The sequence below is a fragment of the Balaenoptera borealis genome (assembly GCF_965194805.1).
Source record: "Balaenoptera borealis genome assembly, chromosome: 8".
NCBI classification, from domain to species: domain Eukaryota; kingdom Metazoa; phylum Chordata; class Mammalia; order Artiodactyla; family Balaenopteridae; genus Balaenoptera; species Balaenoptera borealis.
The window spans coordinates 110,404,618-110,476,198 of record NC_138865.1 but is presented as its reverse complement, the minus strand read 5'-3'; the positions used below and the strand labels follow the sequence as shown (position 1 = coordinate 110,476,198).

General features: G+C 41.9%; 4 protein-coding genes and 2 long non-coding RNA genes across 8 annotated transcripts in view; 2 read left to right on the top strand and 4 right to left on the bottom strand.

Moving 5' to 3' along the window:
• Nucleotides 1-4,254, bottom strand: part of LOC309633952 — a 13,015-nt gene extending 8,761 nt beyond the window's left edge. Inside the window, exons 1-2 of the long non-coding RNA XR_014247781.1 lie at nt 4,165-4,254; nt 1-1,892 (exon numbers count right to left, since the gene is read on the bottom strand). The exon at nt 1-1,892 is cut by the window's left edge and continues 840 nt beyond it. This is a non-coding gene — a long non-coding RNA (uncharacterized lncRNA). The remainder of the gene's footprint in view (nt 1,893-4,164) is intronic.
• On the top strand, nt 2,771-19,324 carry PDCL (phosducin like). 3 transcript variants are annotated; one of them, XM_082403363.1, is made up of 4 exons: nt 2,771-3,944; nt 6,625-6,801; nt 14,669-14,850; nt 16,997-19,324. In XM_082403363.1, the coding sequence occupies exons 2-4, from the start codon at nt 6,630-6,632 to the stop codon at nt 17,546-17,548; spliced, it is 906 nt and encodes a 301-aa protein (XP_082259489.1). In that variant the 5' UTR covers nt 2,771-3,944; nt 6,625-6,629; the 3' UTR covers nt 17,549-19,324. The 3 variants fall into 3 exon arrangements, with proteins under 3 accessions (XP_082259489.1, XP_082259487.1, XP_082259488.1); XM_082403361.1 differs by lacking the exon at nt 2,771-3,944 and adding an exon at nt 4,854-5,013; XM_082403362.1 differs by lacking the exon at nt 2,771-3,944 and adding an exon at nt 4,892-5,036.
• On the top strand, nt 15,952-16,341 carry LOC309633959. The gene is made up of 2 exons (XR_014247790.1): nt 15,952-16,074; nt 16,254-16,341. It is a non-coding gene; the product is annotated as an uncharacterized lncRNA (long non-coding RNA).
• Nucleotides 19,325-29,533: 10,209 nt separating the features above from the next.
• OR1K1 (olfactory receptor family 1 subfamily K member 1) lies at nt 29,534-30,522 on the bottom strand. The gene is given in 2 exon segments (XM_082403353.1): nt 29,534-30,247; nt 30,250-30,522. Coding segments are annotated over 2 exon segments (948 nt in total). The 5' UTR covers nt 30,509-30,522; the 3' UTR covers nt 29,534-29,558.
• Nucleotides 30,523-37,048: 6,526 nt separating this feature from the next.
• OR5C1 (olfactory receptor family 5 subfamily C member 1) lies at nt 37,049-48,684 on the bottom strand. Its single transcript, XM_082403344.1, is given in 3 exon segments — nt 37,049-37,370; nt 37,373-37,861; nt 37,864-48,684. Coding segments are annotated over 3 exon segments (1,089 nt in total). The 5' UTR covers nt 38,144-48,684; the 3' UTR covers nt 37,049-37,050.
• Nucleotides 48,685-61,636: 12,952 nt separating this feature from the next.
• On the bottom strand, nt 61,637-66,504 carry LOC309633942 (olfactory receptor 1L1-like). The gene is given in 3 exon segments (XM_082403360.1): nt 61,637-62,432; nt 62,436-62,894; nt 62,898-66,504. Coding segments are annotated over 3 exon segments (912 nt in total). The 5' UTR covers nt 63,174-66,504; the 3' UTR covers nt 61,637-62,255.
• Between the last annotated feature and the right edge of the window lie 5,077 nt (nt 66,505-71,581).

Here is a 71,581-nt window from a genome sequence, read left to right as displayed (position 1 = left end):
TTAACACTTGAAAATCAACTAGTGTAATCCACCATTATTAATCAGAATACAGGTTATATTTGTTATTATAAGGTCTCAAAATTTAATGAAGCTCCATTCTGATGGGCTTAGAGATTAAAAATTATATGTAAATAAGAAACCGAAATATTTCTAAAAAAAAAAAATTTGCCTCTTACATTGTAAGTGTGTGGGCTATTTAAAGAAAAATATTGTTATTAAGAGTATTGTTACTAAAGCTATGAAAGCAGAGGTTTTCTGATTTTATCAGATGCTTTCAATCAAAACCTTAAAAAGAAATGTAATTGCTTCTTAAAGACAATCCAACATCTAAAGCAAATTTCAATTTACAAAATTAAAGCCTACACTAAAGATACCAATTTAAAAATTTTTTAAAAAGCATTATATAAGGAAGTAGCCCTTATTGGTTTTACATTCATTAATACAAAAAGAAGTTTAATCTAATTGCTGTCTAAAAGTTGTTTAATTTCTAAATAAGAAAGACGTGTTCAATTGCCACAAACTGGCCCCACGCTGACAGGGAGGGAGGAAAAGAGAAAGACCAGTTATTTCAAACAATCCTCATACAGGTTGATGTCATCCAAAACCATCTTTAGACCTTTAATACTCTGATAACAAAAATAATCCAAGTGGCAGGGACAAATCGGTTCTAAATTTACAAAAATATTGGTGGAAAAAATTTTATCTGGGCAACTCAGTGGAGGACCAAATCTTGTTTTATCTCTAATTATTATGATCTGGAAAAACTATAAGGGTAGAGCAAGCCTTGGAACCCAGCTTCGAGGCATTTAAGCATTTCTATATAAATTTCATTCAGTTACTTCAAAACTTTAAATATGTTTAATAATAGTTTGTAAATCTTCTGGTTGGATCAAGATTTTCCCTTGATAAAAGGCAAATGCTTTACTTAACAGCTTATTTTGTTTTTCCCACTAGGGAATACCTTCAATACTCTCTATGGATAAACAAAAACTTTACATTACAGGTAAAATACTTGACAAACTATAAATTACACATGGTACTCTCATTAAAAGGAAACTTCACTATCCACATCATCCCCAGATACTGGTAAGATAAATTGAGTGGTCCTGATGAACACTGTTAACTCTCTCATGCACACAGTCATATTCCTGACAGATGCAAACTACACTCCCAGCAAGGATACCACTGGATAATCCCTCTATAATACACAACTAGGATAATGAATATATTAAAAGAGACCAATGAAAATGAATCTTAAAACTGTAAATTTACATTTAGACTTGCATTTTATTAGTTTTCTCCTCCTCTTTCTCTTACTTTTTACCTTTTGTTTATTCCTGTTTTCTGTCCTCTCAACTCTTTAAGCTGTGTAATTTACAATGACAGCTATCCTTTCTGGCTTTTAATTATGTTACCTAACTTCAAAATCCTCAGGACTTCCCTGGTGGCTCAGTGGTTAAGAATCCGCCTGCCAATGCAGGGAACGTGGGTTTGATCCCTGGTCCGGGAAGATCCCACATGCTGTGGAGCAACTAAGCCCGTGTGCCACAACTACTGAAGCCCGTGCGCCTAGAGCCCGTGCTCCGCAACAAGAGAAGCCACCGCAATGAGAAGGCCGCTCACCGCAACGAAGAGTAGCCCTCGCTCACCGCAACTAGACAAAAGCCCACACGCAGCAACGAAGACACAACGCAGACCAAAAAAAAAAAAAAAAACCTCTAAAATATTATCAACCTAAATATGTCTCCATACTTAACTGGCCTTCAGTCCCCCTAAAGAGAGCTTCTGTGGTAGGTAGTTCATAGGATGGGCCCCTCAGCCTCTTGGTATGGTATTCATGTTCTTCTCTAATTCCTTCCCCTTGAGTGTGGGCTGGACTCACTGGCTCATTTCTAATGAAAATAATACAACTGAAGTGATTGGGTGTAACTTCTAAGGTTAGGTTATAAAAGACTGGTTTCCATCTTGGTCTTAGATTCCATGAAAATAATACAACTGAAGTGATTGGGTGTAACTTCTAAGGTTAGGTTATAAAAGACTGGCTTCCATCTTGGTCTTAGATTCCGTGTCTCTCTCTCTCTCTCTCTCTTACAATATACAGAGACAACCTGTTCTGTGTACTTCTACTTAACAGTTTTCTGGAGAATCTATAAATAGCTAACATTGTTTTCATTGATGCCTTGAGCCAGCCAGCTCCAGGGCAGACTGCCTCGACTGACTGCTTTGCAAAATGCTAGCTTGTCAGTTTCCCTCTAGAAAAGCAGACAAGGCTCATGGTTTCCGGACATCCCACATTTCCCCCCTGTCTTTTATGAATCCATTTTTTAAACCCTCGTTGACAGTCACCTATTGATTCTCTCCTTCCTATGAGTAAATTTGTTTGCATATAATTAACTGCCTCCATGGTATTCTTTGACAGGAGTATATATAGAACGAATATACACAAAGAAGGTGTCAAAAGTTTGAACCTGGGGCATTCCGTTATTTAGAGGTCAGAAGCAGAGCAGTTAATGAGGGTATCAACAAAGCTGGAGAAAACAGGAGAAGGTATCCTTCTGAAAACCAAGAGGAGAAAGGGTTTCCAGAAGGAGTGATTAACTGTCAAATGCTGCTGAGTGGTTCAGTTAAAGCAGAACTGAGACTTTACCGAGGATTTGGCAACTTGGAAGTCACTGCCTTCATAGGTGTGGTTTCAGTGGACCGGTGGGAACAAAAACCTAATTGAAGTAGGACGAGGAGGGAATAGAGCAGATCTATTAGATCTGGCTGTAAAGGAGATCAGAGAATTGAGATGTGGCTGGAGAGGCATGGTGAGGGAGGAAAGTGAGGGTTGACTCTAAAAAAATTGTTAACTTTTGGAACATAATAGATAATACTTTCACATGATTAAAAATTACACATAAAACATTATGTATAAAATGTCTCCCGTTCACTCCTGATTCCCATCTGAATTTATTATTTCTTGTATTTTCTTCAATTCTTTTCTTCATGCACACATAAGAAAATATTATTTGTTCCTATTTTTTATTGCAAAAGGCAGGAAACTAATGCATAATGTTCTCCATGTTCCTTTATTTTTAAACAATACATTCATGCAAGTATATCTATAGGATAAACTTCCAGGAGTGGAATTGCTGGGTTAAAGGCATATGTTTTTGCAATACTGATAGATATTTCTCAATTGCCATCCATAAGAGTTGTATCAACTTATACTTTCACCAGCCATGTATTCCCCACAGTCTCACTGTTATCAAACTTTTTTTTTTTAAACAATCTGAACAGTGGAAAATGGTATCTGAGAGGATTTTCTTTTAGAAATGAAAACTAGGAAAATTTTAGAAAGAAATATTAGAAAGAAAACAGAAAATAGTAGAAAGAAAGCCTGACTATGCAGGGGAGAGAGAGAGGAGGTAACTGCAGGAGCAGACTTCCTTACTAGGCTGGAGGAGCGGGATCCGCTGCACTGGTGATTCATTTAACAGGTACAGATGCAGGGGGTTGTTGTACATTTTGAAGGTGCAAGTGTCTTTTGATTGCTTCTATTTTTCATGTGAAATAAGCATCGCAGTCATAAGGTAGGCGAGGAGAGGGGAGAGGGTGTTGAACATTTGAGAGAAGAGATGTGAACTGCTTCGCTTAGAGAGTCGGGGAGTAGCCTGCCCAGGGCAACTACGATTGTTGAGCAGCTCTGAGGGCCCCCATGAGGATTGCAGCCTTAAATTTAAAGTGAATTTTGAAGGAAAAGGAGCACCATACATGAAGAAGACCCCTGCTTCAGGGAGATGTGAGTAAAAACAAAGAAGCAAAGCATTCATCTAGTATTCATTTAACAAATATTTAGGGGGACTCTCCTACACAGAGGCACTGTTGCTGGGTCCTGGCTTGTCACGTAACAGCAGATCACAAGCATATTCAAGTTGGCTGTTCACACAAATCTGATTAAGGTAAGATTATTCATTATGCAAACAAAAAATATAAAAAGTTACCATAGAATCTCTTTATATGAATTGTTCTTAAGTTTGGGGATGGGGGTTCTGACTCTTTTGGTACCCTGAACAAACAGCTTCTCAGAAAAATATGCACATATACAAATTTGCAGACAATTGCAGGTGGTATAGAATCACAAATTAAGAATCTCTCAAACTTTAGGGAAATAAAACTTACCTATTTTGAAGGGTGTATTGTTTTAGTATATTTCGAATGATTCAATTTACACAAAGCTTTCCATGAGCTACTTCGTGTTATGTACTGGACATCTCAATAAGGGCTCAGAATTTAAAATTATTTTAGGTTTCCAAAAAGTTGCAAAAATAGTATAGAGTACCCCTATGTTCTTCACCCAGAATCCCTTAAAGTTAACATCTTACATAACCGTAGTACAATTATCAAAATCAAAACTATTGATACAATAATATTATTACTTGATACACCTTGTTCAAATTTCGTCAGTTGTCCCATTCACGTCCTTTTTCTGTTCCACGGTCCAATCCAGGATTTCACTTTGCGTTTAGTTGTCCTGGACTTGGCTTTTTTTTTTTCTTCTTCTTCTTCTTTTTTTAATCCAAAAGGGCTATGTGTTCTTGGGCAAATTAATGTCCAAGTCTGTCTTCTGTCTTAATAGACGTGATGTGAAGAATCAATTAAAAAAAAATACATGTGGAATGTTTTCGGAAACTTCAAAGGTAACGAAATTGTTCTTACTGCTCAAAGCTGGGCATATCTAGTGTGGCCTTTCGTTCAAATTAAAACAAAAATAAAAATAGAAGCGTATTATTATTGTCGAGATGTTTGTCCCCAAGTAGGACCCGTAGCTTCTCCCTTGGCCGCCAGGACACGCTTCCTCTAATTGGGCAGCGTGTATCCGCGCTGACGCAGGAAGGCCGCCTCATTGGTCCGCGCAGTCGGGACTCAAGCGGCTTTTCTCCTAGTGCTCAAGGCGCCGACCCATTTCTCTTTCTCCAGCCGAGTGCTCCCTTCCTTAATAAGTGCCAGCCTGAAGGGATCCAGACTGAGGTAGGCCGGATAGCTGCACTGAGGTCAGCCGGGAAGAAGCGGCGGGCATGGAATACCGGTGGGAGGTGGTGGAATACGGGTGGTGGGCGAGCCTGGATGAGACGGTCTTGTCGGTGCGTCCCCTCGACCCCCACACTCTCCGCGACTTCCCTGCCCCGTCTCCTCTGCTGGCCCCACCTCCCTCGGGCATCCCTAGAGCTTCCGCGCCCCTCCGCCGCGCTTCCGCTGGCCCCGCCCTCGACCCTCAAAGGTCCCGCCTCCTCCGCCAGCCCTCCCGCTGGCCCCGCCCTCGACTACATCCCGCCAACGGCCCCGCCTCCTCCGCCGGCCCTCCCGCTGGCCCCCTCCTGCCCCGCCAGCTCTCCCTCTGGCCCCGCCCTCGACTCCTCCCCGCGAAAGGCCTCGCATCCCACTAGCCCCTCCGCTGGCCCTGCGCTTGCCGCCTCCTCCTCAGCGGCCCCGCCCTGACCGAGCACACATTCCTCCCCGTCTCTTTCTTCCCACTTTTACCGCCTTGGTCTCTCTGCCTCTTTAAGTTAGGTTTAGTCCCCCTATTTCTCTCCCCCCCCCCCCCGCGCCCGGCCGTGTACCTGCACCTTTTTCTCAACCCTGCCACTTAGGTACCTCTCTCCTCATCTGACTGCCCGGGTCACCGGATTCCCCCACTGATTCAGGCTGCCTCTATATGAGCTTGACAGATTGTGCAGAGGCCTCGTGCTGGGCATTGGAGGTCTCTGTTTGCAAGACCTCCCCGCCCGGTGGGAGAGTCACTTTGTAATGGAGTCTAACAGGCTCGGGGATGCCTTTAATCAAAGATGCATAGTATTGGGATGTTTAAAGGAAGGGGTGCTGGAGTTACAACTCCTCCTTGTGCGATCTGCAAGCAGGCCTGGCAGGGACTAAGCTGTACCTTTCTCCCAGAATGTACCGGGCTTCTTCTGATGCAGAAGCTTGGCTCTAACCATTGTCCTTTAAACACTGGGGAATGATTAAAATCTTGTCATGGGCCCGTCTTTTAACCAAAGTTATTAGGGCTTCAGAGCCCATCCATCCTAACCCTCGCTGTGCTGATTGGGAGGTGGAAGGCAAGAGACAGATGAATGATTGGCTTAGGCAAACAGTGAGTCAACATCCCATTCTTGATGCTGCTTTTTGGAGTTTTTCCTGAGGGTTCTTACCCAGTTTTTCAATTACCAGCAGTCTTACTTGGTGGGTAAACCAAAGAGTATGTGTAGATAAATCCTTCAGTCAGTCAGTAGATTCCTCCAAGCCACCACCCTACTTCAGTGTATACTATTCAGAAGACAATGACTCACACCTTCAGTCTGTTGGAGTCAGGAATCCCTGGGGTCTGAGCCCAGCTCCACCATTTGCTGTCAAGGTTGGCAGAGAAATTTTATCTGAGCTTCAGTTTTACCTTCTACAGCAAGAGCATGATAAACCCTATCATGCATGGTCATGGTATGGATTTGCTGAGATCCTGCTTATGAAAACAGTCACTCTTACGGTCCTGTACATAATAGGATCTGAGCACAGGTGAGCCCTAACTCTTCAGATTCATGTCTGTCTGATTCAAGCCAGCAAAGAGCCTGCTATGTCGCCCTCTCCCAGGCACCATGACGACCCTGGATGATAAGTTGCTGGGGGAGAAGCTGCAGTACTACTACAGCAGCAGCGAGGATGAGGAGAGTGACCATGAGGACAAGGACAGAAGCAGGGGTGCCCTGGCCGGCAGTTCCATGCCTGCAGATGCTGAGTTGGCAGGCGAAGGCATCTCAGTTAACACAGGTACTGGAAATCCCTGTGCTCTGGAAACAGGTTTAAAAAATGTCTGTTAAATATGTATCAGAAGTCTCGTGATCAGTTCTTTTTTTTTTTTTTTTGAATTTTTGAATTTTATTTTATTTTTTTATACAGTAGGTTCTTATTAGTCATCAATTTTATACACATCAGTGTATACATGTCAATCCCAATCGCCCAGTTCATCACACCACCATCCCCACCCCCCGCGGCTTTCCCTCCTGGTGTCCATACGTTTGTTCTCTACATCTGTGTCTCAACTTCTGCCCTGCAAACCAGTTCATCTGTACCATTTTTCTAGGTTCCACATACATGCGTTAATATACGATATTTGTTTTTCTCTTTCTGACTTACTTCACTCTGTATGACAGTCTCTAGATCCATCCACGTATCCACAAATGACCCAATTTCGTTCTGTTTTATGGTTGAGTAATATTCCATTGTATATATATATACCACATCTTCTTTATCCATTCATCTGTCGATGGGCATTAAGGTTGCTTCCATGACCTGGCTATTGTAAATAGTGCTGCAATGAACATTGGGGTGCATGTGTCTTTTTGAATTATGGTTTTCTCTGGGTATATGCCCAGTAGTGGGATTGCTGGATCATATGGTAATTCTATTTTTAGTTTTTTAAGGAACCTCCATACTGTTCTCCATAGTGGCTGTATCAATTTACATTCCCACCAACAGTGCAAGAGGGTTCCCTTTTCTCCACACCCTCTCCAGCATTTGTTGTTTGTAGATTTTCTGATGATGCCCATTCTAACTGGTGTAAGGTGGTACCTCATTGTAGTTTTGATTTGCATTTCTCTAATAATTAATGATGTTGAGCAGCTTTTCATGTGCTTCTTGGCCATCTGTATGTCTTCTTTGGAGAAATGTCTATTTACGTCTTCTGCCCATTTTTGGATTGGATTGTTTGTTTCTTTAATATTGAGCTGTATGAGCTGTTTATATATTTTGGAGATTAATCCTTTGTCCGTTGATTCGTTTGCAAATATTTTCTCCCATTCTGAGGGTTGTCTTTTCGTCTTGTTTATGGTTTCCTTTGCTGTGCAAAAGCTTTGAAGTTTCATTAGGTCCCATTTGTTTATTTTTGTTTTTATTTCTATTACTCTAGGAGGTGGATCAAAAAAGATCTTGCTGTGAGTTATGTCAAAGAGTGTTCTTCCTATGTTTTCCTCTAAGAGTTTTATAGTGTCTGGTCTTAAATTTAGGTCTCTAATCCATTTTGAGTCTATTTTTGTGTATGGTGTTAGGGAGTGTTCTAATTTCATTCTTTTACATGTAGCTGTCCAGTTTTCGCACCACTTATTGAAGAGACTGTCTTTTCTCCATTGTATATCCTTGCCTCCTTTGTCATAGATTAGTTGACCATCGGTGCGTGGGTTCATCTCTGGTCTTTCTATCTTGTTCCATTGATCTATATTTCTGTTTTTGTGCCAGTACCATATTGTCTTGATTACTGTAGCTTTGTAGTATAGTCTGAAGTCAGGGAGTCTGATTCCTCCAGCTCCGTTTTTTTCCCTCAAGACCGCTCTGGCTATTTGGGGTCTTTTGTGTCGCCATACAAATTTTAAGATTTTTTTTTCTAGTTCTGTAAAATATGCCACTGGTAATTTGATAGGGATTGCATTGAATCTGTAGATTGCTTTGGGTAGTATAGTAATTTTCACAATATTGATTCTTCCAATCCAAGAATATGGTATATCTCTCCATCTGTTCGTATCATCTTTAATTTCTTTCATCAGTGTCTTATAGTTTTCTGCATACAGGTCTTTTGTCTCCCTAGGTAGGTTTATTCCTAGGTATTTTATTCTTTTTGTTGCAATGGTAAATGGGAGTGTTTCCTTAATTTCTCTTTCAGATTTTTCATCATTAGTATATAGGAATGCAAGAGATTTCTCTTCATTAATTTTGTATCCTGCAACTTCACCAAATTCATTGATTAGCTCTAGTAGTTTTCTGGTGGCATTTTTAGGATTCTCTATGTATAGTATAATGTCATCTGCAAACAGTGACAGTTTTACTTCTTCTTTTCCAATTTGGATTCCTTTTATTTCTTTTTCTTCTCTGATTGCTGTGACTAAAACTTCCAAAACTATGTTGAATAATAGTGGTGAGAGTGGACATCCTTGTCTTGTTCCTGATCTTAGAGGAAAGGCTTTCAGTTTTTCACCATTGAGAATGATGTTTGCTGTGGGTTTGTCGTATATGGCCTTTATTATGTTGAGGTAGGTTCCCTCTATGCCCACTTTCTGGAGAGTTTTTATCATAAATGGGTGTTGAATTTTGTCAAAAGCTTTTTCTGCATCTATTGAGATGATCGTATGGTTTTTATTCTTCAATTTGTTAATATGGTGTATCACATTGATTGATTTGCGTATATTGAAGAATCCTTGCATCCCTGGCATAACTCCCACTTGATCATGGTGTATGATCCTTTTAATGTGTTGTTGGATTCTGTTTGCTAGTATTTTGTTGAGGATTTTTGCATCTATATTCATCAGTGATATTGGTCTGTAATTTTCTTTTCTTGTAGTATCTTTGTCTTGTTTTGGTATCAGCGTGATGGTGGCCTCATAGAATGAGTTTGGGAGTGTTCCTTCCTCTGCAAGTTTTTGGAAGAGTTTGAGAAGGATGGGTGTTAGTTCTTCTCTAAATGTTTGATAGAAATCACCTGTGAAACCATCTGGTCCTGGACTTTTGTTTGTTGGAAGATTTTTAATCACAGTTTCAATTTCATTGCTTGTGATTGGTCTGTTCATATTTTCTATTTCTTCCTGGTTCAGTCTTGGAAAGTTATACCTTTCTAAGAATTTGTCTATTTCTTCCAGGTTGTCCATTTTATTGACATAGAGTTGCTTGTAGTAGTCTCTTAGGATGCTTTGTATTTCTGCGGTGTCTGTTGTAACTTCTCCTTTTTCATTTCTAATTTTATTGACTTGAGTGCTCTCCCCCTTTTTCTTCATGAGCCTGGCTAATGGTTTATCAATTTTGTTTATCTTCTCAAAGAACCAGCTTTTAGTTTTATTGATCTTTGCTATTGTTTTCTTTGTTTCTATTTCATTTATTTCTGATCTGATCTTTATGATTTCTTTCCTTCTGCTAACTTTGGGTTTTGTTTGTTCTTCTTTCTCTAGTTCCTTTAGGTTTAAGGTTAGATTGTTTTTTTTTTAATTAATTAATCAATTTATTTTTGGCTGCATTGGGTCTTGGTTGCTGTGCGCAGGCTTTCTCTAGTTGCAGCGAGTGGGGGCTACTCTTCGTTGCGGTGCACGGGCTTCTCATTGCGGTGGCTTCTCTTGTTGCGGAGCATGGGCTGTAGGCACGTGGGCTTCAATAGTTGTGGCTCGCGGGCTTTAGAGCGCAGGCTCAGTAGTGGTGGCACACGGGCTTAGTTGCTCCGAGGCATGTGGGATCCTCCTGGACCAGGGCTCAAACCCGTGTCCCCTGCATTGGCAGGCAGATTCTTAACCACTGGACCACCAGGGAAGTCCCGGTTAGATTGTTTATTTGAGATTTTTCTTGTTTCTTGAGGTAGGCTTGTATAGCTATAAACTTCCCTCTTAGAACTGCTTTTGCTGCATTCCATAGGTTTTGGATCGTCGTGTTTTCATCGTCATTTGTCTCTAGGTATTTTTTGATTTCCTCTTTGATTTCTTCAGTGATCTCTTGGTTATTTAGTAATGTATTGTTTAGCCTCCATGTGTTTGTGTTTTTTACATTCTTTTCCCTGTAATTCATTTCTAATCTCATAGGGTTGTGGTCAGAAAAGATGCTTGATATGATTTCAATTTTCTTAAATTTACTGAGGCTTGATTTGTGACCCAAGATGTGATCTATCCTAGAGAATGTTCCCTGTGCTCTTGAGAAGAAAGTGTAATCTGCTGTCTTTGGATGGAATGTTGTATAAATATCAATTAAATCTGTCTGGTCTATTGTGTCATTTAAAGCTTCTGTTTCCTTATTTATTTTCATTTTGGATGATCTGTCCATTGGTGTAAGTGAGCTGTTAAAGTCCCCCACTATTATTGTGTAACTGTCGATTTCCTCTTTTATAGCTGTTAGCAGTTGCCTTATGTATTGAGGTGCTCTTGTGTTGGGTGCATATATATTTATAATTGTTATATCTTCTTCTTGGATTGATCCCTTGATCATTATGTAGTGTCCTTCCTTGTCTCTTGTAACAGTCTTTATTTTAAAGTCTATTTTATCTGATATGAGTATTGCTACTCCAGCTTTCTTTTGATTTCCATTTCCATGGTATATCTTTTTCCATCACCTCACTTTCAGTCTGTATGTGTCCCTAGGTCTGAAGTGGGTCTCTTGTAGACAGCATATATATGGGTCTTGTTTTTGTATCCATTCAGCAAGCCTGTGTCTTTTGGTTGGAGCATTTAATCCATTCACGTTTAAGGTAATTTTGATATGTATGTTCCTGTGACCATTTTGTTAATTGTTTTGGGTTTGTTTTTGTAGTTCCTTTTCTTCTCTTGTGTTTCCTACTTAGAGAAGTTCCTTTAGCATTTGTTGTAGAGCTGGTTTGGTGGTGCTGAATTCTCTTAGCCTTTGCTTGTCTGTAAAGCTTTTGATTTCTCCATCGAATCTGAATGAGATCCTTGCCGGGTAGAGTAATCTTGGTTGTAGGTTCTTCCGTTTCATCACTTTAAGTGTATCATGCCAGTCCCTTCTGGCTTGTAGAGTTTCTGCTGAGAAATCAGCTGTTAACCTTATGGGAGTTCCCTTCTGTGTTATTTGTCATTTTTCCCTTGCTGCTTTCAATAATTTTTCTTTGTCTTTAATTTTTGCCAATTTGACTGCTATGTGTCTCGGCGTGTTTCTCCTTGGGTTTATCCTGTATGGGACTCGGTGCGCTTCCTGGACTTGGGTGGCTATTTCCTTTCCCATGTTAGGGAAGTTTTCAACTATAATCTCTTCAGATATTTTCTCTGGTCCTCTCTGTCTCTCTTCTCCTTCTGGGACCCCTATAATGCGAACGTTGTTGCATTTGATGTTGTCCCAGAGGTCTCTTAGGCTGTCTTCATCTCTTTTCATTCTTTTTTCTTTATTCTGGTCTGCAGCAGTGATTTCCACCATTCTGTCTTCCAGGTTACTTATCCGTTCTTCTGCCTGTTATTCTGCTATTGATTCCTTCTAGTGTAGTTTTCATTTCAGTTATTGTATTGTTCATCTTTGTTTGTTTGTTTTAATTCTTCTAGGTCTTTGTTAAACATTTCTTGCATCTTCTCAATCTTTGCCTCCATTCTTTTTCCGAGGTCCTGGATCACCTTCACTATCATTATTCTGAATTCTTTTTCTGGAAGGTTGCCTATCTGCACTTCATTTAGTTGTTTTTCTGGGGTTTTATCTTGTTTCTTCATCTGGTACATAGCCCTCTGCCTTTTCATCTTGTCTATCTTTCTGTGAATGTGATTTTCGTTCCACAGGCTGCAGGACTGTAGTTCTTCTTGCTTCTGCTGTCTGCCCTCTGGTGGATGAGGCTATCTAAGAGACCTGTGTAAGTTTCCTGATGGGAGGGACTGGTGGTGGGTCGTGATCACTTCTAATTCAGCCCCGTGTCCAGAGATAACCTAATGTTACCATTTCACTGTGCGTGGTTCTAGCCATTTCAATGCACAGTACGAATATGTATGTATAGCAACATGCTGATGATTAGAACAGAGTTGCCTGCGTTTGAATCCAGCTTCTCAAATTGATAGGTGTTTGATATCACCTAAATCATGGGTATGAGTATATTGGTAGTATAAATTCCTAGAAATGGCATATTTACACTTTTACATTTTATTATTTCCAAATTGCTGTCAGTTGAGTTGGGACTGGTTTATAGTTTAAGCAGGTGTGTGGTATTTCCCCATATATGTGACCTTCTACTATGTTATCAGACTTTTTGATCTTTGCCATCCTCATGGATGGCAAATGGCAACTCACCGTAGTTTTATTTTCTATCTTTTTAGGAGTGATGTTGAGCCTCTCTTCATAATTTTAAGGGTTGTATTCATATCCTTTGCTCAGTTTTGAAATTGGGTAGTTGGTCTTTTTCTTCTTAGGGAACTATAAAGGAAGTTAATCTGTGGTATGAGTTGCAAATATTTCTACCAGTTTATTGTTTGACTCCTGGCTTTTGTTCTCATCCTGGCAGAAAGTTTTTTTTATTGTTATGTGCTTGAAAGCATTATTTTATAGTTTCTTAGTTTTGTTTCTTATATAAAAGGCCTTTCTTCACTCCAGGATTATAAAAAGACAATCCCATGCCTTTTTTTTTTTTTTTTAGTATCTTTATGATTTTTTTTTTTTTTTTTTAACACAACGATTTATCTGGAATTCATTTCGGTGCAAGGTATGTGGTAGGACTCCAACTTAATTTTTTTTGGATTGCTGCCCAGTTGTTTCAGCATCATTAATTGAATAAACCATCTTTTCTCCATTGTTTTGAAATGTCAGTTTTATCACGTGCTGAATTTCTGCTTATATTTGTGTCTTTAGCCATACTTTGTGGTCTCTTCCACTGATTTGTCTTTTACTGTGCTATATCACACTGTTTTTAAGTATCGTGTTATAATATGTTTTAGTATCTGGTAGGTCTGGTCCCCCCCATACAATACCCTTCTATGTTATTATTTTCTTAACTTTTGCTTTCTTATTTTTCCACAGCAAATTCAGGAGCATGCACACGTGTGTAATCACATACTTTTATCAGAAACGCATTAAATATATGGATTAATTTGGGGATAATTGGTACCCTTGTGATGTTGCATCTTCCTAGCCAGGAATATGGCATTGCTCCATTTATTCAGGTCTTTTGTAGTGTTTCTTGGCAGCATTTTAAAGTTTTCTTTATACAGATGTTTATATTTTTGTCTGTAGTAGCAGATGACCTCCTAGTCTCAGTGGTTTGTGACAACAAAGGTTTATTTCTCAATCATGTTACATGCTGCCTGTTGGGGTCAGCAGCTGCCCCGCTTCTGCTTTGTATGTCCTATCATCCAGGAACTAGGCTGAAGGAGCAGCCCCTGTCTGGGACATGCTGTTCTCATGATCAAGTGTAGAGAGCAAGAGAGGGCTGTTGGAAACATGTAGTGACTCGTTACGTTTTTGCTCAGAATCCATTGGCCACAGCAAGTCACATGGGCAAGCCCCACATCCGTGCCTGGGGATACATGTTCTCATCCCACAGGAGGTATTGCAAGTCATGTGGTAAGGGGCAGGGCTGTATAGCATGGGGACAGGGGGGTTTGGGGGTAGCTTGACTAACAGAACAACCTGCCACAATCTTGTTAAAAAAGTCAGATAATATGGAAGCATAGTAAGAAAAAAGTAAAAGTTCTCTCTCACCAGTCCCCTTAGATCTCACTGCCTAGAGACAACCACTGTTAACAGTTTACCTATTTTTCTATGGACATACAAATGTACATGCACATATACAAATATCTGTAAATATTTATACATGGACATACAGTTCTTTTTCTAAAAATTGAAGGATCATACCATGATACTGTTCTGCATTTTGGTTTTTTTTTTTTTTTTGACCTAATATGTTTGGACATTTTTCATGGCAGGGAACATATAGCTGCCTCATTCTTTCTAAGAGTCGCTTTGTTTTCCTTTGAGTAGATGAATCTGAATTTATTTCACGCATCTCCTAACGTTGGGCCTTTGCGTGGCCCTTTAACTTGCAAACCGGGCTGCCTTGGACATGGTTGCGTGTAGACCACGCTGCCCTGTGTGAGTGTCACTGTGGTGTCGATGGAGCCAGCTTTAGACAGATGTGCGCTGGCCCATAATCCCTCGCTCATCCTTGGTCGCCTCCACATTCACCCCACCTCAGGTCCAAAAGGCGTGATCAACGACTGGCGCCGCTTCAAACAGCTGGAGACTGAGCAGCGGGAGGAGCAGTGCCGGGAGATGGAGAGGCTGATCAAGAAGCTGTCCGTGAGCTGCAGGTCCCATCTGGATGAAGAGGAGGAGCAGCGGAAGCAGAAGGGCCTCCAGGAGAAGATCAGTGGGAAGGTAATCAGAAGCGCCCAGGCCTTTCTCAGAGGCTACCTGGCTGCTGGGGTTAGTGAATCTGCCTGCCAATGCAGGGGACACGGGTTCGAGCCCTGGTCCAGGAAGATCCCACATGCTGCAGAGCAACTAAGCCCGTGTGCCACAACTACTGAGCCCATGTGCCACAACTGTTGAAGCCCTCGCACCTAGAGCCTGTGTTCCGCAACAAGAGAAGCCACCGCAATCAGAAGCCCGCGCACCGCAGTGAAGAGTAGCCCCCACTCACTGCAACTAGAGAAAGCTGTGCAGCAACGAAGACTCAATGCAGCCAAAAATAAATAAATAAATAAATAAAATAAATTTTAAAAAAGATATTAAGAAGCGGTGCAGTGCAGGAGAAAGTGCAGTCATGTCATAGCTTGACCACACCTGGGTTTGAATCTCAGCTGTGCCACTGGTAACTGTGGGGATGTCTCTTCCACTCTGACTCTGGTTTGTCGTTGGTTAAATGAGGTCAATCTCTCTACCTCCCAGGGCTGTGGATACAGTACCCATCACAGGCCGGTTGAAAGTGCTCAGGAAATGTGAGTTTCCTGTCCTTTCTCAAGGTCTTACCTTGAGCCAGAAATAAACCTCTGAGATCGGGAGATATTATCCCCATTTTACAGATGGTGAAACCAAAGCTGAGAGGTGGGAGGGGACTTGCTCAGGGCAGTGCCATTAAGAAATGCTAATAGGAACTAGGATTCTAACCCAGATTTTCCTGTTCTTTCCATGATGTTGTTCTGTTTCACCTGAAGCCTATTCATGAGAATTTATTTTAGTGAAGCAATACAGTAGAAGCAGGCAGACACTGTAGAAGATATTTGGAACTAGGTCCCTGACTCTCTCTTACCTTCCCAAAGCGTTCTTCAAAAGGATCCTTTATTCTCCACCATGCTCTCTGACCACAGATGGATGTCTAGAAGTGCCTGAGATCATTTGGCTGTGGCCCAAAGCAGCTCTTGGCTGGAAATACCTGCCGGGGTCAGGGAGCAGACAAGAGGATTAAGTGAGGAGTTTGCCTTGACCAGGAGGATGATTTCAGGGCATTAGACTCAAGCAAGACCACAACAGGTCAGAAAGAACCGCTCTGGTGGGGGAGCAGTGAGAGGGGAAGAAGAACGGTGCTGGCCGTGATGCAGTAACAACACGTGTCCTGATCTGGTGTGGCCTCCCAGCCGCCACCCTCTCATCTGTGCCAGGGTAGGCAGAGCTGGGCTTCATCACAGGAGCAGGGATGTCTTGCTACACCAGGGCAGGAGAGGGAAAATGCTTTTGTAATGGAAGCTGGCTTCAGGACAACATGCCCACGGCTCACAGCACTTCCTTGTGCTGCAGTGGAGACCAGACAAAGCCACACAGCACATGATCACATGGGACAGTCCTGCTGGGTTGTTGCAGTGAGACAGAACTGGAAACTGCCTGAATGCCAGAAGTAGGGGAGTGGCTAAGCAAAATAGGGCACATTATGTATCATTTTATAAAACGTGTTTGGAAGCATGAGGAATAATTTATGATATAATAGTGCTAAGTGGCAAAAGCAGGCTATAGCTTAATTGGTACACCCACAGCTGCTGTTATAAAAGCAAAAATGGTTTTAGCATGTGACTGGTAATAAAAAGAAGAATAGATTTTTAGAATGTGTGTGGCTGTATGTTTTGGCGTGGGGGGCAAGGAGGTTGGTGCAGGGCAGGGATTATGAGTGTTCAAGTTCCTTAATGTCCTGTTGTCTTTTCAACAAAAACAAAACAGTGGATAAAATAATTAATCCATTGTCAGGACTGACCAAAAGACAAAAGCTCACGAAGTGATGTTATCTGATGCTGCCTGTCTGGATGGAGAGGCGCTATGACACAGTAGTTGAAAGCCTGGGTTTTTAAAAAAAATCTAGTTTGAATCCTGGTCTTATACTTGCTACCTATGTGAACTTATACAGATAATCTCAAGTCTCAGAACCTCATTTGTAAAGTGGGGGTAATAACAGTCCCTTCCCGATGGCGTTATCAGAAGATTTCAGTGAGGTGTAATGCATCTAGAGTATTAGCGTGGCGCCTCATACATCTTGTGTCACCCATGTCACTGTTGGGTTTATGTTTCTCATGCTCACTTGCTGGTCCTCCCGCAGATGACTCTGAAGGACTTTGCCATGATGAATGAGGACCAAGACGACGAGGAGTTCCTGCAGCAGTACCGGAAGCAGAGGATGGAAGAGATGCGGCAGCAGCTCCACCAGGGGCCCCAGTTCAAGCAGGTTTTTGAAATCCCCAGTGGAGAAGGATTTCTGGACATGATTGACAAGGAGCAGAAGAGCACCCTCATCATGGTCCATATTTACGAGGACGGCATCCCAGGGACCGAAGCCATGAACGGTTGCATGATCTGCCTGGCCGCAGAGTACCCAGCCGTCAAGTTCTGCCGGGTGAAGAGCTCGGTGATCGGGGCCAGCAGTCGCTTCACCAGGAACGCCCTTCCCGCCCTGCTCATCTACAAGGGGGGCGAGCTGATAGGCAATTTTGTCCGTGTCACTGACCAGCTGGGGGAAGATTTCTTTGCAGTGGACCTTGAAGCTTTCCTCCAGGAGTTTGGATTGCTCCCAGAAAAGGAAGTCTTGTTGCTAACCTCTGTGCGTAACTCGGCCACCTGCCACAGCGAGGATAGCGATTTGGAAATAGATTGATTGGCTGGGCTGGTGGCATAAATTTCTCATTGTTTGGGCTGGAAGACACACGTCCGTGTGTTTATTTTCGTTCTTTTCTGTGTCTTCTGGCTTTTCTGCTGTTCTTTGTAGTCCCTTTTATGATATGTCAAGTCAAGAAATTCTTCTATCAAATCAGAATGCTGAATCACCTTGTGGCTATCCATAAAGTGACCTAACATTGTATAAACAGGAAGCCAGGCTTTTGAACTGTTTACTTAAGATTCTCTAGCATGACATCTCTGTTATTGTTTCCAGTCAGTATTTACATAGCATCCTGAAGACAGTGTCCTGGAAATTGTCTTCAGATGATCTCAGAGGTCTCTGCCAGGTCCGGGAATATAATTCTATAGTTAGTGTGTTATTTGCAACATAAGTAATACATTTCCTTCATCAAATCATTGTAAATTATATTTACTTATAATCAGACTCATAGTCTTAGAAGGCAGTTAAATTTTTACCCCCTAGACCGTATTCTCTCCCAGGGTCTTGTTTAAAGGTTCCAGACCGTGTATGTTTGCCCCATCAAGAGGGGGGGTGACCTTTGTCGCCAGAGTCGATACCCTGCTCAAGCATTATTAAGTCTACAATAGAGGAAGGATCGAGATGGACTGCCCTCTTGATGCTGAAAGACCAGCTTGGCTTGAAAATTAGAGCTGAGATAGAGCTGGGAAGCCTTTTTAAAGGAAGATCTTCCAATTAAGATACCCCTGCTCATCTTTTTCTCTGTTTCTTTTTTATTTAACAAGGTAATTTTTTGGTTTCATGTAGCTTTTGTTAAAACTTTTTTGCATATTGGAAAAGTTAATATTCAATAGAATACAGAAAATACAGAAGCAAAAATAAGAAAATTAGAATAATCTCTAATCCTGCCACCTAGGGTAAAACACTATTAATATTTTGGGATATTTCTTTCCAAGGTGTTTTCTTTGTGTACACAGACATTTTGTTTGCTTATTAAACAAAACAGTGGGATCATTCTGAACATACTGTTTTATAGTATGGTCAGCTAATATAGCAAACGTTTTTCCATGTTATTAAATACTTTTACAACATTTTAAAGTGGCTATTTATACCGTTGTATAGGTGTGCTGTAATTTGCTTGGTGGTTGTCTCTTGAAAACAGCAAAGACTTTTTATTACAAAAGTAATTGATGTTCATTGTAGAAAATGTAACAAACATTGTTAAGCCAAAAAGATTTAAAAGCCTTATAATTCCACCAACCAAAAATAATCCCTGTTAATCATTTTTACAGGTATCTTTCTGGTCTTCTTTCTGTGTGTTTATAATAATGATTGTCTTTTGAGTTTTTTCCTCATGTTTTTTACTTTAAAATATGTACATTGTAGGGCCAGGGAAAATGTAACCTGTAATTAAATGTTAGCTTTAAAGTTCAGTTTTGCTTTCCCTGGCTATTTAGGAATTGACTAACTGTAGAAAGGTCATGACAGTATCTCTTGTAGTTAATCAACAAAAAAGAAAGTGCATGGTTTTTTAATTTAAAAAGCTCATTGTATGGTTTTTTAATTAAAAAAGCTCGTTGTAGAAAGTGTGTGGAAAGTATAGAAAATTATTAGAGGCAGAGACAACTGTTGTCAGTGTTTTTATTTTCTTCCAGTTTTTTCAATATTTTTAATACATTGAGAGCTTATTGAATTTAGTTCTGTGTTTTGTTTAATTTAATATTATATCATAAATGCTTTGACATGTTATAAAAATTCTAAATAAATAATTTTTAACGGCCTGATAATATTCCATCACTTGGATATGCCATACTTTATTTAACCAGACCCTTAATATTGGATATTTAGATTCCTAGCTTTTTGCTAAAACACTTTGTATTTTGGGCTATATTTTGGATCATTCTCTTAGTATAGATTTCTAGAAGAGGAATTATTGGGTAATGGACAGAAACATTTTAAAAGCTTTTACAAGCCATCTACTGGTTCTCATTGGAGATGAAAATATATTGATATTATGCTCTCCCAGAACCTTGACTTCGCCTTTCAAGAGCAGAAATTCTAGGATAAAGTCAACAGACATGGAATGGGGAAATCTTAGAGTGTTAAATCTCCAACTCAGGGGTAGTGCAAACAGCACGGGCTTTGGAGTCAGATCAAATACTGTCTGTTTCTCACTGGTGGTGGAGCTTCCGTTGAGGCACCTAGCCTTCCTGAAACTCAGTTTCCTCGCCTTGGCAATGGGAACAACAGTACTTCATGGGTTGTTCAGTGGTTCTCCGTGTGTGGTTCAAGAACAGCAGCATGAGATACACTGGGGAACTTGTTAGAAATGCAAAGTCTCAATCTTCATCCCAGACCTATTGCATTGGAAATTCTGGGAGTGGCTCAGCACACTTTTCACAAGCCCTCTAAGTGATTCTGAGGCTGGTTCAAGTTTGAGCATCACCAACCTGTGGGTTGAGGTGAGTGACAGCAGCTCTCACAAAACAAGGGCTCACTGCTATTGGTTTCCTTTTTTATTTGAGTAAGGGAAGGGAGGAGTTAAAAACAGGACAGCATTCAGATCACTTCTCTTCCTCTTTGTTTATGTGATCCTCCTTTTTGGTCATAGACTTGGGGGAGGGAACAAGAAACTAATATTTGTCTATTACAAACTGCCTCAGTAGTTTTCCAGATTTCACTTTCCTCTGGAATGAAAGTTCCATGAAGGCATGGACTTTATTTTCCTCCATATGTATGGTATAACTTCTATTCACGCTGGGAATAGGCTGACATTTACAGCTTTGTGGGCAAGATATCTGAACTCCTCCATTACCTCAGTTTCCTCATCCGAGGAGTGGGGATGAGTAACAGAAGTCAATTCATGTAAAATACCTAGAACACAGCCTTCAAATAAGTGCTGTTTTTATTTGTATTATTTTTAAAAATATTTATTTATTTGGCTGCACTGGGTCTTAGTTGCGGCACACGGGATCTTTAGTTGTGGCATGTGGTATCTATCTAGTTCCCTGACCAGGGATCGAACCTGGGCCCCCTGCATTGGGAGCGCAGAGTCTTAACTGCTGGACCACCAGGGAAGTCCCTTTTTTTTTTTTTTTTAAATAAATGCTGTTTTTATCATCCCCAGTGCCCACAACTGGGCTTGGTGCTTGGTAAGAATTATTGAGTGTTTAATAATGAACATATGGGCTCATTGAAGGCCACATCCTTTCAAGGTAAGAAGTAGTAACTTTTCAAAGATGAAGAAACTAAGACTTAGCAGAGTTAGGTAACTATTCCAAGTTGCATAGCTAGTGGGCAGGGCAGGGTTTAAAATCAGGTCTGTGTAGTTCCAAAATTTGTACTATTTCCATGATGCATGCTAGTTCTTGGTGGAGAAAGCACAATGATCCAATGTCAATAAAATGATCAATTAGAAAAAAGGTAGTGGAGAGAAAAGGTTGGAGGAGGAAAAACAGGGAGAGAATTTTAAGAAGAGGGAGTAAAGGAATGAAGCTGGGTGGAGACCTGGGTCTCCTAAGCTGGCCTGTGTTTCATGTCAGAACCTCTTCCGTCTGGACTGTGGCTGTGACCTGCAATGTACCCCCGAGGCGTCCCCCTTTCCTCCATGACTCCACAGAGGTCCTTCCTCCCAAAGTCCCTTTATACCCCCCGCCCACACTGTCACCCACGTCCGGCTATGGGTGGCAACGATTGGGAGTACAGTGAACACGAACTCTAGCCCTCTCCCTGACCAGCTGTGTGCCCTAGGATAAGTCTCTTCCTCTCCCAGGGCCTCAGTTTCCCCACTTGTAAGATGAGAGGTTGCATTAGATGATTTTTTAAGACACAGTGAGCTCTCAAATTTTATGAATCAATGAATTTTAAAGAATCTACTGTTGCCATCACGCGATCATTCTGTATTGATATTTGGTTTAATTTAATGAAAAATGTAAACTTTTTCCTTAGTTGTGAGATGTGAAAGTCCCGGTGGCTTGAATGACCTTGTCTTCCTTTCCTGTAGGGTAACCCCATCTTCAGCATGTGTGGTTGCCCGAGTATTTGTTTACACATTAGACTATGAAGTCTTTGGGGACAGGGAGTGTGGCTCATCATTTCCAGTCTCTGATCTGAGTTGACATAAGTGAGTGTTTGCTGCTTAAGTGGGGAGGATCCCCAAGGCTGGAGTAGGCTGGAATTCACCACAATAAGGTTGAAGACTATCTGTTATATAGCTTTTCCAGACGTGTTATATGTTTTTTTTTTCCAGCAGCATTTTTATTTATTTTATTTTATTTTATCTTTTTTATTAGTTATCCATTTTATACATATTAGTGTATATATGTCAAGTGTTATATGTTTTTAATCAGAGGTGTACTACCTATGCTCACTGAGACCCAGATAACAAATTCAAGTTAAGCTCCCAGCCCTGCCAAAGCCTGTGGAAATGCTGGTTATAACCGATATGACCACATGGTGGCAGCAGAGGAGAGGGAACGAATTTTTTGTGTGCGTGCTGTTCAATCAGCAGAGCCACAGACTTCGGGACCTGTGGGTGATGTCTAGCACCATATACGAATCATTTTATTTACTTATTTTCTTTCTTTCTTTTGGGGGGCTGCTCCACGGGCCTGTGGGATCTAAGTTCCCCGACCAGGGACTGAACTTGGCCGTGGCAGTGAAAGCCCAGAATCCTAACCACTAGGCCACCAGGAACTCCCCGAATCATTTTAGAGAATTCGTTTTTAGGAAAGAGACCCAGAAAGTACCACATTCACGTGCTTTATTAATGGGTAATGAAAAAAAAATAAATATAGTTTCATGAATAAACACACATACACTTAACTTTCATATTATGCTCAGTTAAGGCTGAGGGAAAGTCTGGCCGGGAAGAGAAGAGGAAAGCAGTGGACGCCCACCAATCCCAAGTCCAGAGTCCCAAGGACCTCAGGTCAGAACACAGCGTTTGTGTCCAAATCCCAATCCCGATGACTTCTTGTCTCTGTCTCCTCTGCTTGTGGTGATGTGAGTGACCAACATGTATTTTGACTTACTTTGTGCCAGGTCATTGTTCTAAGCACTTGGTATGTATTTTCTTAGATAATTCTTGTAACAACCCCTGAGAGATATTATTACCCTCATTTTATAGTTAAGCAATTTGCCCAAGGTCAATCACCTAGTAAATAGTAAAGTCAGGACTTAAACCCAGGACTTGGAGCTCAGGAGTCAGGATCTTAGTACTGTTTGGCAACCTTTCCTACGAACAGGCTTTAATAATGTTCACCCAGAAAGACTTCTGGAAAGAGATGAGTGGTGCCTGTCCAATGGTTGGTGTTATGGACTGAATCGTGTCCACCCTAAAGCCCTAACCACCCCCCAAATGTGACCGTAGTTGGAGACAGGGCCTTTCAAGAGGTAATTAAGGTAGAATGAGGTCATAAGGGTGAGGCCCTAATCTCATATGACTGGTATCCTTATAGGAAGAGGAAAAGGCACCAGAGCAGGAAGAGAGCTCTCACCAGAAACCAAACCTGATGGCACCTTGATCTTAGATTTCCAGCCTCCGGAACAGTGAGAAATAAATGTCTACTATTTAAGCCACCCAATCTATGGTATTTTGTTATAGTAGCCAAAGCTTACTAAGACACTGAATCCCCGTAATTTCTACAAATTCAGTAGAGAAGAGAGAAATACGATACCTCAAACTTATTTCAAAGGAGAGTTGGCAAGTGGATGGCTGTTAGCAGAACCGATACCATTTTGGGCACTTACAGTTTCTCCTGTCCTTCCGCCGACCCTACCCAGGGCTCTACTGTGCAGTGAATCGCTTCTCTGTCGTCAAGGGCTTTGGATGTAATAGATACTGTTTAATAATCATTAGGACCAGGTAGCCTCTATGCTCTGTTAGTCCCCAAACAATGATGAAAACTTCCCTGATGTGTTCCCAGCACCCATGTAGCTAGTTACTCATTTATAAATCTTAACTTAGGAATGCACATCCTGTTTCCAAGCACCTACTCCCATGCCCTAGGTTAACTATAAATTGTCCTAATGGCCCTTTGGTGGTGCTGGGTTCAGCTTCCAATGCTTCTGGATCATTTTCTGCCTGATCCCACCCTGTGAGTCAGTTACCTACATTAAACTGATGTGTTGATTATTTGGAACTGCCTGCCTCGTTTTTCGGTCTCAAGATGCCTTCTCAGTTTGGTGGGTACTTTTCGTTCCCTCTGCATCCTCCAACAGTAGGAATCACAGAAACCTCTTCTCTCCAGTGTTCATCATAACTGTCCATGTTTTCCAGAGTTGTATATTTCCTACAGCCTTCATGTCACCTCTGAACACTTCCCAACCAGTTCAGACTTTTTAAAAGCAGGGATGCCATATCCCTTTTGGCAATCTCAAGTTTTACATGATTTAGGTCAGTGATTCTATTGGTGTGCCCCGCAGACCACCTGCATCAAAATCACCTAGGGTGTTTATTCAAAACTCAGTCCCATCCCTGGTGGTGCAGTCGTTAAGAATCTGCCTGCCAATGCAGGGGACAGGGGTTCGAGCCCTGGTCGGGGAAGAACCCACATGCCGCAGAGCAAGTAAGTCCATGTGCCACAACTACTGAAGCCTGCACACCTAGAGCCCGTGCTCCACAACAAGAGAAGCCACCGCAATGAGAAGCCTGCGCACCGCAACGAAGACCCAATGCAGCCAAAAGCAAAAACAAAAACGCAGTCCCAGCCCTCACCCAGGCCCTACTGATTCAGAAAGTTTGGGGGTGGAGAGGAGAATGTGCATTTTAATAAGCATGTCATGTGAGTCTGATGCGTGGTCAGTAGATTTGGATAAGAAACGGGTGAGGGGAGGGCTTTTACTTTTTTTGTTTCAGCCCAGAGACAGATCTGTGCTCAAATAATGATTCTACCACTTTCTAGTTTGGAGCCTTGGGCAAGTTACCTCCCCGAGCTGCAATTTCCTCATCTGTAAAATGAGCATAATAATGTGTGCTGCACAGATTTTTATGAGGATCAAATGATACGATGAGTGCAAAGCCACCAACACCAAATCTGGTCTATATTTAGTAAACTTCCTACCTTGTCATTGTGGTTTCCGAGGTCTGTGGTCACTTGATTTCGTGATATGTGTGGTGATGGTCTTGGTCGTGGGTTCACCAACTCTCAGTTGTTCTGTGTTTCCTAGAGAGAGGAAGGGGTGGGATGGTGGTGTCTGTCTATGTGTGGGGTCTGGCTACTTGCCAAATAGGCTGACTTGATCAGTTTTGCTCATTTAAGCCTTCCAGCCTTTGCCCATTTCCATTTCCCTTCCCAGGAGGGAAGAGCAGAAAATGTTCCAGGGTAGGATGAATCTGAGCTTGGGAGTGATTACAAAGTCCCCCCAAGAAGGCAACCAAGAGATGACCCTGACTCTCTACAAAGAAAAAATGGATCTCGTTATGAGATTTGAAAGGGGGAGGAATGTCTCTTACTTCCAGGGTTCCTCCTCAAATGGAAAGACATGACTAATTCCCTCAAAGAATCCTCGGTAGATAGGCAGAGCCTTGAGGGCAGAAACATGCTCAGAACAAGAATGTAAATCCCCCAAAACAAAGAGAGAAAGCAAGTGTGTGTTGGCAGCTCAGTCCTCAGGGCATTGAAGGGGCCGGGATGTGCTCCACTGGAGACAGAGGCAGGTAGCAGAAACGGTTATGGGAGCTTCATCGGCTTGCTGTTACTGTGTAACACATCACTCCCAAAACTCAGTGGCTTAATATTTTCACTCCAGTGTCAATGGGACAGCCTGGGCTTGTTCTTGTGTTTGCAGGTCAGCTGGGGGCTCTGTTCTGCGCTGGTCTTGCCTGGGCCACATTGACTGGAGCAGCTCTGCTCTGTGTGCGTTTTATTCTCTGCTAGGGACCGGTGGGCTAGCTGAGCATGTCCTTCTCATGACAAAGAGAGAAGCACAAGAGAACAAGCCCAATACCTTAGCTTCTTTTCATGCCTGTGTCATGCCTCCTAATATCTTATTGGCCAAAGCAAGTTGGATGGCTGAACCCAGAGTCAGAGATGGAAGGCAAAGTTATGTGGCCAAGGATTCAGGGATGGGTGAACTGGAGCTATTAATGTCAGCTATCAGAATCCTAAACTCTCCCTTCAATGACTCCCAATCTCCAGTCATTGCTCCCTCTTTGATGCTTCTGTAATCTGCATTGCAGTTATGTATGTGAGGGCAAGGACTGTCTATAGCCCTAGTGCCCAGTATGTAATCATAACAGAGAGGGAGAGAGAGAGAGAGAAAGAGCAAAAAAGGAAGGAAGTAGGAACACAAGCAACAAAAAAGAGAAAACAGGGCAGGCACATCAGGGTAAAGGGAGCAGAGGAAACAGGACAAAAGAGACACGAAAAGGGTAAGTTAGGGAAGCACCCCTGGTTCAGAGTGAGTTGAATTGCTTGCTGATAAACAGCTTCTTGGAATATTGATCCGTTCCTAATATTTTAAAGCAGTCATTTTCACAATGAGAAAGAGTCTTTATGTTTTAATTTTCACGTCTAATGGCTGCATTTTCCCTGTGGCAGCCCTTGCATGAAAGAAGACTTGGGTTATAGAAATTTTTTTGGTCCCCTGAGGAGTAATCAATTTACCATTTATGATCAGAGCCTCTTTCACTACTAAGATCTCTCCAGTTGCTGTACCTCTGGAATGAAGGCTGAAACTTTATAATGCAGAAAGATTGCATTAGAAACGAGGCTGGAAAGGCAGACTCACATTCTTTTCTTGAAATGTAATTGTTTATTTTTTCTGGATGACGTGGTTCCTAGTGCTACATATTATCGGAATAAACTGAAGGGTTGGTAATATCAGTGCTGGGAGGGCAGGCTAGATTGATTTTGAAATGGTGAGAAGTCATTTCAGGACAACGTCAGGGAATGTGGTGGGTGAAGAGAAGCAGATTTCCTTGTGCAGCTCAAAGTCCTTCTGAAGAGGGACTGCAAATGCCGTGGAGCTGAAGCAACCTCCCTGGGATAAGTGTCATCTCTTCCAAGGGAACCGCTTGGAAGTGAGTCAATCATTTGCATACCTTTGCTTAAGGTGTTAAAAATTATTCATGTGAAAAAGATGCAGGGATAATTCTTCAGTGGATTTATGAACTCTTTAGTGGTTTTTCTTGACTGGGGATGGGGGAAGGATTTCTCTTCTTGTCTCCAGGTCAGTATCATTTTCTAGGGCTTCCTGAAGTAAAATAAGAGGCCAGATCTAGGTGGGGGTGGGATGGGAATGGGGCCCGGGGACGCATAGGCCTGGTGACTGAGGCTATTTATGTGCCCACCATTCCCCTCTCTTGCCTGTCTTACTGGGGGTCTGGAACTGACCAGGCATCATCTAGCCCAGCGCCTGGCACATAGAAGATGGTCAATAACTATTTATTAACTTGAATTGAGTGACGGTTTGTGGTGTGGTAGAGAGAGCATGATACTGAGAGTCAGGAGAACTGGGACTTAAATTGGCTGGTGGAGCAAACGAGGACAAGCCTCCTTTCTTCTCCGAGCCTCAGTTTCCCTACATTCAAAGTGGGGATTTCTCCCTGGGCCATCGTGAGACCTGAGAGCCCTTGTGATGCTGGTCACAGTCATCCCGTAGAAGGCACTGACCATGCTGGGACGGAGACCGCGTGCCTTGGTCAGAGGCCAAGGGCAGAAGCCAGGCTGTGCTACAACGTGGGTGGTGGGGACCACCCCTGCAGAGCTGTGGCCTCTTTTGGGGGTTGACATCTGAGCAGGATGACCAAGTCAAGGCTGGCAGCCCAGAAGAAAGAAGCATTGACCATCCCCTGAGCCCCAGAGGGCCCCTTTCCCCTTACACAGAAATATCACCTGGAAGGAGACCAGACGACAGACAAGGTGACAGCATAGCACATGCATATTCTCTGTCCAGGTTCTAGAGACACAGAGAGAACTCAGGCAAGGTCCCTGATGGCCGGGAGATGACGCACATTACGCCATAGGGCGGGGCTGATGGTGCAGGTGTTGAATGGGTGATAAGCATCACGACCAGTGTGTTTGTGAAACTTTAGAGAGGCGGAGGGAGGAAGCAGTTGCAGGGCTATTGATAGAGTAGCGAGGATCTGGCATCAACCTGGGCCTGGGGGTGCGGGTGGAAGGAAGGTGGACCGGGAAGGGATGGTCTCATGTTATTGCAGGACCAAGCGATGGGGTGCTGGCGGGCTGAGCCATTGACTCTGTGTGACCCGGGCAGGTCCCTTAACCACTCTGGGTCTCAGTTTCCCAATTTATCAAGTGAAGGGGTTGGCTTAGATCAGGGGCCCCTCAGGGCAGTGAGGAAGAGCATTGGGGAGGCTGAGAAGATGGGCTCCAGGCCTCTGACCCTTGTTCCATCTACACTGTACAGGTTTTCCCCCTTCATTTTAGATAGTATGTTTCTGGGTAAGATTTCATTGAAGAAAAGAGTTGTGGTTTTCTGTTTTGTTTTGTTTTCTAAAGCCACTGGTCTAAAGACCTTTAAGTTTCCTTTCAGACATAAACAGCGTAGGATAGCAGTTCCAGGGCCAGGTGGTGGCAGGCTTGTTAGTGGGAGCTGGGAGGGACAGCTACCCCAGCCCTAGGACCTCTGCAGCCGTCCTCCTCTCTAGAAAGGGGGTGGGGAGGGGAGGCAGGCTGGGGTGGCGGAGTGGGTACAGATTTCTGGGAAAGACGGACAGAAAAGCTCCTGCTTCGTAAACCTCTTCGGTAAAAATTTGGGCACACTGTGAGGGCCTTTCAGACCCCAAAACGGGTCCTCACCCGAGACAGTACACCTGCCCTGGTCTGGGGTTTCTTCCTGCAAGTTCTTCCACTGAGGCTCCCAAACCCGGGGCCTGAATTCTATGGGGCCCTGTGAAAATACACCTGTGGGACCTGAGGAACAGAAGAGTTTGCTCTGGCTCTGCTACTGACTAACTCAGCATCTTCGAGCCTCCGTTTCCTCACTCGTAAAGTGGCAATAAAAGTACCCACGCTTTTTGTGGGTGAAAATAAGTGAAGTGCAGGGACTTCCCTGGCGGTCCAGTGGTTAAGACTCCACGCTTCCAATGCGGGGGGCGTGGGTTCGATCCCTGTTTAGGGAACTAAGATCCCACATGCCTCGTGGCCAAAAAATAAAAATTAAAAAAAAAAAATGAAGTGCTGACATACTATAAAAACTTAAAAAATTACCTCTTCCATCTGCCCCTAATACCCGTGCCCCGTCCCTTCTCTGCCTTGATTAATTTGATTCAATTTATTGATTTACGGTTCATGCCTAAAGCGTGCTCCTAGCACAGAATGCCAGGGGTAGCTGAACGGGCAGCACCACAGCAAACAAGTACAAGAACAAAGGGTTAAACAAGTGGACAGCTTCTAAGTACTCACGAACATAAAAAATACAGTCATTTATTCATCTCAGATTCCCAGAGTGCCTCCTATGTGCCAAACTGGGTTCACTGGGTGAGGTCAACCCCTGACACATGGGTATGTGAATTTTTGTCTCTGTCTCAGACAGTTGAGAAGAAGTCAGTCTTTTGAGAAAACATGGTGATGTGATGGAAAACAAAGTGCCAATTCCCCAGAGCAAGACCTGGGTGGCATAGCCTCCCGTATAGCTTTAAGCCGTATACAGCAGAAAGTGGTAGCATGCATGCTCCCCAAATGCCTGGGAGTGACTGTTAGGAGAGGGCATGATGTGGCCGAAAGGGCCCAGGTTTTGCCACCTAAAAATGGTGTAAACTTAGGAAGGTCAAATCTAACTTTGAGCCCCAGTTTCCTTGTCTATGAAACTGGGTCATAAAATCTGCTTGCCTGGTTGTTGTGGAATGAAATCAGATCGGGCAAGGATCTGCTTTACGGTAGCACTCGGAAAGGGATCTCCATTATTACGGTTTTGGGAAAAGCACAGAGCGGATGATCGCATTCATGAATGTCACTGTGGGAGATGCCGTCCGTCCTTGGTGGGGTCCAGGCCTCAGGAGTCATCAGCTGAGATCTTCACCCAGTGAGGGACGCAGTCCATCCTTGGTGGGGTCCAGGCCTCAGGAGTCACCAGCTGAGATCCTTTGCCGAGTGAAAAGGGCTCTGAGCACCCCCTGCACATCGCGATTCCGGAGACTGTAGATGACAGGGTTCAGCATAGGCGTGATGACAGTGTACATGACGCTGGCCACTCGGCCCCGCTCGGCCTCATATCGGGACATGGGCTGGAAGTAGACAGCAATGACTGTCCTGTAGAAGCGGCCCACCATGGCCAGGTGGGAGCCACAGGTGGACACAGCCCGGAGCTTCCCCGTGGCTGAGGGCAGCTGGAGCACCGCAGCTGCGATGGCCCTGCAGGAGGCAAGAATGAGCAGGAAGGGAGTGACTACCACCGCGGCACCCTCGGTGAAGACGAGGAGCTGGATGTGGCGGGTGTCGGAGCACGAGAGCCTTAAGAGAGGCTGGTGGTCACAGAAGAAGTGGGGCACTTGGTGGGAGGCACAGAAGGACAGGTGGGCCATAGGCAGGATATGCAGGAGGGAGTGGACACGGGACACGAGCCACGCAGTCCCCACCAGGGCTGTGCACACGGCCCGGGACATCCTCATGGCATAGTGGAGGGGGTGCCGGATGGCCACGTAGTGGTCATAGGCCATGGCAGCCAGCAGGCAGCTGTCAGTTACACCCAGGGCAAAGAAGAAGTACATTTGGGTCAGGCAGCCAGCCAGGGAGATGGAGCGGTCATGGCCATCAGGTTGGCCAACAGCTTGGGTACAGTGATGGTGGTAAAGCAGAGGTCAGCAAAGGACAGATGGGCCAGCAGGAAGTATATGGGTGCATGAAGGGTTGGACTGGCTCGGATGATGGCCACAATGAGTCCATTACCCAGGATGCCCGCCAAATACAGGACCAAAAATAGGACAAAGAGAGGCTGCCGCTGTCCGGGACTTGTTGTTAGTCCCAGTAGGGTGAATGCGGCTCCTTCTGAAGTCTCATTGGCAGCATCCATGGCTGGGCTGCTCCTTTGCCTGGGACCCCAGGGGTTCCTTTCTACTGCTGAGTCATCTCCGCAGTGTCAGAGGAAAAGGGTGAAGGGCCACTAAGTTGCTCAAGGCTTTCTGGCCATGAGGGAAATCATGGGTTTGGAGTCAGACAGCCGTGTTGCTATACACAGGTGTGGACCATGTGCAAATCATTTTTCCTCCTGAATCTTCTTCCTTTCCAGGCCTTAGGTTCCCCATCAGTAAAGTAAGGGAGCTGAACCAGGTGACCCTGAAGGCTGCTTCCAACTTGGATACTTTGTGATTTGAAGCAAAAACAGAACAAAAACATTGCCCAGGATGTGGACCAGAGAAGGAAGAAAACACAAAAGAAAAGATCCAACAGAGAGAGGATCAAAATCAGGGAGAGATTTGACCAATGGGCATTTATTTCAGGAAAGTCAGAGTGGAAAAGAAAACCCAGATGGAAGCAAGGAACTTATCAAAGAAATAAAAATTCCAAACATTAAGGGCACACATATATTGAAATGAATGTAAACCTACAGCACCCAAATGCAAACATGATGTTTTAGAACACTGAGGGTCAAAAGAAGAAGCCGTCACTCCCAGGGATGTGCGGATCTGATGATGTTCAGATACCCAGACTGCCACCCAGTGTGTCATCAACAGTAGAAGATGGGGCGCAGTTGAGCAATATCATCAAATTCTGAAGAAAAAAAAGATTTTGAACCTAGAACTCTATCCTAAACCAAAATATTAATCAAGTATGAGAAAGGAATAAAGAAATTTTCAGACTTGCAAAACAAAAAAAACAAAAAAAGAACCAAAGAACCTGGATGACTCCCTGTATCCCTGGAAAACTCTTCCCATGAAATCAAACACTTACAGCATCAAACAGATGCACACCCTTTATGGGAAACTCATGCAGACAGATGGATACACCTGCCAGATGCAGAGACTTGACTCTTAAGGACAGAGGCAACTTGTTTCAATGCCTCCATTTTTTCCTGTCTGAATCTCACTGCAGAAATCTTGGATGATTCTCCAAGAGGGGGGTCTTAAAAGGAGAGGGATTTTAGGATAGGTTTCCTGAAGGCTATGCTGAGGTCATCTCTGCAGGAGAATGATCTCTTAATTTCTTTTCACATCCTTCTCTCTATTAAAATAAAACAAAGACCCTTCCTACCCTATTGTCTTCCTTTTCCTCCTCCATTGGGTAAGAAGAATTTCTGGTTTGGATCCCTGGAGAACATTTTTTTCTCAAATTTACAATCACATCCTACTGTCCAGGAAGGTAAGAGGATCGGGGTGAGAGGGTAAGATGGAGTGGGAAAGCTTGCTTACGAATTGGCTTTTTCAGAAACTGGACCTACTCTGACCCGTGTTTAAATTGGTCTCAATAAACATTCAAATACACGGAGCTGTTTGCAGAAACATTCATCTGTAATCACAAACACACCGGTGCAGGCATGCGGGCACGTGCAGCCTCCAACTGTGCTCTGCAAATACACAGGCACAATCGATCGCATACAGAAATGTGGACACTGACATCTGAGTAAGCAGACAAGTGTAACCACAAGACCCACAGACCCAGACCATCCTACACATAAACAGAGGGTCCAAAGCAATCACAAAATAGCACTGAGGCCAGAGGGTGACGCTCATTTACAGACTCCTGTTCACGGGGGCTCCTGGCACCATGCACAGCTACTGGGACATGCACGTTCATGCTTCCTCTGAGCACGTAGTCTGTGTCAGCTCTCTACCAGTGCCCGACCACCCCATCCCGGCACACCCTGTCACACCCCGTCACACAATCACATCTTCCGGCACAGCCCCAGGGGCCCACCGCCTCGCAACTTCACACACATGGCTACACTCACATAGGCTCATGCTGGGTCACAGCAGAGATGTGCCACCCTAGAGGGGCAAGTCCGTATACACACTCCCTCCCTCTCCCCCCAATGATGCCATCGGGCGGTGATGGAAACGCACAGTCTCAGCCTCACACAAGCAGCCCCCGCTCTCACACTCACATGTACAGCTCATGCCCACAGCCACGTTCAAGAGGACAGATTCGTACACTCTCCAGCCTGGCCACTTGCCCCGAGTGTACCTTCCGGCTTCTCCACATCACAGGAGGGAGTAGCAACGAGGACCAAGCGTAGCCCGTCACTGAAGGGTCTGGGGAGGGAGCTAGTGGCCACATGTATGGGGTTTGGGGCCTTGGGAGCACCTTAGCTTCTCCCAGCGACAGCACCCCTTCCCCTGGCCCTCATTCCTGTGGTGGGAGGCAGCCTGGCTCTGGGGCTTGTTATTCTTTCTCTCTAGGGCCCAGTTTGATGGGGGTAGGGGTGGTTGGTGCCACCTTCAACTCGGGGGACCCTCAGGAGCCCCGTGCATCGTGAAACTACTGCTCCCCAGTCCCTGTCTTGTGGAGGCCAGAGCTGACTCCTGAGCCCCAAGTCCGGGGTTTACAGCAGTAGCTTCTGGAGCCAACTGTTTTGTCCCCTCAGCTGTTGCCGAGGCTTCTTGGAGGAAGTGTAAGAGTGTGGGAGGGATTGTGCCTCTGAGGACTGTGGCAATAGTATGCCTGAGTGACTGTGTGTGTGTGTGTGTGTGTGTGTGTGTGTGTGTGTGATTGTATGCCTGGGTGTGAAATGATCATGTCTCTGTCAAACAAAATGTGTCTGTGAGCTTGAGTGTGTGTCTGAATGTGCAGCTGTGCCTGTGTCTGTGTGGACGGCAGTGACAACCTGAGAGTGTTTATTTGTGCATGAAGGTTTCCAATAGGGGATTGGGTCTGTGTTGAAGGGGCTATGTGTTCCCGTGTGTGTTTGTAGCATTCCAGGTGGGAATGGCTTTTCATGACTCAGCGTCAGAACAACCATGAAGGGTGATTTTGAAGGTATGAACTTTCAATGATTCCCTGCTGCCTACTGAATAAAGTCCCAATTCCCCTACCTGATATCCAGCCCGTAGGGTGTCCTTCCTATCCCCAGATCTTCAATCTTCACACTTCTCTCCACTTCTTTCCCTACACATCTATCTCTAGCCAGTTAAATTGGTCTCGTTAGAGTCTTGTGCACACCGAGCTCATTTTACCTCTGTGCCGTTGTGTGTGCTTGTTTTTCCCCCACGAAATACCCCTTACTTTCAATTCCCACCCATGCTGCAGAGTCCAACTGATTTTGTGCAATAAGTACCCAGTCTTCCCCATCCCAAACCTGCTTTTGTCCTAATTGCTTGTCTTAGTAGATGGTGTTGAAGGAGGTTTAAAAAAGGAAATATTTGATCAGAATTGGGGAGCTTTCCTGGGCCTCTCGCTTTGGGAATGAGGATCTGACTGTTTCTCTTCCTTTATCCTCCAGGTTGGGCTCTGTTATTGTCTTCCAGTGCCTCCCCTTCCCTCTTGTTTATTTTCTTAGCTATCAAGTAGGTCCAGCATAGCAGCCTGAAACTTCATGTTTCCTCCGGTGAATGTGTAGGATTTATGTGATTATTGTATCTGACTGCTCCACAGATGCTAAACATGTGGAAGGACCCATGTACACCCTGTAGGGCCAAGATGATGGAAGGGGCCATGTGCCTCTGGAAACTTTCCCTTGATTGTGGTGAGAACTGTATGTCATAAGAGCCCAAGAATTCATAACAAGAAGAAAAGACCACAGAGGAAGTCTCTGAGCATAAACATCATTGAATTGGGGGCAAACTTTCCATTCTCATTCCCATAGTTGCCAACTCTTCTGATAACGTCTCCAACCACTGTCATGGCATATGAGTTGTCATGGTGATAAGAGGAAAGAACTGGGAAAGGATTATAAAAACTCGGGGTGGGGACTTCCCTGGTGGCGCAGTGGTTAAGAATCTGCCTGCCAATGCAGGGGACACGGGTTCGAGTCCTGGTCCGGGAAGATCCCACATGCCGCAGAGCAACCAAGCCTGTGCGCCACAACTACTGAGCCTGCGAGCCACAACTACTGAAGCCCACGTGCCTAGAGCCCATGCTCTGCAACAAGAGAAGCCACTGCAATGAGAAGCCCATGCACCGCAACGAAGAGTAGCCCCCACTGGCCGCAACTAGAGAAAGACCCATTGCAGCCGAAAATAAATAAATAAGTAAATAAGCAAGTAAGTAAATAAATAGATAAATTTATAAAAACAAAAACAAAAACTTGTGGTGGGAGAAGGGGTTTTAATTCACTTAAGCCTTTGGCAAAATGTGTGGAGTTTGGGATATTGTACCCTCTGCTCTCAACATGCAGGCTCATCAGGTAATAGGGTGACCAAACATCCTGGTTTGCCCAGGACGAGGAGGTTTTCTGGATGTGGGACTTAGAGTTTTAAAAACTAGGACAGTTCTGGGCACACCAGGACAAGTTGGTGACCCTGTCAGGAAACGTAAAAATTCTCTAAGAATTGAGGAGATAGTAGAGTCCACATTCCTCTCTCCATTAGTCCGGGACCTCCAAGAAGACCATAGTTACTAAGGAGGGACCCAGTTCTGGTAACAAGGGGCATCACCTCCCCAGGGAGCCGGGATGAACCTTCAGTGTTCCTGCAGTCTAAGTACCCAGCAGCTGATTTCTCCTTGAAAGGAAGTTGGAGTGGTGAGGCCAGCCCCTGGCTGGGACCCAAGGGACAGACTCCATGGGGAGCCTATTAGGGGGTGACAATGAAGCATTGTTTGAGTCCCATACCTTGCCACCCCAGGCCTCATCGCAGCCGAAATCAGGAGGAGCTGGAAAGGGGACGAGACAGGAGCTGACATCTACTCTGACCATGCTCCACCTCTCCCTGGAAGCGCCTCTCAAAACTCCTGGGGTCCACTCCTGTCCTGCTCCTGCACGAAGGGGCTTCATGGGCAGAATGCAGTGCCTTGGGCCTTGCCCATGTGCCCCTGAGTCAGGGAGACAAAGAAAATCTGTCAAAATTGTAAACTCTGGGTGGATAAAAATCCCAAGAGTACTGGATCTGAAGGGTCCAGCATGACCTGGAGCACTGTGGCTGCCTTTGCCCAAGAGGTTTATGGAATTTCCTCTCCAGACCCCAACTCTGCCTCTGGAGGTTGTAATCTTAACACAAAGCAGTCTACACTACCTGACCACGTGCTAATCTGAGCAAACTCATAATCCTCAATGAAACTTAAATCCACCAATAATTAGCTCCGACTCTTAAGCTTTAAGAAACATCAACCATTATCCATAACCCTAAATACGTCTTAAAGTGACCCCAAACATGTTGATTTGATATTCAAAATACTCTTCTTATGCCTTACTTTCATCTAGTTCTGAACCTAGGCTAACTGTAATAATATCTAGACTGTGACTTAAGCTTATCACAAACGTTATCCACATACCAACTTAACTTAAATCTAACAGAGCTCTAACATGAACTAAACTCTAACTCAAATTTAATCTAGCAATAAAAAAAGAAACCTGAATTCTCATCTTAAGTAGTCCTGCCCTTTAACACTAACTATAAAATATTTCTAACATTTCTTTTTTTTATATTGAAGTACAGTTGATTTACAATGTTGTCTTAGTTTCAGGTGTACAGCAAAGTGATTCAGTTACACACACATTCTTTTTCAGATTCTTTCCCCTTATAGCTTATTATAAAATATTGAGTATAGTCCTCTGTGCTATATAGTAGGTCCTTGCTGGCTATCTATTTTATATATAGTAGTGTGTACATGTTATTTCTAATATTTCTAATAAGAGCTCAAATTTATCCAAACCCTTACTCCTAAATTTATCCCCAATCCACTATTAATTAGAATCAATCCAAATTGTAAAATTTACATAATTTTAATTCAATCCTAAATTTGTCCATTTGTAACCTAACCCTGGCTTTACCCTAACTCTAACCCTAGTCTTAGCCATAACATGAACGCTAACCATATTCTAACCATAACCATAATTCTGATCCTTTCCTAATCTCTATCACAGCCCTGAAATAAATTAATCTTGGTCAAATTCTAACCCAACTATAGGATTTTAGGAATGAGCTCATGTATATGTTCTGGTGCTGCTTAGCCATTGTCCTGAGAGATGGACTATGTAGGCTAATAGGGAAGGATATTTGCCTCACCAGATTCCATCCCATTCTGTGGCATGAGTGGGTTCTGAAGATGTTCTCTTGGGGTCAAGGTGAACAGAAGCAGACTCACTGGTCATGAAGGACCTCAGAAGAGCAAGAATCTAGAAACACTTGCAGCCAATACGGCTCTTATCTGGTGTTTCTGGGAATCATCCTCTTAGAAGTTCAAGTGGCAAATAAACTTAGTTACTGCACCTGGCGACATGCAGGAACTTCCATGTTTTGAACATCGAGGAACCTAAGGCAGCTCAACAGCAGATTAACTTGATCTTGATTCTGGCGCTGGGTCTAGATTACTCCAGGTTCCTGTCTCCTGTCTGTAAGCTTCAGTTTCTCCCCTTTTCTCCCCCTCAAACAATGACAAGAGACACCCAGCCAGAGGAACCTCCACCTTTACCCACAGTGACCAGGCCTGGGAAGAGCTCTCCTCATCTCTTCAGAGTCAGTCCTAACCAGCCTCTCGGACCTCGCACTCGTGCGCCGGCCCCGGACAGCAGCAGTGCTTCCAGTTCCTTCTGAGCACCTCCTTGACCTCTTTGTTGTGGAGGCTGTAGGTGAGCGGGTTGAGAGCTGGGATGACGAGGGTGTAGAACACAGATGCCATCTTGTCGGTGCCCAGGGTGTAGCTGGAGCTGGGGCGCAGGTTCATGAAAATGAGTGTCCCATACAGCACGGCCACGGCCGTGAGGTGGGAGCCACAGGCAGAGGCTGCTCGCCGCCGGCCCTTGGCCGAGTGCATGCCGATCACAGCTCCGGCAATGAACCCGAGGACACGGCGACAGCCGACACGGTGGCTTTCTGGATGAAGCCACAGACGACGAAGAGGAGGAGTTCACTGAGACTGGTGTCGTTGCAGGAGACGGCCAGCAGTGGAGGGATATCGCAGAGGAAGCTGTTCACCTCCCGAGAGCCGCAGAAGCTCAGGCGGAAGGTGCCGGTCGTGTGGACCACGGCACTCACTGCCGCACCCAGGCCTGATGCTGCCAGCAAGACCAGACACAGACGTCGCGACACGGCGGCGGTGTAAAGAGGGTTTCCGATGGCCACACCGCGGTCGTAGGCCATGGATGTCAACAGGCAACACTTGGCATCCACCAGCCCTGTAAACAAGAACATCTGGAGGGCACAGGCTGCATAAGGGATGGTGATGCAGGGCAACAGCTGGTCCACGAGCATCTTGGGACCGATGGCTGAGGAATAGCAGGCATCCAGCAGGGAGAAGTTGGCCAGGAAGAAGTACATGGGTGTGTGGAGCTGGGCAGCGGGTAGACGGGCAGGAAGATCAGGAAGAGGGTCAGGTGCAGGTCCCAGCAATCTGTGATGCTCAGGAGGATGAACTCAGTAGGGGCACCCCTGGCCCAGGTGAAGTTCTCTGGCATCATCCTGCAGGACAGAGTCTGAGGAGAGACAAAGCAGGAGGGAGGTGAGGGAAAGGTTAGGACTATCACCTGTGAGAAAGCGCTTTGTACTGGGAGACAGGTAGACTTGGGTGTGAGTCCTAACTGTGTAACAAAATAGCAGTGTGACCTTGGACAAGCCATATCACCTCTCAAAACCTGTGTTTTTAGTGCTGAGAAGTCACTATCATTTAACCTTCATGAGAGTGGGAATCTTGCCTGTCTTATTCAATTTTGAATCCAGAGTTCTGAGAATATTGCCTGGCACATAGTAATTGCTCAATAAATACGGGCATACCTCGTTTTATTGCACTTGGCTTTATCATGCTCCACGGATGGTGTTTTGTTTTTTGCTCATGTTTTTGTTTTTTACAAATTGAAGTTTTTTGGCACCATTTTTCTGACAGCATTTGTTCACTTCATGTCTCTGTGTCACATTTCAGCAATAATCACAATATTTCAAACTTTTTCATTATTATATTTGTTATGGTGATCTGTGATCAGTGATCTTTGATGTTACTATTATGATTCACTGAACGCTTAGATGATGATTAGCATTTTTAGCAATAAAGTGTTTTAAAATTAAGGTATGTACACTGCTTTTTTTAGACATAATGCTATTGCACACTTAATAGACTACAGTATAGTGTAAACATAACTTTTATATGCACTGGGAAACCAAAACATTGGTGTGACTTGCTTTGCTATATTGGCTATATTGCATTTATCTGGAACTGAACCCACAATATCTCCAAAGTCTGCCTGAATTTGTTAAATGCATGAATGATGAATAGGATAGTAGTTGGTGTCTGGACAAGGATCGAAAACTCCATGACTCTATATGCATTCGTCGCTCCAGTTTCCCAAGGAGGAAAAGAGGCAATGAAATGAACACAGTCTCCTGATCCAAAGGGTAACTATTTGCTGTGGGTCTTGAGGTTTGCTGGGAGGACATCTTTCCACTAAAGTAAGACATGGGAAGGGAGAGTGCAGCAGTGGTTGGCCTCTGGGGGAGACGGCAAGAAGTAGAAAGAACAGAAGATTTGAATATATTCCAGGGCTGGACTCTTCACCTCCCCAAGTCTCAATTTTCTCATCTGTGTAGGGAGAAAGAAAAAGCTTCAAGGATTCAATGAGATAATGCATATAAAGCATCTCCCACAGAGCCTGGCACACAGCAGGTGTTTAATGAAGGATCAGTTAATTGAGTTGAGCTAGATGCCTTGCCTCGATACTGGAAGGAAGCAACTTTAAGGCAACCAGAAGTAGTGTAATTTCCAGAAAATATAACATTGTTTACACTCCTGTGCCTTTTCACTTGTTCCCTCTTCCTAGAACCCATTTCCTCTTTTTGTGTTTGACAAAAACTATCTCGGATGTAAAGCCTTCCCTTGTGACTCAGATGACTGAAAGGAAAATAAACTTCTCCCTACTTTGTGCTGGCTGCACTGGAGCTTACATCCATCACAGCGTTTCATTATTCTATTGCACATTTTTTTTTAAGTCTTCATTGAATTTGTTACAATATTGCTTCTGTTTTATGTTTTGGTTTTTTGGCCGCAAGGCATGTGGGATTCTAGCTCCCGACCAGGGATTGAACCCACACCCCCTGCATTGGAAGGTGAAGTCTTAACCACTGGGCTGCCAGGGAAGTCCCAATTGCACATATTTTTTATGTGTCCGTCTCTTCTGTGGGCTTTGAGCTCCTTGATTCAATATTCATTCAACAAATATTTATTGAGTCCTACTATATGCTAAGTATGGCCCTGTGATTCATTTTTGTACCTCCAGGGTCTGGTATGTAATCAGTGCTCAATAAATATTAGTCGAATGTATAAAACAGTGGAAAGAATATGAACATTAACAGCATGCAGACCTGGTTTTAAATCTGGGTTCCACCACTTTCTGCTGTGTAACTTCAGGCAAGTCACTTCACCTCTCTCAGACTGTTTTCTCATTCTAAGGTAGATGTAATATCTCTGTTGGAGGGTTCTAAGAGGCAATAAATGTGCAGCACCTGGAAATGAGTAAATGCTCTTTCTCCTTCCTTTAAGAGAAGTTTAGATGTTTGGGACCTACTTGTGGCTGGTGAGGATGATGAAGGTCTTCGTAAAGTGCAACTTGGATGAAAAAAATTTTGATTATATCATATGTTGGTGAGGTTCTGCTGGTGGAAATGTAAATTGAAAATTTGGAGGACAATTTGGCAGTTAACTACAAATGTGTATACCCTAGTGTCTTAGTCTGCTTGGGCTGCTACAACAAAGCACCATAGACTGGGTTGCTTAAACAACAGATATTTATTTCTTGCAGTTCTGGAGGCTGGGAAGTCCAAGATCAGGGTGCTAGCATGGTTAGATTCTGGTGACGGCCTACTTTTAGACTTGCTGATGGATGCCTTCTTGTTTTATCCTTATGTGGTGAAGAGACATAGAGTGCAAGTTGTCTAGTCTCTTCTTATAAGGGCACTAATTCTATCATGAGGACTCCACCCTCAGGACATTATCTAAACCTAATTACCTCCCAAAGGCCCTACTTCCAAATACCATTACATTCGGGATTAGGGCTTCAGCATATAAGTTTTGGAGGGACACAAACATTCAGTCCATAACACCTAGCAATTCTACTTCTTGGTGTTTTGAAAACTCTCACACATGTACACAAGGAGACATGCACAAAGGTGCATGCTCTCCTGGACTGTTTGTAATGGCCCAACATTAGCCAATGTCAATAGGCTCGTGGGAGTTAAACAGGAATAGATTTAACTTATATGTATCTATGTGGAGAAATCTTAAAACCACATTGAGATAAAAACACAATTTGTGGAAAAATGTACAGATTGAAGAAAAAGCACAAAACAATAATATATGTTTTTATGTATATGTATACAAAATGCCCTGATGGTTGTTCCAACCAGAGATAGGATCCTAGCTAAAGAGTCCCAGGCCATCTCAAAGGTTTCATCTTCTTTGCCTCAACTCTACATCCAGAGCTGATCCTTCTTATCTTTTAGGACGCAGCTCAGGGATCATTACTTTTTCCCAGGAAGCTTTATCTGAACATCCAACCACCCAACCTCTCATTTCTGGAACCCCACTTACTGGGATCTCTACGTTATAGCTCTACTCCATCGTTTTATAATTACCTAAGTGATGTTCTCCCTCACCTAACGAAGCATTTGAGACCATGCCTAAGTCTTCCCTTTATCCTTAGGGATACAGAATTTTAGGGATCTTCCCCTCTTCCTTGGTGGGGTCACACTGGTGGAGGTCAGACAGCCTCCAGGAGTAGAAAACTGTAGGGTCCCAGCCCCACCCAACTATATGGTCTCCATGAATGAAGTCAGCTTGCCAGCTGAAGTTCTGCATCCAGAACCCAGTTGGTGGCAAACCCCTTGTGTATTTCTGTCTGTCCACGTGGAAAGCAAACACCACTCACCTTCACAAAGTGAGGATTAGAGCTGCTTCGAGCGCCTTTCCATTTCTTCACCTGTAAAATGGGGGTAATGAAACTTCAAGGCTTTTAAATTGCTTTGAAATTTGGGGGTGCAGGGATCCCAAAACTTCAGTTAAGTGGTTACTACGGTGTGTGTGTGTGCACGTGTGTGTGCATGTGTGCAAAACATAGAGTGAATTCTCCATTAATTTCTCTCTGTTGCCTTACTGCCCATGAGGAGTAATCCTGACATTCAGGGAATTATTTTTTTTCCTTGAAGTTAAGAAAATGGAGTTCCAAAGAAGGAAAGAGACAAGATACACAGCACTTAAGGTATAGGGTTGGGGCTTGAACTCAGATCTGGTTCCAAATCCAATTTTCTTTGTCTCTAGACAGAGGCCCTAAATAGTTCTCTTAACAGATTACCAAGCTAGTTGTCACTGTCTTGCCTCAGTCCTCTCATCTTTAGATTAAGCAGATTGGACCAGATCAGGGGTTCCCAGTCTACTCTGCGGACTCTGTCATTAGAATTACTGGTGGAACCTAGGGGCAAGATGGGAATAAAGACACAGACCTACTAGAGAATGGACTTGAGGATATGGGGAGGGAGAAGGGTAAGCTGGGACAAAGTGAGAGAGTGGCATGGACATATATACACTACCAAATGTAGAATAGATAGCTAGTGGGAAGCAGCCGCATAGTACAGGGAGATCAACTCAGTGCTTGGTGACCACCTAGAGGGGTGGGATAGGGAGTGTGGGAGGGAGGGAGATGCAAGAGGGAAGAGATATGGGGACATGTATATGTATAACTGATTCACTTTGTTATAAAGCAGAAACTAACACACCATTGTAAAGCAATTATACTCCAATAAAGATGTTAAAAAAAAAAAAAAGAATTACTGGTGGAGCTTTGTGCAAAAACGGATGGCTATACAAAGCACCCAGAAATTCTTATTGATTTGATCTAGAGCAGGGCTCAGAAATCCGTACTTGTAAAAAGTGCTCCAGGTGATTCTGATATGCAGCTTGATTTGGGACCGTGAGCATCAGAGCTTCTCCATCTTGAATGTGCATAGGACTCATGTTGGGATCTTGTTAAATGCAGGTTCTGCCTCAGAAGGACTGGGGAGGGGCCTGAGATTCTGCATTTCTAACAAGCTCCCAGGTGACGCTGGTGCTGCTGGTTTGGGCACCATGCTTTGAGTAGCAAGAGCCTAGGTCATATTAGACAGCATTCCCAGCTCTGACATCTTAAGATTCTAGCTTTCTAGAGGGTTCTCTTAGCCTCCTCCTGCTCACTCCTTTCTCTCTGCTCAACTCTTTGTTTTGACTCATCCTCTCTCTCCAGGCCCCACTATGCTCGTGAACACATTTAAGTTTGGTGAGGCTGGACTCTCGACATTTTTCAAGATGTGGATTCCCCATTTCCTAACAAGCCCCAGCTCTTAGCATGTTCCTCCTCAGCACACCAACATTTGACATGTCTCAGTCCAGACACCAGCTGCTGTCACCGTGTTAGTGTGTGGTTATTGGGTTGGCAGGACATACCTAGAAGGTGGAGGTGGGTGGGGAGTTCTTCCGATGGAGCAGTTTCAGTCCAGCCTTTGGGTGACACTGGCAGGTGGAGGGGTCGCAGGGACACGCCCCACCCCAGACGTAGGAACAGGGGCACTTACGCTCTTCTTTAGCCCTGGGGGAGCGGCCTCTTTCTGGTTTCCTGCTGACTCCTCTTCCCCCTCTGCTGTCCTGGACTCCATGGAGACTACCTTTCCACATCCTCTGGGGACTCCATGACAGCTGGTGGCAGGGGAATGCCAGGGATGACTCATTCTTTGGCGCCAGGGAAGCTGGAAGAGTTTGGCTGAGTGGGTCCCCAGGCTCTGTGTGGGGAAGACAATCATGCTGCTTGTTTAGAGGAGTCCCTTTGGCTCACTTTCCTCCATCCATTCTTTGGGATTCAATATTTTTATTATGCTTTATGATCTTCTACACAAACACAAACTCTTCTTGTGGTTCTCCTAACATTTCACATTATTCCTCTTGCCTGGAATGTCCAGCCCCTTTCTTGTCTCTCTGGAAAACTCTTCCTTTTTTGTTACAGAACCAGTTCAAATATCACCTTCTGCAGGAAGCCTTCCTGCCTGTGGGCTGGAGCCGTTCTTTCCCTCCGTGCATCTGGGAGATGCATATACAAGAACACGAATCCAAGTCAGACAAGGAAACAAATGATTGTGTCTGATGCTGCGCCAGACTGGAAGCAACCTGAGGCCAGGACCGGGCATGAAGTCATCACTCAGGAAATAAGATCAAAACTCTTGGGGGTGGACCCAGGTTCTGGTGATTGAGAACCACTCCTTAAGAGATGGGAAGGGGGTTGAGCCTGAAGGTAGGGCTGAGTAGCTCAGCCTGTGGAGAGTAGATGGCTATGGGGTGGGAGCAACCTGGAATCTCCTTGTTTCTAGGGTGTGTCTTAGAGCTAACCTGTCATTCATGTTAGCAGAGTGTTCACTAGTTCACATAACTAATATGTATTGCACTTTACTATGTTCTCAGCTTAAGTTTAAGGTCTTAATGATGAACCAAATAGCCATAGTCCCTTTTTTCCCTGGAGCTTGCAAGGAGTTAGAGTCAGAACTAACGAAATCAAAACACAGGGGAAAGTGTTTCAAGTGGGAGTGATGGCACGTGAAGAGGCCTGGAGGTGGGAATGCAAATGGCACGTTTGAAGAATTGGAAGAAGGTCAGTGGGCTTGAGCCCAGAGAATGATGGAGAGAGAGTTGGGACTGAGCCTAGAGCTGTAGTAGAGGCCAAATGGGTGGAGCTTTTCAGGCCATGCTAAATATTTGGTTTTTTGTTTGGTTTTGTTTTTTACCCTAAAAGCAATGACCTTACCATGGATCAACATGCTATGCTGCTGAGAACACCAAGTCCTATCACTCCTGGGAAAGGCATTATCTACTGGAATTTATAATGGGACATCCTACCAGGATGGGTGAGTTACTTTCACCCCTGGGTGAGGGGAAACTACTCAGTTTCCACTGGGATCCCATTGTCCTACTGCAAACTGGCCCTGTGGAAACACGCTATACCTGGAAAGGAACATGCACCATTTAAAGAAGGGAGAAGTTGGGGGTCCTTACGTGGTATATCCCTCCCCAGTCATCGCCTCATGCCTGACAGTGCTGTCTCCCCCTGCTAACATGTATGGTACACACAACTAGGTCAGATTCCTAAAGCTGCAGCCACATTAACATCTAAGGATCAGGTCACAAGTGTAATCCTTATAGAAAGGGAAAGACTTCCCATACAAGTTCCTACTAAAAATATGTCTTTTTGGCCTTAGACTTGTGCGGCTCTTGCAGTGTCTGGTCATGAGATGGGCACCTGATGGAAATACCTTTCTACAGTGGGCCCATTTGTATGCCCAGCAAAGGAGTCAATCCAACTGTTGGGTATGTGGGCAGCTGCCCCTCTCTAGCTCGTCAGGATGGCCATGGTGGGTATCACCACTCTAGGAAGGGGATTGGAAGGCCCTAAAGCACTCCACTGAGAAAGAATAAGGTAGGACTAGTATTTTTTTTTTTTAATGTATTGATTTATTTATTTATTTTTGGCTGTGTTGGGTCTTCGTTGCTGTGCGCGGGCTTTCTCTAGTTGCAGCGAGCGGGGGCTACTCTTTTGTTGCGGTGCGCAGGCTTCTTATTGCGGTGGCTTCTCTTGTTGCGGAGTATGGGCTCTAGGCATGTGGGCTTCAGTAGTTGAGGCACACGGGCTTATTTGCTCCGCGGCATGTGGGATCTTCCCGGACCAGGGCTCGAACCCGTGTCCCCTGCCTTGGCGGGCGGATTCTTAACCACTGCGCCACCAGGGGAGCCCAGGACTAGTATTCTTAATCCTTCTGATATTACCAATACTGATCCAGAAACCTGGCATGTGGCACACACTATCAAAACACTGGGCATGGATGTTCCTTTTCTGTCAATCAAACTATACAGACAGCCCATCAGCTATGGACTAGAGGGGTCCTAAAAACACCAGCATGGGTGGCTATGCTCAGATTTGGGAGGGGTTCATGTGGCTTATCCCAGGTTATGAACATTTGAGCACCTTACACTCCTGTGCTGGGAACAGGAAAATCCCTCTAAACAGAACCACCCAAATTGCACCAGAACCGTGTAGTCATTCTGTCACATTAAAGGACAGTGATTTGTTTGGCACTGACTGGTTACACCACCCAGGTGTTTGTTTATTGGGTGACCCCAATGGGACCCAGTGGTTGTGTGGCACAAATCTTTGACTGTGGCTTCCATTTGGGTGATTGGGCTGCTGCACCCTGGGTTTTACCTGGACACAAGGGAGAATTTGCCACATGGAAAAAAAATTGCCAACCTCCCTCTTCTCAGGGCCAGATAGACTTTTTTTTTTTTTTTTCAGATGGACAAGTTTTGTTTTCAATTGGTACAATCATTTGGCCACCATCTTTGTTTCCTCCATTGGCCTGGAGGACATTATAACACACATAGAAGCCCTTACTAAATTCACCCAACAAGGCTTAATTGATAGCTGGCAAAACCTGTCTCTACTGAACACTGAATGTCTCTAATGAGAAAAGCTGTCGTCTAAAATAGGATGGCCTGGACATTATTACTGCCTTGCAAGGAAACAGCTGTGGCATTATTCAAACATCGTGTGTGTGTTCATACCTGATGAGTGTACTAATGTATCATTTTATTAAATCACATGAGGGCACAAGGGACTGCCCTGAGTGATCTGACCCCCCAGCCTCGGGAACTTAATAAATCAGTGAATCAGTGGTTCGGACCATGGGGCTTTTGGTGGAAAAATTTGTTACTTATTTTGGGAATCATTATCCTAAACTGTGTTTTCTCTTGCATGTGCCTATACTGTTGCTGTGATATCTGCCTCCAAAGCAGCCAAATAGCCACCAAACGAGCCACCTCCATGCCAGTGAAACCCCTTGCTGAACCCTTGCAAATGGTTCAAGGTATTTTGCTAATGCTCAAAAAACCCAAACTCTGCTATGGCTTTCAGGGAAAGGTTTTTAAAGACAGGGTGAGGGAGAGGTGTTGCGGGGTGTGTGATCAGCTCGTGGACATTCTTCTGACTGGTTGGTGGTGAGGTAATCGGGAGTTAACATCATCAACCTTCTGGTTCCAACCCGTCTGGGGTCTACGTGCTTGTGGGCAGCATGCAGTTAACTTCTTCCACCTGGTGGCGGTTTCAGTATCTGCAAAACAGCTCAAAGGACGTGACTCAGAATGTTATCTATAGCCCTTTAGGAGGAAATAAAGGTCCTTGACTTTGTTTAATGGCTAAATTATTATTATTTTGTCTGGCTTGACTGTTTTATTTCTGCATTTTCTCACTTCTCTGATGAAATTTGTTCTTTGGAACTCAAGGAAGGCCTAGGAGGCTAAAGTTTTTCTACAAACAAGAGGTAAGCAGCGGACGTGGCAGGGCAGGGATCTGTCCCAGGAAGTCCTGTTCAGTTACATTGGGGGAGGTCACGGAGAAGACTTGGCTTCTGATTAACCTGTGAGTTGGACCTGGCTGATTGGAGGCACCTCACCCCTTCCTCTGTCCTTGAAATATACACTCTGCCCACGGGATGGAGCGGAGGGGTGCCCACGTGGGAGCCATTTTCAAGAGAACATTGGGAGAACAGTGTGTTGTTGAGACCATCTGAATGGCATGGGTGTCTGAACCCACTGAAGGCCTCTGTATAAGCTTTTAAGATCCTGACTGGCAGGGGGTGGAGATCTACTTGTGACCACCAGGACAAGCCTTACAAATAATTCCCCCTGCTTATTCAGGAGATTCCTGCCCCTCTCCTCTGTGGCAGCTGAACTATGCTTTCTATAAGCGGGGGTTGGTTTGTGTGTGGGTGACCTTCCTATTCCCCTTTATCTTTCACAGTCATCTTCCCTAATATATTTTTTCTGCTATCTAATTATGTTTTGGTATTTGTTTATCGTAGACCCTGAACTGATGCTATAGTTAACAGAAAATGTTAAACATGTATTTTCAGATTGTTTCTGTTCTTTGGTTATTATGAGTAATGCTACTATGAACATTCATGTACAGGCTTTTGTGTGGACATATGTTTTCTTAGTTATACACCTAGGAATGGAATTGTTGGGTCATATGGTAACTCTATGTTTAAGTTTTTGAGAAACTGCCAACATTTTCCAAAGTGGCTGCATTATTTTACAATCTTACTACCAATGCAGAAGGGTTCACCCTTCTCTCATGCCTTCCCAACATTTTGATATTGTCCATTAAAAAAAAGATTTAACCATCCTAGTGGAAGTGAAGTGGTATCTCATTGTGGTTTTGATTTGCACTTCTCTGATAAGTAATGATGTTGCATATTTTTCATGTGCTAATTGGCCATTTGTATCATTTAGTTGGAGAAGTGTCTATTTAAATCCTTTGTGCATTTTAAAATTGGGTTATTAGTCTTCTTATTGTTGAATTGTAAGAGTCCTTTATATATGCTTATACAAATATCTTATCAGTATGTGATTTGCATATATTTTCTACCTTTCAGTGGGTTGTCTATTCATTCTCCTGATGGTATCTTTTGAAGTACAAAACCTGGTGATTTTGATAAAGTCCCATTTATCCATTTTTTTTTTTCTATTACTGCTTATGCTTTTGGTGTCATACCTAAGAAACCATTGCCTAATCTAAGGTCACAAAGATTCATTCCCACACTTTCTTCTAAACATTTTGTAGTTTTAGCTTTTACATTGAGTTAATTTTTGTATGTGTGAGGTAAAGGTTCAGCTTCATTCTTTTGCATTTGGGTGTCCAGTCGGGCCAGCACTATTTGTTGAAAACACTATTCTTTCCCCATTGAATTGTACTGGCAGCCTTATTGAAAATAACTTGCCCATAGATGTGAAGGTTTATTTGTAGACCCTCAATTGTATTCCTTTGATCTATATGTCTAACCTTATGCTAGAATGGCATTGTCCTTTTCTTAATTGAAGTATAGTTGCTGTACAATATTATATGTTACAGGTGTACACTGTAGTGATTCACAATTTTTAAAGGTTATACTCCATTTATAGTTATAAAATATTAGCTATATTCCCCATGTTGTACAATATATCCTTGTAGCTTATTTTATACCTAATAATGTGTACCTCTTGATCCCCTACCCTTATCTTGCCCCTCCCCCCTTCCCTCTCCACACTGGTAACCACTAATTTGTTCTTTATATCTGTGAGTCTGCTTCTTTCTTTCTTTCTTCCTTTCTTTCTTTCATTTATTTATTTTGGCTGCATCGGGTCTTCGTTGCTGCACGCAGGCTTTCTCTAGTTGAAGTGAGCGGGGGCTGTTCTTTGTTGTGGTGCCCGGGCTTCTCATTGCGGTTACTTCTCTTGTTGTGGAGTGCGAGGTCTAGGCAAGCGGGCTTCAGTAGTTGTGGCACGTGGGCTTATTTGCTCCATGGCATGTGGGATCTTCCTAGGCCAGGGATCGAACCCGTGTCCCCTGCATTGACAGGCGGATTCTTAACCACTGCGCCACCAGGGAAGTCCCTGCTTCTTTTTGTTATATTCACTAGTTTGTTGTATTTTTTAGATTCCACATATACGTGATATCATACGATATTTGTCTTTCTCTGTCTGACTTATTTCACTTAGCATAAGGCCCTCCAAGTCCATCCATGTTGCTGCAAATGGCAAAATTTCATTCTTTTTAATGGCTGAGTAGTAGTCCATCGTGTGTGTGTGTGTGTGTATACCACATCTTTATCCATTCATCTGTTGATGGACACTTAGGTTGCTTCCATATCTTGGCAATTGTAAATAATGCTGCTATGAACATTAGGGTGCATGTATCTTTTCAACTTAGTGGTTTTGGTTTTTTTGTATATATACCCAGAAGTGGAATTTCTGGGTCATATGGTAGTTCTATTTTTAGTTTTTTGAGAAACCTCCATACTGTTTTCCATAGTGGCTGCACCAATTTACATTCCCACCAACAGTGTAGGAGGGTTCCCTTTTCTCCATGGCCTCACCAACATTTGTTATTTGTGTTCTTTTTGATGATAGCCATTCTGACTATCAGGTGTGAAGTGATGTCTCATTGTGATTTTGATTTGTATTCCCTGATGATTAGTGATGTTAAGCATGTTTTCATATGAAGTACAGCATTGTCTTAATTACTGCAGTTTTGTTGCAAGTTTTCATTTATTTATTTATTTATTTTTGGCTGCATCAGGTCTTAGTTGCAGCACGTGGGATCTTTGTTGAGGCATGCAGGATCTTTCATTGCGGTGCGCGGGCTCTTCGTTGTGGTGTGTGGGCTTCTCTGTAGTTGTGGCGTGTGGATTTTTCTCTTCTCTAGTTGTGGGGCGCAGGCTCCAGGGCATGTGGGCTCTGTAGTTGTGGCGCACGGGTTCCAGAGCTTGTTGTAAGTTTAGAAATCAGGAAGTGTGAGTCTTCTGACTTTGCTCTTCTTTTTCAAGAATATATTGGTTATTCTGGTTCCCTTGCATTTCCATGTGAATTTTAGGATCAGCTTATCATTTTCTGCAAAAAATATAGCTGAAATTTTGATAGGGATTGCACTGAATTCAAACAGTTTATTATTTCTAATAGGTTTTTTTTTGGTTGAGCTTTTAGGAATTCAAAAGTATACAGCATCTGTCATTTGCAAGTAGAGGTAGTTTTACTTCTTTCTTTACAGTCTGGTTGTCTTCTATTTCCTTTTCTTACTTAATCGTGCTGGCTGGAACCTCTAGCACAATGCTGAATAGAAGTGGCAAGAGTATCCATCTTTGTGTCATTCTTGATCTTAGAAGGGCAGGAATAGGAAGACTAGATAAAGGGATAGTGACACTCACAAGAAAAACAGATAATGTCCAGGTGATTAGAGTGGACTGGTGTGAGAGGATACTTTTTGCAGATGACATAAGACTTACCCTGGGTGGGCCTGGAGTAGAGGAACGTGCCTCACAGGGAAAAATAATACTAAAAGGAAAGGCCCTGAGGGAAAATGTGTATGGTATATATGAGTGAGTGAGGGCTCAGACATAGTCAGCATCCTATTTTTTAATAATTATGGGACAGGAAATGGAGAGGAAACTCTTGGAGAGGGTGAGAGATGTGAGGGAGAGAGCCACTTCAATGTTTAATATCATTCTAAAGTAATAGATTGTTTCAGTAAAAAAATACACTGCATACTAAAAGCCACTGAATTATAGACTTTAAAAATGAATTTTATGGTATATGAACTATATCTCAATAATACTGTTATTAAAAAATAACATATACTGAAATGGAAAATAACCAATTTATTATTCACATGAACTCTACATAGAGAAGAATTTTCCAATGATAACAGTGGCTGAAGAGTCACAAGGAGGAATTTTTTTTTTTTTTTTTTTTTTTTGTGCCATGCCTCAGGGCTTGTGGGACCTTAGTTCTCCGACCAGGGATTGAACCCGAGCCCTCAGCAGTGAAAGTGCCGAGTCCTAACCACTGGGCAGCCAGGGAAGTCCCAGGAATTTTTTTTTATTGGTTTCATATATGTAAATTGAAAACCTATTTATGTCAAAAAAATCAAGAAGAAAACTGAAGGACGAAAATGTGATTGAGGAAAGTTTGCACTGTGAGTAGGCAAATGTAAAGTTTAAATGTTTAATATGAAAAGGACTTACAGAAAGAGAAAAATAAATACCGTATGCTAACACATATATATGGAATAAAAAAAAAAAAAAGGTTTTGAAGAACCTAGGGGCAGGACAGGAATAAAGACACAGAGGTAGAGAATGGACTTGAGGACACGTGGAGGGGGAAGGGTAAGCTGGGACAAAGTGAGAGAGTGGCATGGACATATACACACTACCAAATGTAAAATAGATAGCTAGTGGGAAGCAGCCGCATAACACAGGGAGATCAGCTCGGTGCTTTGTGACCACCTAGAGGGGTGGGATAGGGAGGGTGGGAGGGAGGGAGATGCAAGAGGGAAGAGATATGGGGATATATGTATATGTATAGCTGATTCACTTTGTTATAAAGCAGAAACTAACACATCATTGTAAAGCAATTATACTCCAATAAAGATGTTAAAAAAAAAAATGTATGTATTCATTGATTTCCCAGCTCTTGAAGAGGTCAGAATACTATCATATATTTTGATGGTTTTTGATATGATAATGTAAAATAGCTAGTCACTGCACGTATTTTAAGCATATTTTAATTGTCTAAAAGCCATTTAAATTTCCTTTATTGTAGATTATCTGCTTATATCCTTTGCCCTTGTTTTATTAGATTGTAAATCTTGTACTCAGTACTTTATATATTAAAATATGCCTTTTGTTTGCCATATGCATTGCAAATATTTTCCTCAGTTTATTTTTTCTCATTTATTAAAGGTATATGTTTTTTGCCATATGGGAACATTAAATTTTTATGTAATGAACATGAAGTTTATTTTAAAATTTGTTTCTGAATTCTTCTTTGTGCTTATAAATTTTTCTCTGTGATTCCGGTGCTTATATATGCACCAAAACTTATTTAAGATGACTTATGTTTTATTTTAATGCTGTTATGATTTCACATTTTTTTATATGTTAATCTTTTATCTCTTCAAAATTGATTTTGGTTTCAGGAGTGAGGTTGAGATTTAAATGTATTTATTGAGTTATGAAAACACCATTCCTTGTATAATTCATCTTTTCCTAATTGATTTGAAGTGCACCTTGATTATATGCTGAATTCTCACATTCATTTGTGACTATATTTAGACTTCCTATTTTTTGCCTTCTTGTGTCTCTCTATTCATTACCCAGTACCAAACTCTTAACTAATAAACGTGGTATTTTTGTTTTTGGCTGTTCACAACATTTCAGTTCCCTCTCTTTCCAGGCACATAGAAGGATTGTACTTGTCCATCCCTTTGAAATTAGATGTGGCCATGAGACTTACTTTGGCAATGAAGTTAAAGTGGAAATTACGTGTTTCGCTTATAGGTGGGAGTTTAAGATCTAGGATGCAATTTGCCAAACTCCTTCTTTCCTGTCCTTGTAACCAGCAACACTCTGCATGGAGGCATCGTCAGCCTGTACTTCCAATCAAGGCTGATGCAAAGCAGAGTCCCTCTATCAACCTTCAGGGAATTTACAGAGTGACTGGAAAACAAACTCTATAGTTTTAATTCATTGCTACTTTGGGTCTGTTTGTTAATGCAGAATGATCTAGTCTCTTTCTTTTTTTTTAACATCTTTATTGGAGTATAATTACTTTACAATGGTGTGTTAGTTGCTGCTGTATAACAAAGTGAATTAGCTATACATATACATATATCCCCATATCTCCTCCTTCTTGACTCTCCCTCCCACCCTCCCTACCCCACCCCTCTAGGTGGTCACAAAGCACCAAGCTGATCTTTACTGATGTAGAATTTGTATCTAGAATGGGAGTAGTACACATAAGCAAAACCTAAAAAGTAAGGTTTAGGGGCAGGGTAGGGGATGTAGGGAAGTTGTTATTGGAGACTGGAAATATGTCAATACAGATTATGGTGAAATATTTGGTAAAACTTTTGCCATTGACAACTTGAGAAGCAGATCATATTACTAATGAACTTGGAGCTCTAGAGGAAAAACTCAGGCATCTGAATGTTACTAGCATATGTTGGTGGATATCAGTTGCTTTTGAAAAAGTATTATAAGAAAGAGTGGAAGTCAGAAAAGATTTGGCCAATTTGTAAATAGGTCTGGAAAGGGATAGAAGTAATGGATGAATTCAGAGGCTTGATAGGGATGGATGAGACAAATGCTTTCGACATCAAACAGTGAAACATATAACTAAGAAAGTCTTGGTGAAACAAAGGCCAATTAACATTCACATATGTGGGAAAGTTAAATTACAGGTGTACCAATTATTGAACCCTCTGAATTGATTAAGGTGTCATGGAGTAAAAATTCTGTGAGGTATCTGATAAATTCCTACAATGCACTAGATGGCTCAAAGGAAACAGACTAAGAATAGATTCTCCCAGGCCCTGAACCAAGATGGCGGAGTAGAAGGACATGCTCTCATTGCCTCTTGTGAGAACACCAGAATCACAACTAGCTACTGGAAAATCATCGACAGGAAGACACTGGAACTCACCAAAAAAGATACCCCACATCCAAAGACAAAGGAGAAGCCACAATGAGATGGTAGGAGGGGCGCAATCACAGTAAAATCAAATCCCATAACTGCTGGGTGGGTGACTCACAGACTGGAGAACACTTACACCACAGAAGTCCACCCACTGGAGTGAAGGTTCTGAGCCCCATATCAGGCTTCCCAACCTGGGGGTCCGGCAACGAGAGGAGGAATTCCTAGAGAATCAGACTTTGAAGGCTAGTGAGGTTTGATTGCAGGACTTCGACAGGACTGGGGGAAACAGAGACTCCACTCTTGGAGGGCACACACAAAGTAGTGTGCATATCAGGACCCAGGGGAAGGAGCAGTGACCCCAGGGGAGACTGAACCAGACCTACCTGCTAGTGTTGGAGGGTCTCCTGCAGAGGTGAGGGGTGGCTGTGGCATACCGTGGGGACAAGGACACTGTCAGCAGAAGTTCTGGAAAGTACTCCTTGGCGTGAGCCCTCCCAGAGTCCACAATTAGCCTCACCAAAGAGCTCAGCTAGGCTCCAATGTTGGGTTGCCTCAGGCCAAACAATCAACAGGGAGGGAACCCAGCCCTACCCATCAGCACTCAACCGGATTAAAGTTTTACTGAGCTCTGCCCACCAGAGCAACAGTCAGCTCTACCTACCACCAGTCCCACCCATCAGGAAACTTGCACAAGCCTCTTAGATAGCCTCATCCACCAGAGGGCAGACAGCAGGAGCAAGAAGAACTACAATCCTGCAGCCTGTGGAACAAAAACCACATTGACAGAAAGATAGACAAGATGAAAAGGCAGAAGGCTATGTACCAGATGAAGGAACAAGATAAAACCCCAGAAAAACAACTAAATGAAGTGGAGATAGGCAACCTTCCAGAAAAAGAATTCAGAATAATGATAGTGAAGGTGATCCAGGACCTCGGAAAAAGAATGGAGGCAAAGATCAAGAAGATTCAAGAAATGTTTAACAAAGACCTAGAAGAATTAAAGAACAAACAAACAGAGATGAACAATACAATAACTGAAATGAAAACTACACTAGAAGGAATCAATAGCAGAATAACTGAGGCAGAAGAACGGATAAGTGACCTGGAAGACAGAATGGTGGAATTCACTGCTGCGGAACAGAATAAAGAAAAAAGAATGAAAAGAAATGAAGACAGCTTAAGAGACCTCTGGGACAACACTAAACACAACAACATTCGCATTATAGGGGTCCCAGAAGGAGAAGAGAGAGAGAAAGGACCCAAGAAAATATTTGAAGAGATTATAGTCGAAAACTTCCATAACGTGGGAAAGGAAATAGCCACCCAAGTCCAGGAAGCGCAGAGAGTCCCATACAGGATAAACCCAAGGAGAAACATGCCGAGACACATAATAATCAAATTGGCAAAAATTAAAGACAAAGAAAAATTATTGAAAGCAGCAAGGGTAAAACGACAAATAACATAGAAGGGAACTCCCATAAGGTTAACAGCTGATTTCTCAGCAGAAACTCTACAAGCCAGAAGGGAGTGACATGATATACTTAAAGTGATGAAAGGGAAGAACTACAACCAAGATTACTCTACCCGGCAAGGATCTCATTCAGATTTGATGGAGAAATCAAAAGCTTTACAGACAAGCAAAAGCCAAGAGAATTCAGCACCACCAAACCAGCTCTACAACAAATGCTAAAGGAACTTCTCTAAGTGTGAAACACAAGACAAGAAAAGGACCTACAGGGCTTTCCTGGTGGTGCAGCGGTTGAGAGTATGCCTGCTAATGCAGGGGACACGGGTTCGAGCCCTGGTCTGGGAGGATCCCACATGAGTGGAGCAACTAGGCCCGTGAGCCACAAATACTGAGCCTGCGCGTCTGGAGCTTGTGCTCCGTAACAAGAGAGGCCGCAAGAGTGAGAGGCCCGCACACCACGATGAAGAGTGGCCCCTGCTTGCCGCAACTAGAGAAGGCCCTCGCACAGAAACGAAGACCAAACACAGCCAAAAATAAATATAAATAAATAAAAACTAAAAAAAAAAGAAAATGACCTATAAAAACAAACTCAAAACAATTAACAAAATGGTAATAGGAACATACATATCGATAATTACCTTAAACATGAATGGATTAAATGCTCCAACCAAAAGACACAGGCTTGCTGAATGGATACAAAAACAAGACCCATCTATATGCTGTCTACAAGAGACCCACTTCAGACCTAGGGACACATACAGACTGAAAGTGAGGGGATGGAAAAAGATATTCCATGCAAATGGAAAAGCAATACTCATATCAGATAAAATAGAATTTAAAATAAAGAATGTTACAAGAGACAAGGAAGGACACTACATAATGATCAAGGGATCAATCCAAGAAGAAGATATAACAATTATAAATATATATGCACCAAACCTAGGAGCGCCTCAATACATAAGGCAACTGCTAACAGCTATAAAAGAGGAGATCGACAGTAACACAATAATAGTGGGGGACTTTAACACCTCACTTACACCAATGGACAGATCATCCAAACAGAAAATTAATAAGGAAATACAAGCTTTAAATGACACAATAGACCAGATAGATTTAATTGATATTTATAGGACATTCCATCCAAAAACAGCAGATTACACTTTCTTCTCAAGAGCACAGGGAACATTCTCCAGGATAGATCACATCTTGGGTCACAAATTAAGCCTCAGTAAATTTAAAAAAATTGAAATCATATTAAGCATCTTTTCTGACCACCACGCTATGAGATTAGAAATGAATAACAGGGAAAAAAAGTAAAAACCACAAACACATGGAGGCTAAACAATACGTTACTAAATAACCAAGAGACCACTGAAGAAATCAAACAGGAAATCAAAAAATACCTAGAGACAAAGGACAATGAAAACACGATGATCCAAAACCTATGGAATGCAGCAAAAGCAGTTCTAAGAGGAAAGTTTATAGCTATACAAGCCTACCTCAAGAAACAAGAAAAATCTCAAATAAACAGTCTAACCTTACAGCTAAAGGAACTAGAGAAAGAAGAACAAACAAAACCCAAAGTTAGCAGAAGGAAAGAAATCATAAAGATCAGAGCAGAAATAAATGAAATAGAAGCAAAGAAAACAATACCAAAGATCAATAAAACTAAAAGCTGGTTCTTTGAGAAGATAAATAAAAGTGATAAACCGTTAGCCAGACTCATCAAAAAAAGAGGGAGAGGACTCAAATCAATACAATTAGAAATGAAAAAGGAGAAGTTACAACAGACACCGCAGAAATACAAAGCATCCTAAGAGCTTACTACAAGCAACTCTATGTCAATAAAATGGACAACCTGGAAGAAATGGACAAATTCTTAGAAAGGTATAACCTTCCAAGACTGAACCAGGAAGAAACAGAAAATATGAACAGACCAATCACAAATAATGAAATTGAAACTGTGATTAAACATCTTTCAACAAACAAAAGTCCAGGACCAGATGGCTTCACAGGTGAATTCTATCACACATTTAGGGAAGAGCTAACACCCATCCTTCTCAAACTCTTCCAAAAAATTGCAGAGGATGGAACACTCCCAAACTAATTCTATGAGGCCACCATCACCCTGATACCAAAACCAGACAAAGATACTCCAAAAAAAAGAAAATTACAGACCAACATGACTGATGAATATAGATGCAAAAATCCTCAACAAAGTACTAGCAAACAGAATCCAACAACACATTAAAAGGATCATACACCATGATCAAGTGGGAGTTATGCCAAGGATGCAAGGATTCTTCAATATATGCAAATCAATCAATGTGATACACCATATTAACAAATTGAAGAATAAAAACCATATGATTATCTCAATAGATGCAGAGATAGCTTTTGACAAAATTCAACACCCATTTATGATAAAAAAAACTCTCCAGAAAGTGGGCATAGAGGAAACCTACCTCAACATAATAAAGGCTGTATATGACAAACCCACAACAAACATCATTCTCAATGGTGAAAAACTGAAAACATTTCCTCTAAGATCAGGAACGAGACAAGGATGTCCACTCTCACCACTATTATTCAACATAGTTTTGGAAGTCCTAGCCCCGCCAATCAGAGAAGAAAAAGAAATAAAAGGAATCCAAATTGGAAAAGAAGAAGTAAAACTGTCACTGTTTGCAGATGACATGATACTATACATAGAGAATCCTAAAGATGCCACCAGGAAACTACTAGAGCTAATCAATGAATTTGGTAAAGTTGCAGGATACAAAATTAATGCAGAGAAATCTCTTGCATTCCTATATTCCTGGTAAAGTTGCAGGATACAAAATTAATGAAGAGAAATCTCTTGCATTGCATCCTAATGATGAAAAATCTGAAAGAGAAATTAAGTAAAAACTCCCATTTACCACTGCAACAAAAAGAATAAAATACCTAGGAATAAACCTACCTAGGGAGACAAAAGACCTGTATGCAGAAAACTATAAGACACTGATGAAAGAAATTAAAGATGATACCAAGAGTTGGAGAGATACACCATGTTCTTGGATTGGAAGAATCAATATTGTGAAAATGACTATACTACCCAAAGCAATCTACAGATTCAGTGCAATCCCTATCAAATTACCAATGGCATTTTTTATGGAACTAGAACAAAAAATCTTAAAATTTGTATGGAGACACAAAAGACCCCAAATAGCCAAAGCAGTCTTGAGGGAAAAATACAGATCTGGAAGAATCAGACTCCCTGACTTCAGACTATGCTACAAAGCTACAGTAATCAAGACAATATAGTACTGGCATAAAAACAGAAAGATAGATCAATGGAACAAGATAGAAAGCCCAGAGATAAGCCCACACACCTATGGTCAACTAATCTATGACAAAGGAGACAAGGATATACAGTGGAGAAAAGACAGTCTCTTCAGTAAGTGGTGCTGGGAAAACTGGACAGCTACATGTAAAAGAATGAAATTAGAACACTCCCTAATACCATACACAAAAATAAACTCAAAATGGATTAGAGACCTAAATGTAAGACCGGACAGTATAAAACTCTTAGAGGAATACATAGGAAGAACACTCTTTGACATAAATCACAGCAAGATCTTTTTTGATCCACCTCCTAGAGTAATGGAAATAAAAACAAAAATAAACAACTGGGACCTAATGAAACTTTAAAGCTTTTGCACAGCAAAGGAAACCATAAACAAGACGAAAAGACAACCCTCAGAATGGGAGAAAATATTTGCAAACGAATCAACGGACAAAGGATTAATCTCTAAAATATATAAACAGCTCATGCAGCTCCATATTAAAAAAATAACAACCCGATCCAAAAATGGGCAGAAGACCTAAATAGACATTTCTCCAAAGAAGACATACAGATGGCCAGAAGCACATGAAAAGCTGCTCAACATCATTAATTATTAGAGAAATGCAAATCAAAACTACAATGAGGTATCACCTCACACCAGTTAGAATGGGCATCATCAGGAAATCTACAAACAACAAATGCTGGAGAGGGTGTGGAGAAAAGGGAACCCTCTTGCACTGTTGGTGGGAATGTAAACTGATACAGCCACTATGGAGAACAGTATGGAGGTTCCTTAAAAAACTAAAAATAGAATTACCATATGACCCAGCAATCCCACTCCTGGGCATATACCCAGAGAAAACCATAATTCAAAAAGACACATGCACCCCAATGTTCATTGCAGCACTATTTACAATAGCCAGGTCATGGAAGCAACCTTCATGCCCATCGATAGACGAATGGATAAAGAAGATGTGGTACATATATACAATGGAATATTACTCAGCCATAAAAAGGAACGAAACTGGGTCATTTGTTGAGACGTGGATGGATCTAGAGACTGTCATACAGAGTGAAGTTGTCAGAAAGAGAAAAACAAATATCGTATATTAACGCATATATGTGGAACCTAGAAAAATGGTACAGATGAACCGGTTTGCAGGGCAGTAATTGAGACACAGACGTAGAGAACAAACGTATGGACACCAAGGGGGGAAAGCGGCTTGGTGGGATTGGGATTGACATGTATACACTGATGTGTATAAAATTGATGACTAATAAGAACCTGCTGTATAAAAAATAAATAAAATAGAATTTTAAAAAAAGAATAGATTCTCCCACCTGTGCCTTATCTTTCATTACACATGTGATATACATTAAACAAAGAGAGAGAAATATGGGAATAAGAAAGCAAAGAAACATAGCAGTTCGGGGAGCCAGGTCTCAGAAAAAGATGTGTTCACAATGACTGGCACAGGGAAAATAAAGAAGAAGACTACTAAGTCTTTGAAATATTTATACCTCCAAAAATTCCTGAACTGGGCGAGTCCTTGGGCTGTTGTTTAGTCTTTAAATAACTTTGGAACACTGAATTGTTCAGGCAGGAAAGGGGAACTCTTCTCAGCCACCAACTTGGACATATTCCTTGATGTCCACTTTAGATGTGACCAAAAAGGATAACAGATAGGGAACAAAAGCCAGAGACTGCATATGGTCAAGGGGGGCTACTCCAAAGGTTCTAAATCAGAACCTAATCAAAAAACATTCCCCACGCCCAGAGTAGGGGCCCTCGAAATGTCTCTCTAGTGGGATTTAAGAATTTGCCACTGATCAGAGTCTTCTTTGTGCTTTCCATTGTTCCCTTTTCTGAAGGGAAGTGTCTTTTTTCCTGGTTATCTTCTACACTTATTGAGTATGGAAGTGGCAGGCACTTGTCTTTAAATTTTTAAATGTTCAGTATCAGGAGAAACCACATCCAGATGGATGCAGAGATTATGATGAATCACGTGGATATCCTAGGTTGAATCAATTTTGCCTTGTCTTTATGTCCAAACAATGATTTTCACACTTTTGAGCTCTCACAAGCAAGACCCTGGGGCCGGGCAGGGTCTGGAAATGTGTTAGGGGCTATTTGAAGTTCTCTACAAGTTATATACAAAGGTAAGTGTACATTAAACATACTGAAAACAGGTGTATGGCTAAAATATTACCTTTGTGACATATATACTTACAACCCCTACCCTCATGCCCACAGCAGAACTTGCAAATCAATTATGGGTTTTGTTTTGCTATAGAGTCTAGAGATGATTATTCAAGTCCCTCTCAATGTTGTATCTCTCAGGTGGTCAGGACCAACTGATCAGAGTTGGTATGGATTGGATGTGCAATCCATTTGAAATCCATACATTTAAGGAATATAATTCTAGAATATATTTTCTCAGGTAACTACTACTTTTGGGTAACTGGTCAGCAGCATCCTCAGCAGTAAGAAGAATATGTGGCCCCTGACTCTTTCAATTGTATATTCCTTTCCTGAAATTTCATGGTTAGAGCTTCATTTCTTTGAGGAGAAACTTCTTTCTTCTCCCCAAGACCTTCTCCCTTCTCATGTTCATGCGAAATGTTTTGGTGAAAAGAAACATACTAGTTGGTATTCCTTCATGAATATCCTAGTGATATTTGTAGATTAAATGTGATAACATAGGATATACATTCTTATATTTATCTGAATGATAGACAGTTGGAGGAGATGTTGGATTTTGAGCCATATTTAGGGAGAGGGATGTAGAAAACAAGGCTCAGGAGGACTCAGAGTGAGAGCTATTTGAGGGACAAACTAAGGGATGCATACTGAGATGTAGTATAGGATTTATTTTCCATTGCATATAGAACCAAAGATGATTCACTAACAGTAACATATTATGTTGACACCATATGTTAAGAAACTTATGTCTGTAGGAGTCAGAACATTATATTATGGCGGTAAGAAGCTAAAGAAAAAAAATATGGTTCTAATCTTTTTGATAGATTCACTACCTCTCTAGATAACAACTTTCGAAACTAATGTTGATGATGGGATACACACACACACACACACACACACACACACACAAATAGAGAATTTCCACAGATTAAGATAAATGGCTCTGGAGAAGTATGTACCTACCTGCAGAGATCTGCAGCAGACATACATGAATATTTTCAATCAATTACGCTTTTCGAACTTACATTAATTCCATCAGGAAAGATGCAGAGGAGTTTTTTTTTTTTTTTAATAAATTTATTTATTTATTTATTTATTTTTGGCTGTGTTGGGTCTTCGTTTATGTGCGAGGGCTTTCTTTAGTTGCGGCGAGCGGGGGCCACTCTTCATCGCGGTGCGCGGACCTCTCACTATCTTGGCTTCTCTTGTTGCGGAGCACAGGCTCCAGACGCGCAGGCTCAGTACTTGTGGCTCACGGGCTCAGTTGCTCCGTGGCATGTGGGATCTTCCCAGACCAGGGCTCGAACCCGTGTCCCCTGCATTGGCAGGCAGATTCTCAACCACTGCGCCACCAGGGAAGCCCTGCAGAGGAGTTTTTAAGTGGATTTAGAGGAAACAGAAGGACTATGCTTTCCAGGAAAGATGGGATATGATGAAGTAAGGATAAAAGGAGACCGAAAGATTCAGATGAAGTTCGTTCCAACCAGCTAATGATGTATACCACTGCGTTAGATGTAGGAAATGTCAAGGGAAACATTATATTCAGTTAATATTTTACCATCATTCATGAAACACCTTTACTAACATTTCTCAGTTGATCATAAACACCAAGAACTTGCAATCAGGGATTAATGAAACTGCAGAATTTCCCAAGACTTAGCATAAAACCCGTGTCATTGGGACTTTATCCTACCTATCAGCTTCCCCAAGCCCTGTTTCATGTCACTGTTTCTCAGACTGTAGATGAAAGGGTTCAACATGGAAGTTAACATAGGGTAGATAACTGCTGCTATCCGGTCCTTGATGGTATAGCTGTTCAGAGCCTGGAAATAGACAAAGCTAATATTCCCCTAAAACAGGGTCACCACAGTGAGATGGGAGCCACAGGTAGAGAAGGTCTTGTACTTCCCAGCAGTTGGAACAGTGGTGAGGATTCTCAGATAAGAGATGGTGATGCACATAAAGGGGGCCATTATGCCAGACAGTCCTTCTGTTTTTATCACTATCTCATTGACAAATGTAGATGAGCAGGACAACTTCAGCATTGCCTTGAGTTCACAGAAGAAATGATGCATAATGTTGGAGGCACAGAAGGTGAGTCGATTCAGCAAGTGGATGTGGAGGAGTGAGTGAAGTAATGGGAGGATGAAGGAGATTATCAGTAAAAGGACACAGCATTTATAGCTCATGATGGTGATGTAATGAAAGGGTTTGCATATGGCCACGTAGCAGTCAATGGCCATGGCCCCTAGGACATAACTATCTACATTACCAAAGGATAGGCAGAAATATACCTGGGTCGTGCACTCGCTTTAGAGGATGGTCTTTGCCTCTGATGAGAAGTTTATCAGCATCTTTGGAATAATAACCGCTGTGTAGCAAATATCAACAAAGGACAGGCTTCTCAGAAAGAAATACATGGGGGTCTGTAGGTGAATATCTGAATAGATGGCCAGGATAATGACCAGGTTTCCCATCAGAGTGATCAGGTAGATGGTTAGAAATAGGACAAAGAGAGGCTTCTGATCCTCGGGCCTAGAGAAGAGGCCCAGCAGGATAAATTCAGGACTTGTTAGGTTGTCCCAGCCCATGGTTTTGATTTGCTTAAAGATAAATAAAATATAAATTAATAGACTCTTCTTTCATTTGAAGCAGGCATTTTCCAAATATCTTTAAGCTTTATTCTCGCTGAGATATTGTAAATACAATATTTATCTGCAATGCTTCTTTCCTCTATTAATGTGGAGAATTCAGGGTGAAATATATTTTTCCACCTCCCTTTTATTTCTGAGCTACTTAGAGAGATTGCGAAAATAGATTATTGGAGGGTAGTGAGATCAGAGAGAGAAATGGACAGAGATAGAGAGAGACTTCCCTTTTTTATTGTCTTGCATTCTGTTCAATAATCATATTCTGAATTATGGTTCAGGGTACTATGACTTGGGCACAGATTGGGGCATGAGGAAAAGTCTTTGTTTAGGTATTTTAGTGAATAAACTTGTCTGGATAAATTACTTGTCAACTTTCGAATCATCTGCTCCTTGAGTTCATGATATTCCCCTATCACTCATCCTGGAATTTGGACATTGAATTCTGATATTATCATACAAGGTTTTCTATCCCATTACTGTAATAAATGTATCCTTCCTGCCTCAGTGAACTACTATTTGAGAAGGGAAGAAAAGATGGAAACAGAGACACAGATCCAGCATGACATGGATGGAGCCCTTTTTTATTTTTTACTGTATCCTAGGTCCCCAACTTGTGGGTTCTAACATTGTTGTCTGTGTATACGTGCAAATGTATTTTTTTAAGTGTGAATTTGTCCCTATAACCATATCAACCATAGATGCAGCTGCCCAGGACTTACCTGATGATTAACAAACACTTCTTGAATCTGAGTGATCTCCTCCCAGGTAACTGCAGGGCTCTCCCCATCTGATGGAGCTGTAGTGACATACTCTGTGCCTTTGTCCTGGGCCTTGTCCTCAAATCCCTGGAGTTCAATTGGGAAAACAAGTAAAACACAACCAATTTTCTCAATTACAAAAGGTATCACTCTAAGGAACCAAAAGAGTATTTCCTGCCTTCTTCTCCAAGTAGCCCTGTCTGTCTCTATGTTTCCTAAAATTCTCAGCAATGCCTGGACATTTCTGCCAAAGAAAACAATCAACAACATGAAACGGCAATCTATGGACTGAGAGAAAAGATTTACAGCCATATCTGATAAGGGATTAATATACATAAAATATAAGAAACTCATACAACCTAATAGCAAAAAACCAAATAACCCAGTTTTTAAATTGGCAAGGGATTTGAATAGGCATTTCTCCAAATAAGACATCCAAATATCCAACAAATATATGAAAAAGTGCTCTACTTCACTAATCATCAGCAAAATATAAATCAAAACCACAGTGAAATATCACCTCACACTTGTTAGAAAGGCTATCATGCAAAAGACAAATGATAGCAAGTGTTGGTGAGGATGTGTAGAAAAAGGAACCCTAGAACACTTTTGGTGGGAATGTAAACTGGTATAATCATTATGCAAAACAGTCTGGAGTTTTCCTCAAAATATTTGAAATAGAACTACACATGCTTTAGCAACCTCATATCTGAGTATATAGCCAAAGGAAATGAAATCAGGATCTCTAAGAGATAGCTGCATTCTCATGTTCATTTCAGCATTATTCACAATAGCCGAGATGTGGAAACAAACTAAATGTCCAGTTGATGGTTGAATAGAAAAAGAAAATGCGATATACATATCACACTTACATATGTAAGCATATTTTCCTATGTCCCTTCCTGATCCCTCATTGTACTTTACATATATATATATATATATGTACACACATATGTATGTTTGGCCTGGGGGATAAACATGAATAGCAGTGGAGGACATGGAAAGATGGAGAGTTTTGATGGAAGATGAGAGGGAGTGGTACCTTCTCTGAGACTGAACTTCCAGGAAGGATATAGTTGTAAGATATAATGCAGAATTTGGTGGAATTTCAAAACAAAAACATTTTCAGAACTCCAAGAAATTGACCCTGTATTGTTAGAACAGAAAGAAAGGGGATTTTCTTGAATAGCAAGACACTGAGTTCCAATGTGGAAGACAGTATTGTCTAGTGGAGAAATTGGAATCAGACAGACGTTGTGAGTTAGTCTCAGCATATTTTCTCCAAATTGTGGGGATGCAGGAATGAACCTCTTCCTTTTTACAGTTTCAGGCATCCACAGGTAAAGTAGTGGTAATAAAACTTCCTTCATTTGTAATTACTTCTCTTTTGTTTCCATGACACTTGACATTATGTTTTATCTTTTATCCTCACTAGAATGGAAGATCTATTAGGGCATAATCAGTTATTTTTCACTGGTATATCTTTAATGCCCATCAGAATGCCTTACACATAGTAGTGATCAATTAAAAAAATACAAGGATGAACAACAAGGTCCTATAGCACAGGGAACTATATTCAATATCCTGTGATAAACCATAATGGAAAAAATATGAAAAAGAATATATATATATATGTATAACTGAGTCACTTTGCTGTACAGCAGAAATTAACACAACATTGTAAATCAACTATACTTCAATAAAATTAAAAACAAAATACAAGAATGAATGAATTGTCTAGTCCAGAGTCTTGAAGTAAGTAGGTTTTTAGGTAAATGAGAGCTTCTTTTCCCCTAATTTCTAAGAGTATCTTGAGCATGAGTGGGTTGAATAATGTCCTCATGACAAAGACTCTATATTTAACAATAATAGACTCCTTTAAAAATTAGTAATAGAAAGATTGTGAAGTCAGAGAAATATGTTTTTACAACTCCAATTAGCACAGTCATAGGAAAGTGCTACAGTTGATGGTTAAGAACAGAGGTTTGGTTTCAGACATACTAAGAACTGAATCTTTGTTAAAATTTAACAGACATTTATTTATATAGCAAATAGTAATCAAATTATTATTATTTACTAGTAATAAATTTATTAGTAAAATTATTAATATATCATTTTAACTCTAGAACTTTAATACAGATACAAATTAAATTGAAGCCAAGTGTTGTAGACACATTTCAAATAAGAACACTAATTAAAAGACATATGTTGTTGTTTAAATGAAACTAAATCAACAGTGGTGGCATTAATAGTGGAGATTTAAAATTCAAGTCCAGTTCTGAATCTCTGTTAAATTAAGACTGTGGAGAACCTCAGTGATCTACTTTTGAAGTATTTCAACAAGAATAGCAATTCTTGTGTGCTGTTTCCTATGTACGAGGCCTTGTTTTAAGTATTTTACATAACCTCATTTATTACTCATTAACAACTTCATGAGGTATTAACTGTTATTACCCCCATTTACCGATGAGAAGACTGAGGTACATGTAGGTTAGGACATTTGCCCAAGGTCACATAGTTGGTAAGGGGTAGAGGTGGGGTTACAACTTCCCAGTCTATTAGCCTAGACTCTAAGCTATTCTGCCTTTCAAAGTACTAACCCCAAAGTGCTATTGTGAGCACAAAATGAACAAAGCATGTAATACTTAGCATGGTGTCTGTTACATAGTCAACACGCAACATATATTAACTAGTATTTTGTCATCACTACCCTCACATATACCTCAGAGCCTTGAGAAATGTATCCCCTTTTCATCTTGGTCAATGTACAACATCATCAACCAACTCTTCTCCAGCACCCATCCTTCACAGACCTGTTGCCCAGCCCTCCTCTAGCTGGCCTGACTCCTAAGCCTCTCTCTGGCTGCTTTGACCACAGGAGTGCTGGGACTCAAAGTGAGTCCCAGTCTGTGGAAGTTACAACCTAGTGTAACAGACACCCTTGGCTTGGAGCAGAAGTTTTTGACTTCCGCCTGGTGATCACAATTGCTACGTCTCATGATCTACACTTGAGGAAAGAAGAGATGTAAATTATCCCCCTACATCCTTCCAGTCCCCAGGGATTTAAGCTATATACATTAATATTTTGAGGGTCACTTTTGGATTGCTTTCTGGTAAATCTCTGGAACAGCAGTCATCAAACTTATGCAATATACAGATTCCTTTAAAATGAAAAAAATCCCGTAGAATCTCTGGGTTAACATGTTTTGTTACATCAGTATCATATGCACGAACAGAGAAAACTGTAAGCCTTAATAAATGTACACTTTTACCTCTAAATCATTAATACAGATACAAACTAAATTCAAGCTTAGTGTTGTAGACATATTTCAAATAAGAACACTAATTAAAAGACATATGATGTGTTTTCTAAGCGAAACTAAATCAATAGTGGTGGCATTATTAGCAGGGATCTTAAATTCAAGTCCAGTTCTGAACTTCATCTCTTCCTGGTTTTTAAACTTTGCCAATACTATAAATGCAGATAGAGATTTTTAATATAACAAAATGGTATTAATAATTTCAAATCTTTATTTACTAGTTTCAGATAATAAAACCAGATGCTTAATCCAAACTTTTCTAGTAATCAATCATATAATACAAATTTTAATGAAGGTCAATTGACAACTTTTAGTAGAAGGCAGGTATGAGTTGCACTATTATATAAACCCACATTAAATAGTATCCAATCTAGTTATTTCTGAAATCACTAATAGGAAAATAGTATCTGAATTTATCTTTATTTAGGGTAGATATTGAAATTAAAAAGATTTAATTTCAACATGGAATTTGCTGGTTGATGCTTGAATGGAATAAATAAATATTGGAAATAGTAATTTTAAAATGAAAGAAATGCTGCCTAATGTTTTGGAAAAATGGACATTTCTCTGGCTTGCTATCACTCAAAATACAGGTTAAGAATAGCCAAATTAAAGAAAGTCTAATGAAAGTAGAAAAGAGGCAGAAATGAGAGCAGTAGAACTGGAAATGTTGTGAAGGATCAGGATATGCCACCCCAAAATATGCTTCTTTGGCAACAAAATGATTTTTTTGTCCCTAGTTTTTTTTTTTTTTTTTTTTACTTTTTATTTTTATTTAAAAAATTTTTGATTGGAGTGTGGTTGATTTACAGTGTTGTGTTAGTTTCAGGTGTACAGCAAAGTGAGTCAGTTATACATTTACATATATCCACTCTTTTTTTTTTTTTTTAGATTCTTTTCCCATGTAGGCCATTACAGAGTATTGAGTAGAGTTCCCTGTGCTGTACAGCAGGTTCTTATTAGTTATCTATTTTATATATAGTAGTGTGTATATGTCAATACTTTGGGATTGGGCATCAAAATGATTTTGAGTTGAATGCATTTAGTTTCTGAAATCCCATATCTGCCTAAAAGCAGAGCCTCCCCAAAGATCTTAAAAGTCATTAAATCTTCTTCTGCAAAGCAACTGTAATCTTCTCATCACACCCAAACAGACTTTGTCACAAGACTGACATATCCCCCATTGGTTCTTCTAAGGTCCCTTTAATCTTTCCAAGATGTCATTTGTTTTTCTGTAAGTGCCCTTTCTCCCCTTCCCCTTCCCCTAGTGAATTAGGTCTATAGACCCCAAATTCCAACCCTTTGAGGTATTCATCTCTGAGTTCTCCCTTGTGTATACTCAATGCTCATGTAAATGAATTTGTTTTTCTCGTTAAAAAAAAAAGAACTCATAACAAATCAAAGTTCTTATAATTGTTTCCATTTTTCTTTAAATTGGAATGTACAAACTAAGAAAGATCTTTTCTTGCTAATAAGCTAATGCATTCAGAAGAGTAAAAGTTGTGAATTAATTTCTGTCACACTAAATTGTTTTCTTAATGCTGTATCAAAGTTTCAATGACTTAAAAAAAGTTGACACTTAAGGACTTATTTTATAAAATGTGTTTCAATTCGAAGAGTTTAGTCTTTAAACTTAAATTGTTCAATAGACATATTAAAGATGTTGAGCAATTATTTCATGCTTGCTTTGGGATAAGCCATTTTAATGGTATGTAGAATTCCTTAACAACATCAAAATTGGGTGATCTCATTTTTATGTTATTTTGTTGCAATTGCCATGGTAAATAAATATATGAGTACAAGCTCTGGAATTTCATTAATTAGGCTTCTAAAAAGAGGCCTCCAGCGTCCATTATATTACTTGCTGCCAAAGATCAAACATGGGCCTGAGTCCCTGCCTCCCATGATTTAATCAGCTGATCACTGTGTTTGTTCTGTCTCACTTACATGAACAGGATTAAAGCACCATAAAATTGTGTGAAAGCATATTTTATTATTATAAAAGATAATAACACATTGTTCCCTATTTTTTTAATGGATTATGGGTGTTTAATTAGCCTAGTGATAAGATTGAAGAATGGGTTAGCTAATTGATTGTGAAAACAAAGGAAATAATGAGAAAAAACCCCCCTTAATCCCATCAATATTTACTCTTGGTAAACACTCTGTTGGAGAATGATATGCAAGCTAGGACGTTTTATTGGGTAGGGAATTAGGGTGAATGAGAGAAGGATTGTCACTCGTTGGCCATTTATCCAGCCACTCTTTCTTGAGTGCTTGCTTTGTGCCAGACACCATGCTAGGCACTGGATACAGAGGTGAATTAACCACAGCCTCTTCCTTCTAGGAGCACATAGTCAAATAGAGGAATTGGGCTTTTCAAAGTGCATCCTACCAACATCTGAAAAACCTGAATTCACTTTGGTTGTGAAATACCCACAGTGATTGTAACAGTAATGGTGGCAGCAACAAGAACAATTATTATTTGAGCCTTTTACTACACGGCATCCCTATAAGCATGTAATACTTAGCCAGTGTTATAGACACATTTCAAATAAGAACACTAATTAAAAGACATGTGATATTGTTTAAATGAAACTAAATCATTTAGTAGTGGCATTAATACTGGGGCTTTAAAATTCAAGTCCAGTTCTGAATCTTTGTTAAATTAAGACAGTGGAGAACCTCAGTGATCTACTTTTGAAATATTTCAACAGGAATAGCAATTCTTGTGTGCTATTTCCTATGTATAAGGCCTTGTTTTAAGCATTTTACAAATCTCATTTATAGGTATGAACTGTTATTACCCCCACTTACCAATGAGAAAATTGAGGTACATATAGGTTAAGATTTTTGCCCAAGATCACATAGTTGGTGAGGGGGTGGAGGTGGGGTTATAACTTCCCAGTCTATTAGCCTAAACACCAAGCTATTCTGCCTTTCAAAGTACTAACCCCAAAGTGCTATTGTGAGCACAAAATGAACAAAGCATGTAATACTTAGCATGGTGTCTGTCACATAGTCAACACACAATGTATATTAACTAGTATTTTGTCATCACTACCCTCGCATATACCTCAGAGCCATTTCTGTCCTTGAGAAATGTATCCCCTTTTCATCTTGGCCAATGTACAACATCATCAACCAACTCTTCTCCAGTCACTATAATCAGAACTTTATATATAATATTCTAATCCTTAAAGCAATCATTTATTTAAAAATTTGGTGTTATTAGCACTTTATACATAAATAGACTAGAAAAAAATAGACTATAGCTCAGAGATGTTAAATAATTGCCAAATTCACAGAATTTGTAAGTGGTAGATCTCAGAATTATATTTACTTTTATTTGGCTCCAGAGCTATATTTTGGGCCATTATATCATGCTTATTATTCCACAGGAAGAAAATAAAGTGATGACCGAGTGAATGATTTGGGTAATGAGACACAAGTGTCTGCCATTTGTGATGTCTGGGCATTGATGAAGTAGTCTCCCATCCTATCAGTATCAGTGGCATGAAGTTGTTGCCAAGGACTTGAGGTGCATTTAAACTTCCCTTGAGAGTATGTCCATACTTTCTTGTTCTCTGCAATGGCAGGCATCGGACCTGACTTCCCCCAGGTGGCTCTAGAGGAAAGATCTCAGGGACCCCACAATCTCTAAATCTCACCTCGACTCCCTAGTCCTGACTTCCAGCCCCATGCAGTGATTTGTCCTTCAGCACCATGGCCAGATCCCTGAAATCTGACAGAGGGCTGGAGTCACAAAGTCCAGGGTCAGAGAAGTCCTTTCTTGCCAGGTGAGTGTATGGGTCGGGAAACTAGACTTCATTCTACATCTTGTTTCCCCCTGACCAATTTTTATCTTTCTTGATCAATAACCTGTCTCTCACTCTGGATCCATCCTGTTTAACATCATCCTTTCTCCTTTAGGTCCTCACAGCCGTTCCCCTCCCTTTCCTCACCCTAACAATCTCTCTCACCAGCCCTCCTTTCTGTTCCTACTCTGATGTTCCATTTTTCACACCTGACCACAGTTTTTTTTCATTTACACCATATCATGACCCCCCATTCTGCTCTCCTTCTTCCCTTTCTACATTCCCACCTTTCTCCTAGTCATCATTCACATGCCTTCCTCCTTTCTTCCCCAAATCTTTATTTCTGTTCATTATCTCTGCCCCAATCATTAAAAAGTTCTCCATCTTCAATTATGCTCCTCTTCTCATTTCAAAAGTTCTTCCTCTTATTTCCTTATTTTCTTTCCATTCAT

Coding starts and splice junctions, on each gene's coding strand:
- PDCL (XM_082403363.1), top strand. CDS start 6,630: ATGACGACCCTGGATGATAAGTTGCTGGGGGAGAAGCTGCAGTACTAC. Junction 6,802..14,668: donor AGGCATCTCAGTTAACACAG/GTACTGGAAATC, acceptor ACCCCACCTCAG/GTCCAAAAGGCGTGATCAAC. Junction 14,851..16,996: donor AGGAGAAGATCAGTGGGAAG/GTAATCAGAAGC, acceptor GTCCTCCCGCAG/ATGACTCTGAAGGACTTTGC.